This window comes from Sinohyriopsis cumingii, chromosome 12 (genome assembly GCF_028554795.1).
Source record: "Sinohyriopsis cumingii isolate HCF-2022 chromosome 12, ASM2855479v2, whole genome shotgun sequence".
Taxonomy (NCBI): Eukaryota; Metazoa; Mollusca; class Bivalvia; order Unionida; family Unionidae; genus Sinohyriopsis; species Sinohyriopsis cumingii.
The window spans coordinates 55,449,882-55,521,970 of record NC_142972.1 but is presented as its reverse complement, the minus strand read 5'-3'; the positions used below and the strand labels follow the sequence as shown (position 1 = coordinate 55,521,970).

The following is a 72,089-nucleotide window of genomic DNA, read 5'->3' as shown; positions in this document are numbered from 1 at the left end:
GGTATTGGAAAAGGAACAAACAAAACGACATTGTTTTCTCGCACTCGTGATTTATTTACTTAGCATATTAATACATTTATGCATATCTTTTAAAGAGGTGAATAGAGGGCCCCAACCCTTTCATATATATAAGTGCCTGTGCCAAGAAAACCAAGATAGTAATTTAACAACTTTACCTCATTTTTTTCTAATAAAACTAGTATTTTTTTCAGCTTTTGAGAAAGTGTACAAAAGAAACAAATAAACACATAAATTGGAAACAATTATGCAGGTGAAATCTTCGGGATATATATTAGGACATAATGTATCAGTACGATTATTAGAATTGAAACTTTCTCTAAATCTTTAGAAAAGTAATTTTGTATTAATTATATTGAAATTAACTTTTCACTAAATTATATTGAAACTACTTTTATTTATTTCTGTCCTACAACTGTATACTATTTTAATAAATATTGTGCTTTCCGAGAAATTGCTAAACCCTCTGTACAATAAAATGCATTTCCCTTGTATCAAAAAATTCAGCAATTTGTAGACTCAATTTTAAGTTATGCTGAACAGGCAGATTCTTTATTGCTGAGTATGCTAGAAGATTATATAAGTTTCTTAAAACAAATAAGCCACTGCAGCAAAATTGTATGTCTGACGACGAACACAGACGCAGAGAATATCAGTGAGAAAGACACGAACCTCATTCTGATTCAAAATGAATGAACACAAAAGTACCCAGACGAATGTCCATATTTGGTCGTGATAATACGTTCAAAATTGCGTATAAATTAAGAACAAGCTTGCGCAAAATCAATTCATTCATCGATAATCAGAAGACTATTTTCCTTACAGGTAAGCATCGTTTGTGTTCGTAGACTTCTCTTAAGGTAAAGGGGCTTTTTAGTATTTGATATTTTCACGGTAAATGACCAGATTAGACTCGATATTTCTTTGAGTTCTTTTCTATTTTATATTATAATCTTTAAAGAATTTAAATTCATTTGCATTTATTGTATTTATTATTAAAAACGACCATTTTTATATTTAGTAAAATTTAACTTAGAAATAAAATATTTTTAAATAATAAAGAACAATGTTTTAGTATCATATTCCAAATTAGTATTCTATTTTAAATTTAGTAAAATGCTGTTCTTCAAAATGTTTGTGGCGTTAATCGCAACCATTGAATTTTATACTTTTCAGTTATCATGAATTCAGTAGATATCTAATTATCTGTATTATATTTTAAAAGGCAGAAATTATACAAATGTATGAAGTTATCAAGCCAAAATGAAAGTTGTAATTTTATGTGTTTCTTGGATTATAAATATAAAGTTTTGTAGATGTATCTCTAGAATGTAATAATATAAATATATCAGTTATTTAAATAAAGTTTAGTTCATTCTTCGAGAATCAGAAGACTCAGTTTTCCTTACAGTTGTACCCGTCGTACCTCTCGTTCAGCCTCCCCAAGAATGTAGACGTATCTACACAGTTTTATGAGTGACAATTCTTGTTAAGAGAGCCTGAACTCGTTCTCACTCTCTCTCTCTCTCTCTCTCTCTCTCTCTCTCTCTCTCTCTCTAACCATGGGCAAAGACATTTTGTAAGTTACGAGTATATATTTATCATAGCAGGACGAGAGAAGAAAATTATGACAAAATCCTTTTTCATAATATATAATTTAATTTTCGTCTGCATGTGTTTGCGTGTTCGAGAGAGAGAGAGAAAGAGAGAGAGAGAGAGAAAAAACAAACGAGAGAGAGAGAGAGAGAGAGAGAAAGAGAAAGACCAGCCAATATGTATGGACACAGTAATGATTATTTTACCGTCACTGTTGAGACTGAGATGTGATTCTCAGAACACATCTATGTCCCCATAATTGCAAAGTGATAAATTGGTCATGCGTTGATATTGACACATTTTATTTAAAGGTTTTGGTTTTTGGTTTTGTAGAGTTTAATAGCACTTATCAGCGTATGATACATGGCAGCCAGGATATTTGGTTGAGGAAGATCACGGGAAACCCGGGAAGAAACACAGACTTAGGGAAGCTACTGACAAGTTTTAGCACATACACATATTAGTCAAGACCTGACTCAAACTTTTGTGGACATATATGTCCTGTGTGAGTGACTTGTAAAGACGTCCTAGACTATTGGACACACCCGGGTTCCCTTTATTTAGAGTCGTAATTGCATTGCACGATGACGATATAACAATTTACTTCAGAAATCAGACATACATACAATCATGCATTATTTTAGTTATACAATTATGTTTGCATGCTGGGGCCCCGAGTGGCCGAGTGATCTTAAGCGCTCTCCGTTACGGATAACAGCCATCTCACCTCTGTCTGTGTTGGTTCGAGTCTCGGATTCAGCCAATGTGGGTATGTGAGAAAGCTTGCCAGCTGCTTATCGTGGGTCGGTGGCTCTTTCGGTGTTTCCCCGGGTTCTTCCTCCACCATTAATACTGGCCGCCATGTATAGCCTATCGTGTGCTGAAAAATGGCGTTAAACCCTACACCAACAACAACAACAACAATGATTGCATGCTAACACTGCATATCCCTCCGCAATAATAACTTATATTTTGATAATCAGTACAGAAAAATATTTTAAATGAAACGATTCAACTTTGTTTCCAATTACAGGCGTTGTTAACATATACATGCATACAGCTAGTCCAATACACACTTAAGATACTTCACTTTTGTCTGGACAAAATATTCTTAAGGTATTGTTTACATACATAAATATTTTAAATATACAAGGACAAGACCAGGCTAAACATACAGAAGCACACATATACGATAAGTATTAATGAATCAGAAGCATACATTGAGGAAAATCCACTTAAAAGCATGTGCAGGCTAGAAAATCCAATTTTTAGAGTAGCCTAAAGCTACAAGCACGTGTGCAAGACTAGAACCAAACGCGCTTAGCACATTACCAGTTAAGGTAGCAGCATCAACTTATTCGCTTGTGTCTTCATATAAGGTCCCACCCCAGATATTTAAGAGGAAATTCAAATTGTTAAAATCTCATGGACAGGATTCCGTAGTTGTGCTGCTGTATACATAAAATATTGGAGCCAGTGCCTAGATATTCTTAACTTTTTTGAAATTTCAGATTATTTAGGTATGTCCGACAGTTCTTGTTTCAAATGTTTGATACTTCAAGTATCATGGTAATTATCCTTCAGATATGAAGAGTTGCTGCATCTGCCAAATTCAAGAGTTCAGAATAAGATTTCTTGAATTCATTAAAATCATATTCTTCAAAACTGTTAATTTGTTATATTTTTAGACTATATCTTGTTCATGTGTATGGTCGAGCACGACTCTAATAACCACAAATATGACTGACCACTATGTTACAAATGAGTTTAAGAATCCAGTTGTAGGTGTAGTCTGGTACAATAACTTTCTGAATGGCCTTGATGCACCGGCGAGTTTTCAGACCAATCAGAGAATAGTGTTTGGAATGGAGAAATGGAAGAGGTTAGTTATCTTCATGAAGCTTTGATAGTGACTTGAATTTCACGATAGAGAGTAATTTTCATTATACATATACTTGCTTTTGGCTTCCATGCGTTTTTTGCTGTTTTTATTTCTGAAGGAGAAAAGTTCTTCGTTGCACTGTTCTTCTCATGCTTACACAAAACAATGTAATGTAATAACATAATACTGTACCAGTTATGAAGCAGCTTTCACTGAGAGCACAGTTCATCATCAATGATGTAAAACAACCGGATTCCCTTCAGTTTTTGTTTATCGATGAACTTGCACAGCACTGCATCACATGAGCTAAGGTGTTTTGTTTATATTGAAAATAAAACTATTATATATGCCAATGTTTCAAATGCTGTTTCTTTCACACCAAAGACAAAATGTGCTTTCGTATTTAATCATCTTATCATGCATAATCATTGTGTTTAGATGTTTGCATTTTTATCATGTAAATATGGCAATATAATTTTATTAGGAAAAGAAACATCAGCTGTGTTATACAGGTTACCATTGAGAAGTAGACATTTCCATAAAAACATAAAAGGCTAAATACTTTAAAGCGGATTCAACCAACAAAAACCAGTTATTACGAAGTTGTTCATGGTCCACACGAATAAGTACAGAAGTGACAAAATACAAGAAATTTATCAATCAAGTTCATATATAATCTTCGGTCTGTCTCCCATAGGACAGGTCCGTAATGTGAGTTCTTAGAATAATTATTATTTCCTAATGGATGGGTTAGGATATATGAGTTATTTTACGATAATGGAGATTTGTAATTTGTCATTTAACAAGTAGTGACAACATGATTGTTTTATCCTTCGGCCTGTATATAAGTTCTTAAGACTGGACACAAATTTTCTCATTCTTATTTTTGTGGTCTTATTGTTACATCGAGTCTGCAGACGTATGTGTATTTGAGAGGAAAGATTTGTTTGGATTATTCAGCGGAAACAGAGGAATGTTGCTGATTACCTTCAGCATTAGTAAAGGAGTAGGACATAGTGTTCCAGAGATTATGCGCATTGTTGTGTTGAGCTGGACGTCATTAATTCGGTATGGAACGATCGAGCTCAGACCCGAGCGCAGTACTCAGCTGTCGAATAACAGAGGGCTAGTGCTGATGTCTTGAGTGCCTGACTACTAGCGATCCTAGGAATGAGCCAGCCAATTTGAGGAGTAGTTTATTTCGAGTGCTCAGTTTTGCTGCAGTCGCCAGGAAGCAACAACAAAATTGCTGGCTAAGGTCTGTGACAGTGAGAAACTTCCATTGTACGTGGACATCACTTCACATCCATCAGTCCGCTTGGCATCAAGACATCCAATCTGGTTAGGTCCATTGTCGGAGGATATAAGAGCTATTTCGGCATGGAGTAATCATTGGTCTTCAAGAGATGTTGTAAACCAGACTCTCGTAGTTCAGCCATCTGTCTGCCCTTTTAACTTCAGCCATCTGTGGACTTCGCTGACTCGTTTCCGAACAAGACAGGGGTGTTGTGCAATCAACCTTATACGATGGGGCCAGGCCACTGACTCTTCCTGTAACTGCTGAGTTCTGCAGACCTTGTCACATACTGTGATCAACTGCCGACAGACAAAGTTCCCGGTGGATTGCATGCTCTGCATCTTGCTGATGATGGTGCTGTTAATGGCTGGGCATGCAATGCGCACGATAAATAATAATAATAGTGGACTTAGAAAGTGCTCATTGGACTATAATATTATCATTGAATTATTGTGAATCATTCAAAAGAGTTCTGGACAACCCCGGTTTGACTCGTCACGACTGTTGGCGGACCAGTATATTCTTAGATCTAAAATTTATGTAGAATAATTCATTCTTTTGGACATACATTAACTTTTTCACAGTTGTTTTGGATTCAATTCATATTACTGTAAGATCGTCCTAAATTTTCATTTCTTAAACTTTGAGAATTAAGCTGTTTGTTAATTTTTTTTAAAACGTGTTGTTATCGCTTCTTCTTGTTAATTAGTTTATGATCATAGGGTCAGATTTAGATTTTTATAACTCTTGCTGTATGATTGTATCTATCTTATGTGAAGTTTGTATTCATGATTATAAATTGTAATGACCATCTTTATTAGATAGTCAATATTTATGCACAGGTATTAAATTCTATTTTAAGATATTAAGAGTGTAAATTGCGTAAGATTTATAAATAGTTGAGAGAGAAAGAAAAATTCTAATGCAAATTCAGAGAAAGACAAAGAAGGAGAAATTCAAATTAGGAAGGAAGAAGGGAAAAGGAAGGGCGGCAAACGCACATGCATAAAAACGAAAGAGAGGTGTAAATAATAAGAACGAGAGATGCAAAGTAAGTTGCAAACACCAAAAGAAGGAGAGATTCAAATGTAATTGCTAATAAAGAAATAAAGAAGACGAAATAGAGAAGGAAATGCAATTACAATTAATATAATGAGAACTGGAAAGCTAAAGTACTACACTCATGAAAGTCCACTTTTTGATGTCATCAAAAATATTAGGTCATACACACTTTTAAAGAAAAGATGCAGATTAATATTTTCCACAATTTTGAGAAGAAAACTTTGGCTGAAAGATTGAAATAGCCAAGAGAGCACTGATTTTATTACTACGGAGCGTATTTATTGGCAAAGCTCTTGAGCTTTATACTTCACGATCAGTAGATGGAAATGTTGATTATTAGCTGGTCAAGAAATATATTTCGAATCGTTATGAATTGGTACCTGAGGCATATCGACAGATGTTTCGGAAATGCGAAAAGGAAAACATCCAAACTCATGTCGAGTTTTCTGCGGAAACAGAAAAAAAACTTTTTGATATTTGATGTGCATCTACAAAGATTGATAAAGAGTATGACCAACTTAGTCAAGTCATGTTAGTCAAAGTTTTCATGATTTGAGTACATAGTGACGCCACGACAAACATTTATCAACACCATGTAGACACTTTGAAAAATGCTGCCAGTAAAGCTGACAACAATTCCATGACTCACAAAGTTTCATTTGTCAATAAGTCTTTTTCTCAGCAGGCTCTTAATAAGAAACTGATCCAGTCTCAAGTACTTACACATTTTAATTTGGAACAACTTACAGGACTAAAACTCCTGATAAGATTGAAAATGTTTTAAAATATCTTATTAAGCACCTATATGAACAAAATATGACAACCTAGTTCTGGTTGCTTTAAGTTACAAAATAAGCACTATAATAACGACAGAGCTGTTCCAAATACTGTTTCTCAGAGTTTAAGGTCATGGAAATATGTTGCAAACAACACATTTGTTGAGACAAAAAAAACCCCCAAAAAACTCTGATTTCATCATGGAAAGTTATGAACAATTAATGTGGAAACGTTTTGTATCACTTATTGGTGATTCAGAGAATCACATCCCTAATAAAATATTAAAGGACACAGGAGCTTTCCAGAGCTTTCTATTATCAGGTACTTTGCATTTCTCTGGAAAGTCTTCTGTTCTTGTTCAGGAAGTAGAGTGCAACTTTATTCAAATTCATCTTTATAATTTTAATTTGTCATCGGACTTAGTTTCAGGACCAGTGACTATCGGAGATGTGAATTTATTGTCGTTTGAAAGTGTTTCTTTACTGATAGATAATGATTTAGCTGGGGATAAGGTTGTCAAACTTTTGATCCTATTGAAAATTAAATCTTTGATTGACACCCTGCTTATGCAGTTACTGGAGCTATGGCAACAAATCTTGAGAATGAAGTTGATCAAGAAACTATTCCTTTGACTGATACATTTATTGAATAGTCTTTTGACGAGGTTAATTTTTCTTCTGGAATGGATCAACAAAAAGACATTGATATTTGTGATAGACATATATATATATATATATATATATATATATATATATATATATATATATATATATATATATATATATATATATATATATATATATATATATATATATATATATATATGTCTATTTATATATATATGAAGTTCTTTGTTTATCCAAAGAAATTCTATTGACTGGTCATATATGAGTCAATAAGACTTGTCACAAGACTTTACGTCATATTTACGTTCTTGTTACACTTTTCATATCATAAGTTTTACTCCTTTCAAACCAGGTTTTGGACATACTATCCTTGGACCATTGAGGTTCAATAGGGATAAATTTCTTTTAACAGAAGATTCAAAAGTTCATCTTCTTGATTTTGTCTCCGTGAAGTAGTTATCAGACTACTCACTTAAAAATCAATTAAGGCAGGACAAAACAACAAAGGCAAGAACGTTTCAGCTTGGTCATCAAGTTCTATCTCTCTTCCCATACTTCAAAATCGTCTTTATCAGGAAATTAAAACTTAAGTGACTTACATTATAACAGTAGCACTCCTAAGAGACAGAAAGAGAAACAGTTCTGCCATATACATGTTAATATAAATATGTTATAGGATTAGGTTGATAGAGATACTATGTTAAATCATTCAGTCAGTTTAGTTGTACGTGTCCCACAGATTTAAAGGACGATGTGCAACCAGACTGTAATGACGTGGTTTGACCAGTCTTCGAAATTCGGAAATACTAAAGAAACTTGACCAGAAGCGTTCTCATTTCCAGCCACAAAAATGAAATGAATTAAAGCAGTTTATATACGAATGTAAGCAATTGTTCTCTGACGTTCCAACCTATACAAATAAAACTAAGATGATGTTGGCATTGAAAATTGTGCCCTTGTACATCATCATTCTTACAGGATGCACCTCCCAAGCAGGAATCTTTGAAAAATCAAATTGAATATTTGTTAGTGAATGATTTTATTGAACCAAGCAAAAGTAACTGGGGCTGACCTTGTATTCTAGTGGCGAAACCAGATAATACTTTCTATATGTATACTGACTACTTCAATACCTTCACTAAATACCGATGCTCTTAACTTCTTGAAGTGTCTCTTGGACCGAAAAGCTTTACGTGTCCGATGAGCAATATGAATAAAAGATGCTGGGCAATGGTGATCGGTTCGAGTTTGACTTCTTTCTTAACATTTGTATTTTCCCTTCTGCAGGTAATGATTTTGACATCAACTTTTAATCTAACCAATTATTGATTTATGTATCAAACTGTGTGATTTAGAAGGCAAGGTTTGAAACTATTCAAAGTCATATCGTTTTTCATTTGACATTCATTAAATCTCGTAGAGTAGATTTACCCGTCTCTCCTAAAGCTTTCAGATAAACTGTTGAAGATGTTACAATATCTGTCCATACTGTTGCGAACAATTTCGTGTCTTACAAATCTGATCGATCCACAAAGAATATGTGCAAAACAATTTCTTTATAATTTAAAAAAATGTGAAACAAATATGCACTATATAAAAAACGCAGGTGATGAACAAATTAGGAAATACTTATACGAATAGTTTATTTTCTTATTTAAAATACATCCACACATACAACCAACTAAATCCACCACATACCACTTACATCCATTCAAACAACACGGATGGAAGAAACTCTTACTGATAGTCGTTTATTTAAAATATTCTATTTCATTTATTAAGTTATAGTGCATAGATGAGAAAATTGCGTTCTCCTTTAAATCACAAAATTACAGCAAACAAACATAAAAGATTATTGCGACTCTAGGATTTAAACTGTATAACAGAAAGAAAGCGGAAAAAACCTTTACTAAAATAAACAAATAATTTACTTCCCTAAAATAAAAAGTTAAACTTCGAAAGACACAGTATTTTGAATTACATTCCAAATAATCCTAAATATCCTGCAAGTTCAAATGTATAGAATGTTCAGAACGAATTCAAATGGTCTTGAATATCTTGATATATCTAAATTATACGATCTAGAACGTCTTTCAATGAGTCCTCAATCATCACAAAGTAGTATTTTAGTTCGAGATGTCAATAAAGTTTGCAAGGATAATTTAAATAATCATAAATAAATAAGTATTCTCAAGTTATATCCGAGCATTACTACAATTGATTACAGAAGTGATCATAAAAATGAATGAAGACATTTTTTAATTTTTTTATTTATTTATATACAATCTATGAGAAGACATATGATGTTTCAGAATGCCCTCATAATTCCCTAGATTAGTCCTAGTTTCATCTGACCTTTGTCACCCCTTTTTCGATATTTGGATATTTATGTTGGGGTGTAGGGACAGAGTCCGTTGACAACTGAAAAGTTGGTATTTGCCGACATCATCTGGTGTCGGCATAGGGTAGCCGCTTACTAGCCAGCCTAGCAAGATTTAATGACTTTTCTCTGATATATACCTGCATGAAATCTACAGGGATATGATTTATTTTCTCAGATATTGCAAGTATAACATTTCTTTATATCTTTAATCCGTTCACAGATTAGCCGAAGCTATAGCTTTGTTAAAATTTGACCTGGAACTCGCCATCTGCTCTACACAAATCTGAAATGGTGTCGGCGAATTCCAACTTTTCAACAGGCCTCTGGACTCTGACCATACACCCCAACATAAATGTCCAAATATCACAAATGGGCTGGCAAGGGTCAGAGTTAACTAGGACTATCTCTAAATATGAGTGTAACATTCCATCAAATTGTCTTTTAGAATAGTATAGGTTTGTACACAAGGTCCGATCTTGTACATACATTTCATTAAACGTCTTGTTTACCACATATAATTGTGACAAAGCTTAACAATGGTCAGGTAGGCATAAAACTTAATCCTCTGTTAAGTAAAAAGATCAACCACACAATATAAATTAAATATATATAACAATGTTTGATTTGCAGAAATTAATGTGTCACTAAAATTAAGAGAAAATGTAATTTGTTTGTTCCCTTAGTAGTTTCCTAAATCAAACCATTTGCGAAGTATGCCTTTGTAATATGCAGAAGTATTGTTATAGTAAATGTACAAATCTGGATGCATCATATGGAGATCTACGTAGAGTTCTACTTTATATAATAAGGAAATGTTGGGTAGATATTCTTTTAGTATTAGCAAGATGGGAAGATATTATACGTTCACTTGCATCCTTGAACTGGATCGATCTTTATATCGCATCTATTGCACACGACGCTTAATTTATGTTATGGCTCTTGAGTTATGATCGATTCAAATTTTAGGGTTCAAGTAAAGGGGAAAGGCACGATCGAACTTTTTAATAATAAATAAGCGCGATGGTTTCCATGACAAGCCACTCACGTAAATCTAGTAATATATTCTCCCTAATTAAACCCATTTAACAACATACATACAAATCAGGGTATTCGAAAGTATTTGTTTAAAGTTCTTCATGAGTGTCGAATGAGTGTGGGCTTTGGTTCACCTTGTATACTTGTAACTCAGATCATGTTTGACTGAACGTAAGTACGTATGCATAACAAATTTAATGTGATATATTATCAACATATCTATGAAAATTATCAAAGGCGTTTTATAACAAAATCAAATTACAAAAAAACGGAAGCAAAGGTCAAGAAAATTGAACCGGTGCAAAAAGATTGTTTCACTATTAAATTATACTATTTGTATTTATAAAGCAACATTTTGTTTGATTTTTGTCTTTACCTTCAAACACTTCCTTTTCATAGTTTATTTGTCATTGGTTTGTGCTCTTTACCTCCATGCACTAAATGTGCATAATGCACATTCTAAATATTCAAAAGTTCGTGCACAAATATACTTAGTGTGTACCCTACATAGTCATCGCTACAAGTGAGGCAGCCTTATGACCATCATGAATAGAATATCTTCTTGCTTTCCAGCACACTTCAGAACTCTCCACTTGAAGCAATTACCAAGAAACTTTCCACTTCTACATTTGTTCCAAACAAAATGCCTTGCATGGTAAAAACTAGAATACAATACACAATGCACAAAATGTGCATTTTAGAGCTTTCATTGTGTACGCCGCCCCCCCCCCCACCCCCGCCACCCAGCGAGATTTTACCAATCTTTTGCAATAGCACAGCTAATACAAACAATAAAGATAGATTCTTTGAGTCCATAACAATGAGTACCTGTAAATGGATATCGAGGAAAAAGAGACGAAGAACGTGACAAATTGCGAGCCTCATGAACTTCGGTCAAGACCACAATATCCAGCAGTACACACATTATAATTTATTTATGCATGAAATCACTGTTTTAGATTTAGAAATAAAATTTCTTAAATTAAATGACATTTTAATGACGAAAGTAGTACCAATCTTTGAGTGGAACAGGTGTGAATGCATGGAATGAAGAATATAGAACCATCTACGAGGGTAACGTATAAGAGAGAATATATTGAATGAAAATTATAGTGCCATTTTCTGGGGCAACGTGTAAGAATAGACGGAATTACGAATATAGTACCATTCAAGATGGTAACGTGTAAAACGTTCTGGGAATGACAACTTCAGCCTTTCATAATGTTACGTTATATCAGTGAGCGTTTATGAATGATACCTCTGCAATAAATGAACTCATTACATTGAATGCAGTGTAAAATGTTTTACACAAGCTTATTAATATTAAATTCAGTCTTAATGTGAAACAGTATTTAAAATTAATCTAACGCGGATTCATTAATAATTGTTGTCATTTAAGAAACCCTACAGATCCTAGGTAAGGTCTGGTCAATTATTGTGTCTTTGTTTCCGTGTTCAGAGTCCAGGAATATGTACAGTGCACTCAACCGATTGCGTAACTTTTCAAACACATTTTCATCCTGGGTCAAAGTGTTCAGGATAAACAGAGAAATATAACACATATGCATCTTGTTTCATCCAAGATACATAGCTTTACGTATTTGTGTTATTAAAATTGAAACTACAATCACTGAAAACAGAAACAGTACATAGCTTTCCACTCCATGTGTGACGTTTATAAGTAATGTGTGTTGAACATACTCAATGTATTTTCACTTGTAGCTGTTAAATATCCTTGCATAGTATTTGCCGTTAAAACCAAACAAGTTTCCGAAGATGCAATAAAATGAAAACAGTGTAACTTGGGGGTGGGGGGTGAAAGCGCCATTCAGTCACAAAGTGAACAATTAATGGTTAGGTGAAAGAGGTTATGATGCACGACTTATGCATCTTATGTCCTTATTATTTATGACCTTTAATAGCAGTACACGTTTGATTCATTTTATAGAATCAAGATGTGTAAAGTTCATATTCAGAATTGTCATTTTGTCTTAATAGTCAATCATTTCGTGAAGTGGGCCCTTTCCTTGTTACAGGAATATGTTTTAAATTCATATGACTTCTCATTTTATTTCCGAAAGTCACATTTGGACATTTTCATATCTCTTGCCGTTGCAACCCTTATTTTCTGTTTCATTCCTATCTTTGAGTGAATTCATTGCCATCATTTTCTAAATTTCTTCCACAAGAATTTTCATGTGTTTTGGTCTGATTTGTAGCAAAGCTTACTCGGTTCGCATGGCTTGGATGCGGTTCATTCAGGACGAACACCTTATTAGTTTCTTCACTCTTTAAAACGATATGGTCAAAATGGCTCTACAGATGTCATATTTTATCGTCAATGCATCGGGTTATCTTCAAAGTCAAGAACAATGTCATAGTTTCATAATTTTGATGCGACTGCCATTTTATAAGCACCGTTAAGTTTAAGTAGAAGGCGTCAGATTATGTAGTAATAAACATATTGGGTTATGTGTGCACTGACAGCAACATTCGTGCTTGACGATGTTCAATAAGTGGAAATTGTTTGTATTATCCCTTGCAATGCACAGGGATGAGCTGGGTAAGTAATAATGTAAAGAACATAGACGAATGGGTTTCATCTAGGTCATGATCTTTTTAGATTCTTCTTTATTATACTATATTGATGTTCTTGAGAAACTCATTATATACCAATAAACAAATCCTTTATAAACTCATTACATACCAATAAACAAATTCTTTAATTAAACATTTCAGAGCTTCTATGCTTGATATATGAGCAGATTCTTTTTTTTACTTCTTCGTTTTTGATTTCGTAATGGGAAACAAAATATTTATCGACTAATCTGTGCAAGATACAAAAGCTTCAACAATGGCAAAATTTAGCATTCCTCTGTCTGGTTAAGAATGGTACTTATACACTAGTCCAATTTGACTTCATGAAGCCTGAGCCATATGCACTGCCTGAGGAAATAGGTGCCTCTCATACGATATTATAATCTTCTCCAACATATAGAACCCAAGTAGTATTTACAAACGTCAATTAAATTAAGGATAAGTACGAAAGACAGTCCTAAATCACACATGGCTATCCAAATGAATTGTCCGACTTATGTATCTAGTTCGCCAGAGAACAACCTTTTCCAGATGTGCCAGTCATCGTATTTTACTATTTCCTCCACTTTGTCAGGTACGGAGATGCTATTTTTGGTCGTGATTCATATTTCATTCATAATTATGTATGCATGCTTTGAAATTATGTTCACCGTTCTACATATTTGTCATATTAATGGCCAGTATATATAAGCTTCTGAATTACAAATTGAATGTGGTATCATTTTCAAACGAAAGCATGATCTATGCAAATGTCAGACATATGCAGATCTGTCTGAGATTAAAATAAAGCAAACCAAAGTTACGTATCATAATAAGAATATTGAAGGCAAAACAAAATAATGGACACCAAAGACCTTAGAATAATATCAACTCTAATATTTCATTTTCAGAAGCACGTGTAACCACAATTCACAAGTAGATGATATCACATGTCCAGCTCTTTTCAGAGACTTTTTAAAAATTCTCTATCGAGTTAGAAGCATAGGTTAAACAACAAATTGCTTACAATTCACTGTCGCAATACTATGTCCAACATAACGACCAGGAATGTTTATTTAAACCAAGAGTGACTCAAGACATGAAACATTTACCTTGAAAATCATTTGCGTCCCTGAAATATGCATGAAGCTTTTCTTTTCCAGCTCAGAATACAAATCATGGCTTTGCAATGAATAAAATCACATGTCCTTCATGATATCTGCATTTCATTATAAATAGTCTTTATTTTCATTGTACATGGTTTGCATGCTTTTAATCAAATGTAACATCTGAAAGCTCATATGCTTACGTTTCTAGCATCTCCTATTTTATTTGTGAGGGTCCCTTTACCCTTCCATTATACAAATATAAAGTGACATTGCATCGTCTTAAGTCTGTCAATGGCAAAAGACGAACTTCACGTTAGCGCCTTATAATCGAGTAAAGTTCTCTTAAATACAGCTTGTTTTAAGGTATCAAGTGTGACCCGAAACTTTCTCTCACATGAAACGCATGTGTTACCGAATTAATGAAAAGGTATACAACTTCTGTAATGAAATAATCTTTGTCAAGATTGTCTATCATCCTGAACGAATAGTGTTATTTTTCAGCTTGTGTTGCATTATCTGTTCCAACAGATCTTTATATTCAATGAGTTACTTTAGACATATCTGGAGCCTTTCTTGCGACTACCTTTAATTCTAAAGTGAAATGACGATTATCACACAGGTTGAACGTAATGTTATATAGACAAATTTAGTCTTTCTCATATCCAAGCTAACATTTAGTAACATTAACTGGTCGATAAGCAATTGATATTAGCAACGATATCTGATTAGTCAGACTAATACACATTTCCATGTTTGTACACAGATACCAAAGTCAAGGATCAAAATAATTCGTTCGTTCCATTCGTTTATGAGTCTGTACTTCTATCAGCAAGGATTTCCTTTTTAAAAGCTAGTAATTGATGTATCAGACCTGAAATATGCATGAAGCTTCTTAGATAACTTATATTCTTGTACACATTAAATGAAAACACATTACGACGCCAACTACACATTTGTACGTTAAACAAATTAACTTACTTGTTTCTCTAGTTACCTATCGCTTGAATATATATATATGCTATTGTACTCCATTATATTCGATATAAATATTTTCTGCTCCATAGATCGATAATCTATATCCAAATTCGACTGTTACACATACAGAGTCGTCACCGTTTGCCGAAAGGTCCTCTCGAAATAAATAATACCTTCTATGGATAGTAACGACAAGGATAAATACAATCAGGAAGATTGGTGACAGCGGAATATGTTTTGGGATGCAAGCGTCATGGGACCCAATCAGATGTATTCTACATATATATACTTTGAACTATGCCAGATATATTCCTTGACGAAAATCGTTTCCAGAGCATATGTACCTGATGAACGCAATCATCTCTAATGTGATAACTATCTTCCAAAATATTTCATAATGTGGAGTTATATTGTTTTCAAATTTTCCATTGTTATTAATGTTACCATGGATTTGAGAGACTATATATGCACTTTGTAATAAGTCTTTACATTCAATCCACTTTAATGTTCGCAAGCTCTACAAACTCTTGATGTTACCTTCTATAATGCATATGCAATATCAGGATGGTTGCTTGCGAGGAACACATATTAGGAATAGTACAGACGCTGTAATTAACGCAGGAAGAATTACTAGAATAACGCTTGAATACGATTATAATATATGGTAAGTCATAAGCTCAACAGCAGCATCCGAAAGAGTACTTCTAATGTTAGACGAATAAGTATACCTTTGCACCTCGTGTATGTCTGTTTTGTCATCCAGATGTCTCTTGTGTGATAATATATTCATATGTTTCAACCAAAGGTCAGGTTTGCCCAAGACTCACCTTCGCTTATGCTGTTTTCTTGCCCTTTGAGCTAAATTTAGAGGGTGGGGAACTACAAAATATTTGTGTAACTCTTTTAATTTTGCGTTTTCTGGCTTAAACGTTCTGACTTCAGTTTGGATTCATCTCTCATGACAGTGAGCTAGACTTCTAGATTCGAATCTTTTAATTTCGTATTGTCCTTTTGCATCATCTGAGACCTAGGTTTATAAATGTATTATTAGATTTCATTAGATATCCTTATAACTGTCTTTTCCAGGTCAATTATTACTTCTTCCATGAATATGTGAAACAAGGACAACCACAATGATTCATTGGACAGAATAATAAGATAGAATAAAATGGACTAGTATTGATAATGTCTTCTGATTGAGAGGTATATTGAATGAATAATTGTTCACTTTACCTGGTCTAAACAAAAAAAGAAACAGCCAAATAGTATATCCGAATGCAGAGAATGGTCCAGAATTCAGATATGAATTTAGTGTTTAATTTTCCCTTAACATCCCCCATCATGTGATGACTGATAGTGTTTTGTTCTCTCTTAAAGTTGTCTGAAACAGATACTTTTGACAGCGCATGCTGTCGTATTCAAAGGTACATGTAAAATAAAAACATGATGTGTATTTTAAGTTCAAACGCGGACAATTCTGCATCGCTATAAAAGTACAGATTTCCAATATCCTTGTTTGCTATTCCTCAAAATTCTACAGATACCCTTACTCTGTCTAGATCAATATTATACTGTCACACAAACAGACGAATCCCAAATCTCCTTAGGAACCTTCCGTAAAAAAGTATTCTACCAAAAGCTACTCTCACGTTAAATGACATGTATATGCTCAACTCAATTCATGCATTGTTCGGAAGAACATCGAGACAAGGCGAATATATTTACATCATATTCCACTAAATATTTCGCACAATTTATGCTATATTCTTTGAAGAAAGTCTGTTGCACAATACACGGGCTTTATGAATGTACTCGCCTCCAAAGTGATACCTGCACTGAAAAGCGTCTCATATTTTGAAATTTCATTGTCTTCAAGATACACACAATATTCATGGTATCGCCGTAGATTTTGCTCATTTGTTTATGCACCTCTTTACCTAAAATCTGCTTTAAAACATCAAAGCGCTACACCCTTCATATTTATCCGTCTGTAAAAATTGCTATCAATGATTATGGATCCTGTTGCACATGCTTGGTACAACAAGAATATGTTTGTTACAAACATTGTTCTGAATATTTGATGGTGGTTGTGAAATACTTGTCACTTTAATACATAAATAATTATCCTTCCTGGAAATATCTCTAAATTCTTGCATATGTTTCATTGTTTTATCTTGTCTAAGTCTTTTAATACATATATCTAACTGCCGGTAAATCCATCAAACGAAAGATATTTCGGTAACAGCTTGGCGGTCACCTTCGATGGGCATACATGAAGAACTGTATAGAAACCACGACTGATGCAGTTAGACTCACTAGGTGCTATATATAAGTGCTTGAATACGATGATTATGTTTACTAAATCCTTGCTGTTTTCTAGGTCAATTTCAAGATTACACAATTACATTTACAATTGTCAGTTGTCTGTTATGTGATTCGTTTATCACATGCCTCTAAGAAATATCAGGTTCAATCGAGTCAGCATTGCTAATTTGAGCTCGCGCTTGAACTAATTCTAGGGCTTTGGGCACTTTATAGTTCGTGTTTGTAGTCCCGATATTTAGTGTATAAGTACCGTTCTGACTGCAGCTTCAATCCATCTCTCTCAATAGTAAGGTAGATATATTGATTTGTCACTGTAGCCAAGATGTCGTACTGCAGATCTGCTTTGCCTTAAACATAGTTGTGGAAGTCTATATATAGGATGATATCCAAATCCTTGTAAACTGTCAAGGACAGGTCAGTTTTATCATCTTCCATGAATATGTTTCAATACGTATCGCCAATAATTTGGAATTGTAAAGAGCCAGAAATAATATGCGGTATTTATATAATTAATTTCTTCTAATAAAGCAATTTCAACAAAGAATTGTTTACGTTTTCGGTGCAAATTAATATAATCTGCGATTATAAGATTACAATTTTCATTCGAGACTGTCAGTCGTGTGATGGCATATAAATATGTTAATATTATGTAAACAGAAATATGTAATAACCGTCATGATACAGTCTGTATTCACAGCTTAAATCATATAGGTTTTGATCTTTTCTTTTATAATCTTGTAACATATTGGGCACGAAGAACACTTTTCAGCGCAAACCTGACAAAAACAGTGGTGTGTGCAGGGTAGGAACAGTATGTTTCTGGTTCGAAGTTGGCATTTGTTGCAAGTGATGATTGATTTCAGTGATTTGTTCTCTCGCAAAATTGTCTCTGTGTCTGAAAAGATACCAAAATGTTCTTTCTAAGTATCTGATCACGCATTCAAAGGACAAACGTATACCGAAGGAAAACAACAGCATATATTTGTAAATTCAAAATCTCAGCCTCATTCATTCGAAGAGGGTGATCAACTTTAAAGCTTGTGACCTGATTTTTCATTGCGCAAATAAAACATTCGGTAATTCAAAAAAGAATAACAGTATAGTTCCAATGATTCAATATAATGTACAATATTACAGGCGCATGCCTGGATTTCTCAACGATCGTTGGAGCAATAAGGAACCAAACTATTCTTTAAAAATAATATTACATCCATGAATTTCGTTATGGCAGGTAGCAAACGCAAACTAACTTTAAACAACTTGAGGTGTGTTTATGGAATGAAATATCTCCTATAAACATTGACATTTTTAGTTGAGATAAATACTCGAAAAGTCAGATTCAGGATCATTATTTTATCCTAAACACCAACATTGATACAATATTTTCCATTATACTTGCAGAGACTGAACTACGCTCAAACTGTAACGATATATTTGGTCGACATGATTATCTCATATCGAAGACTATTAAAACCATCCACACACTTAAAATACAATTAAACAAAGTGATATTCTCCTTTGAAGTTCACGAGGAAAACATTAAAAGATGAAAATACAAATGTGGACCAAATGGAAATTTTTAAATTGAATTCACGTGCTGAATATCAAAATATGTTATCTTAGAATCAATACTATTTAAATCCTTTAAACATTGAATTATAAAATATTTTTTTAGAACAGTATAATCTTTACTGAAACAATACTATCAGCTATGCAATCTATGTATGCAAAATAAATTAAAAGATAACACTTTTATTAAAACATTGGAAACAACGTGACGATTTGATAGTATCCGGCAAATAATTTAAACAATGGTGCCAAACTGAGACAAGATTGAGTTAGATTTAATTTTTTTAACCATTTCACCGAGAAACAATAAGGTGAGATTAAAAGTTTAATATATCCGACAATCACATAAAAACATGGACAAGGAACGCAATTTGCATGCCTTTTAGCTGAATTTTTCTTTCCAAAAGAGCGCTGAAATCTTTAAGTTACAAACATAACGTTCACAAATAATTGACAGGCACATGTCGTATAAATAACATACAGTCGGTATTAAAAAAATTAAACATTTCCCCATTTGTAACGTTCTTGATTGCATTTCATTTAATTTGTTCAAGACATATTTTTAAATGAAGCTGAAAGCATGTATGTATATAAATAAATAGGTCAGTATACAATATATATATATATATATATATATATATATATATATATATATATATATATATATATATATATATATATATATATATATATATATATATATATACACGTTTTTACTATTTGCTTGCTTCTTTCTCAAACTCTTTATTATTATCATCATTATAATTATTATCATTATTATTATTATTATTATTATTATTATTATTGTTTACTTCTGTGTCATCGATCTTTATCTTTTGAGACTCATCTGCATATCAACTTACCCACGTCGTCTGTTTCTGTGTTGCGTTCTGAAAAATTGATAACACGTGCATCCTTAGTTAATTTTTTCTTTCTTGTTTCTTTGATCTCGTTTGTTGTTGCTGATATTTATATAATGAAGCTATTAAAATGGTTTATTAAATTAAATTTTTGTTACATGAAAAGGAAGAATTCAATAAAGGTTACAATTGTAATCAGCCGTTAGATCCTGGGGGATTCTGAAAGTTGCATATCATAAGCTTGGCTGAGCTCTGTCACATGTCTACAAGCTTAGCAACAACACAGTTTGGACGTGATGGAGAGGTTTTGGCATCAGTTTTCTAGACAGTATGTTACCAATTACTGTCAAGAAGTTGTTTTGTTGTAATAACGTAAAAAACCAGAAAGTCGAAACGTCCATTACAATAAAATGAGACCTACCTATACGGTGATATTTTACTAGAATTCAACTGAATTATGATATCTGCAGAATAACCAAAGATGGCACAGGTTAAGTAACTTGACATGTTTTATATCAGCGAAAAATGTAAACATCGCTTCAGCATATTACCAGATTGCAAGATTGCAGCGTTTGCTTGAATGCCTGTGTTCTTTTCTTTGGCGGACCTCTACTCCCCAGATACCATATTGAAGTGGATTTACAGTTAAATTCAACTTACAGGTAAGATGTGTTAAATATTGCAATTTTATTGCCTTCCAATGGTATTGCCAGAATGCTAGGAAATTTCATCAGCGATGGATACATTTGACCATGAACTGCCCTGCATAGTAAACAGGAGAAATCTCAAGGCTCAAGAGTAATGCAAGAGCTGTGCAGACAGCAACGTAACATATATAATGGTGACTTATTGTACAATTTAGTTACAGCGATTATCCAAATGAACACTGTACTAGCTCTACATATCAGTAATTGAAACCTTCTAGTCATAACGCTCCTAGGGAAATGTGGTACACTGAGTGTTACTCTCACTGAATTTCCCAGCTGAAGAATTTAAAGGGCTGTATTAAAACTGTCCCCATGCTACAAAGTAGTTTATAATATTTGCAACAAAAAAAATAGACTGCGACGTCCAAGAGACAGGTTTCAAATGATACCTGATATCATCTTACCTTGAAGCAAATAATAATGAAATAGACTAGGTGTAAGGATTAAAACTGATGTCCCAACCGTTTCGTTACTATCTTAATCCAGCAAGTAACAGAGTCCATAGAAACACTCTTTCTCGATTGCAAGAAACTTTAAAACAAGTCCATGAGCGCAGCATAGTCTACGACAATTAGTCCTATGCAAATATTCATTCAGAGTTGATACAAAGTCTACTAAGTAAGATAAGTGCAAAAAGACAAGTTTGCTCCATTAGCTACCACCTGGCCTTGTACGTGTGAGTAAATTATCAATACGAAATTTATCATAAGGATCAATAAGAGGCACATTCAAAATATCGATAAAAATGCATTGTTGGCAACGATATCCAGATAACATTGCTAACAACGTTATACAATATATATCGTTGCCTAGTTAGCTTATCATTGACAATACTGTATTGAGAGATCGAGAGAGTCAAGTTCTTAAGAGAAAAACAACTCTCTGTAGACATTTAAGCCAGATAGGGTATATATGAGTTTTTACATCCTAAAACGAAATATCATCTAACAAAAGCAGAACTAGGTCGTGAAAGTGATTTCATAAGACGTTTTACAAGAGCGCATGGGCTGAACTGAGAGCCATTTCGCAAGGCATACAAGTGGAATAACACCATGTCTCAAACAATCATGGTAATATTTCAGCGAGAAACTATAAAACAACATTTCTGTAGTGTTAATTGAATTGCACTGTAGTATATGACACAATGAAAGCCACGTGTGCAGAAACGTCCTATATTATTTATCTAAGGAGTCTCGCCACAAAGAAAAAAAAATGATTTTCGAAATGGCGATTGATATGCATTTACTGCCAAGTGAATTTCTGACATAATGAAAGCTACAGTCAATCATATCACGAGGAAAGAGCAAAATTTCCCTCCTTTTGGGACAAATGTAGGAATGAGCACATAATAATGTAAACAGATCAGTTAGTCAAGGCTGAGTCATAAAAATGGTCTTCCTAGCAGCGCTTTTGCCTGGTTGTTTCCCAGTTGGCAAACAACATTTCCCAGCAGGGAGAGAGGAGGAAAAATATTTACATAAAATTGTGTCCTAATGACTAGAAACCTATCAATGGCATATGCTCTAGAAACTGGGCAAGTATAATATATAAGCAGGAATCTGTATATCAAACCGTTATATAAAAGATCCATATGCGTACTGTCTATTAATTTATAAATGTTCACGAAAACAGGTCCTGCAAGTTTATATTAAGATTTGTGACTAAGCTTGCACTATAAACTGTTGGCTGCGACATTACATTTTTTTATAATGCGACTGACAGAATGCCAGGTATTTCAATTATTACAGAGAAACCAGATCTCTGTACAAAAATCGATTATAATCCACCCACCATTTCCACCCAGTTTTATTAAATATTCCAATGCTAACAATATTAGCTGTGCATGATTGTTTCTGAGGGAAAAGCGAAAATGCAGACACGGACGGAAATCAGGATATTAGTTACTAACGATTGATGAGATTGTTTTCCCTCACCAGATCAATGTCCTTCAAAGGATATTTTTATGAGACATCTTAGCTCCACCCCTCAACACACACACACACACACACACACACACACACACACACACACGCTTCCCCTCTTCGTTGGCAGGTTTGTGGTCAAGTGACAGTACTCTTCCTTTCTCTTGCATAAATGTTAACTACTGATCATGATCTATGATAGCTTCTGTCTAATTAGTTTGCTTACTACAATTAAGTTTTGTGTCAGGTGCAATTTCAAATCTCGCTATCAAACGTTCATTTACTTTCATTTACTATCTGCGTCAGATTTTATGATGCAAGTGAACCATGGATCACGTAAAAGAAAGAAAAGATCTCTGTCAAACTTTAGAAAACAAAGAAGATTTATCCTTAAACTGTATGTATAATATCACAATACTTGTATATAAATATGGAGTGGATCTGAAAGTCTGGGAGGAATTGTCGTCCAATGGCAGATGTTCTCCTCTGTCCTCCTTATCCAGTATAACCGTCATGATGTCCTGTGCTGTATACTGCCTCATGCCTGATAAACAAGTTATTTCTTTTATAGATCTATACTGATATATTTCAAGACAGTTTGCAACAGTTTTGAATATTCGTATAGCAGATAAATTGAGATAGTTAACTATAATTGCAATATGATAACAATATATTTGATTGCCTAATAAGCTCAACATAATATATTATTCAGTTATATTTCAGCAATTAATGTTGAAGCAGACTGTTCAAAATGAGAGATATATGAATAAAATTACAGAGAGAAAGCTAACATCAACTCATGTTAGATTTTTCTTATTGACATATATTGTCAGTAACGTGTGTTAAAGTATTAGAAAACTCGACTTTCATGTTTGTACGGAAATGACAAACTATATCACAACGTTCTAGTCATAACAATGTTGTGACTTTATACTGAAAGCTCTTTGCAGTTAAAGGCTTGCAAAGGGACACCCGAAATTTACATCATGTTTTAATACAAACATCTAGTTTGGTTAAAGTCACCATCCAATGATTCTGGAAATGAGAGCAGAACATTACCACCTACCTTCACTAATTAAAACCTCAATAGCCATTGCGACTGTTTTCCTAGAATATCCAGTCTGAATGATGATTTGAGCAGCCTCTGTCTCCAGCTGACTTGGTTCATCTGTGTTCGAAAACAATACATAATATATATATTTATGAAAGCTTAAACCGCATGAACATAAGCATAGATATAATGCATATTTGGCTATTCGGATAAAAAACGTTCCTTGACAACTGTTGTCTTTACTAAATACAGAAAAAAACGCAACGGGAAACTCAAGTTTAGGTTTAGATATTACGTCCGGAAATCCTTTGAGAAAATAAACTAAAAGGTGTTGCGCAATGCTTTCTTTTTAAGACCATCCACACACTTGTCTAAATTCATTTGGAAGATAATCTAGTATTTTACAGGTATTTCATAAATAAATGTCATTTAGAACAATCTTATTTGTACTTTTAAAAAACAAAGAATTTAGAATGATCAGATTTTAAAATCAAAACTTTACAAATTTGAAAAGATTTGACAAGTTTGTATCAGTAATAATTTTCCACAGTTTACTTTTAAAATGAATCATAGGAATTAAACATGCTTAATTACGACCTAGTCTGTGAGATGTAATAACTTTAATGTCAGTACAAAATTATGTTCTAAAACACGAGTAATGACCGTCGATAAAGGTACAATTGTTCCTATATGAGATTTACAATTCACGTTTGGATATTATCTTCGGTCAAATAGCTGAAACTATTTTTCTTGCCAATTTCAACCAGCATAATTGTTTTCTCTCTAATGTAATAATTACATTTAAAATTAACAAATATAAATATCTATTCAACTGAATGATAATGTCTGGATATAGGTGAAGTAATATCCCACATAGCATTAGAAACATAAATTTATACTGCTTCCAGTACGGTTCACTTTTTGTAAACAGAATATCTTTGGCTGTCAGAGAGTTTATTGTAAGTGTTCGAATACAATACGTATATATGCTTTTTTGTTGTCGTATAAACTAATAACATGTTTTCTCATTTTAAATGTGAGTTTTTTCCTTATCCTCTTGACGTTTAATTGTTTTTCTGGTATATAGCATCTTTTGGATTTAAAAGGTTAAAACCGTTCGGTCAACTCTTGAATCTTTATAATCTTACAGAAAGAAAACCAATGGTCCTTAGCATAAGGATGATAGCTGTATATTCAGATTCCCTTGTATATCTGTGTGAAATTAATAAGTACTGTTTTAACCCTTTATTCGTTAATTTAACAATAATTCCGTACTTATGCAATTGAAACCGCGGCATAATGCTGAAACTACACCATGAAAATATAACATAAACATGGCCAACACTTTTCACTGGTATGTATAGAATAAGGATGATGTCGACATTTAAGACAAAAAAATCATATGGTATGCGTTTGCATACGGATAAACATCTCTATACCCGCATGGTCTCCTAGATTAAACTGATCCAAACTGGGGGGATCTGTCATAGGATTGTCCCTCTGAAACGTTGAGCGTACCAAGGCATCTTCTTCCTAAATAAGAGACATGATACATTGCTAGTTTTGTAACAATGACCTACACTTGAAAATACGACAAACATAAACGTAGCTCATATGAGAATTCCACTAACAATGACGCAAGCATCCTTGTCTTTGACATTAAAATGTTTGCTACTCTTACCTCTGACTTTAACCACTTATATCCAGCATGTCAATACTGTGATAGCAACTCACAGACCACATTATCTAAGATGTGTGTACTCAGGTATATTAAAAAACAAAAACATGTTCAAGGTAAAAGTACAAATTCTAGCAACCATCTTATAAGAGATGTGACTTAAGAGCGAACACGTTTTGCAGGCATCACTATAAGTCGGTGATATCATGAAGAAAAATTCCATAACACCTTAATCCAGCATATATTTATGAATTGTACGAATTATACATTAAATCAAATAGAAAGTTTAACAGTCAATCAATTAGAATATAGTTGTATATTGATGAAAATTACTTCCGTCTTATATTACATATTCAGATTTCTTCACGTGATATACAATATTCAGCTATGGAGAACTTTCCGCTTAAAAATTTTGCTTGTTTGATCTTTAGAGACATGTTCAATCTCTGAGATGTAAGAACAAATTATTTAAAAATTTAATTGTTTCATGAAAAATAACACATATAAACACGAGTAAATGTCGATGAAAAGGTCTTGTCATAACAATAATGCTAGTAACCAAAAGAGAACATAAAGTTTTTAAGAAACAATCGTTCGTTTACTCTGTTTCTAAAAATGGAACAGATTTATACATATTTTAACCTAATATATTTGTTGCTACAGGTTTACAATGAAAAATATTATTCTATCTTCTTACGCATGTCTATAATTATTTAAAATAAAGAATTCAAAAATGCTTTAAGGCAAAGAAATCTATACACAGTTGATTGAATCATGTGTATGTGGCATAAAATAAACTATTTAGGTTAACATTTGCATATGTTATACACAAGATTAATTCGGAAATACAAAGACGTTTTGTTTGATATTTTAAACTTCTGTGAATTCCTGTTAGCCATTCATATTTACATAGACATAGTTTACCAAAACATTATATAGTTTATAAAGTGATTACTATAAATTTATGATTGCAATTAAACAAGATGCTTTCACGCAGCCACTTCTAGCCATATAGGGTAGAAACATTTCATTTTGTCACGTATCCAGATTAATAAATATAAAATAAAATGTATTAATTATTTATAGAGTCAATAATAATGAATACATGGTCTTTCGTGTATCGTGATATATGAACGTTGAATGTTGCATCTGTAAAAGTTGCAAAGCCAATACAATTGTATCTGGGGCCCCGAGTGGCCGAGTGGTATAAAGCGCTTTCCGTTACTGATCACTGCCGTCTCACCTCTGTCTGCGTGAGTTCTAGTCTCGGATACGGCTAATGTGGGTATGTGAGAAAGCTTGCCAGTAGCTTCTCGTGGTTCGGTGGTTCTTTCTGGGGTTTTCCGGGTTCTTCCTCCACCATTAGTACTTGCCGCCATGCATAGCCTATCGCGTGCTGAAATATGGCATTAAACCCCACAACATTAACAACAACAACAACAACAACAATTTTATCTTACAAAAGAACGTCAACTAAGCCTAAAGAAGCCATAATAACTAATATAGAAAACCAAACATTAAATAATAATTACTCTCTGGCAAACATCATGATTGAAATGGAGAAATAAAAATACAAGTCGACTTTATAGCGGGCGATTATTTAACAGCGAAAACATGTTATTGTAAGACCACACTAATGATTAAATTTTGGGTAATATAAGTAATAAGTACTGAGACAGTGGTTAATTTAGATATGTTAAGATAAGGTTGAATGAGAATTTTTTTTATTTCAGACTGAATGGTAGATACAGAGACTTATATACTGCTGCTGACTGTCTCGATGATTTCTAGGAACAAATTGTGATGATATACCCTTTGTTTCTAGGAAACTTTACATTGTCACATTTTACTTATTGCACTGAACTTACCCAATCAATCTGGTCTATCATAAGCACACAAAAAAAACAACAATTGTTATGGATCGTAAGAAAACCAAAATCCATCAATTCCAGACCAAGTGCAAAAGTGTTTACAATGCGCATTCGTTCAAAATACAACTATACATTTCATATTTATGTAGGCCAAAACAAGGCCAAAAATAAGAATTGTTTAAACTTTTGTCGAGCATGCGACATAGTTCAATGGTCGCTGGCGGTTCTATGTGCACATTAATAGTGTTACTGTTTATTGATGAATCTGCCGTTGTGTATTTATTTTAAAATACAACACAAATTCAATTACTTTGTTTCTTGTAGTTTATTCCTTTATTATTAAGAATCGTTGAGGAAAACGAAATGAGTATATAAACAAAAGGTTACTGTATTTGTATGGAAAATTATGAACTCGTTTTTTGGAATAATACTTCACTCCCGAGAGTCGTGCAGCATTACGAAGAAAAAACTCTGAATATTTTCCTTAACAAAGGCAGTAATTTATAACTATAAGATATTTAAAGGGTACTTCGTTCATTCTGTCCATAATCTGGTCATTAAAGTAATATCATACTTCAACAGAGATTCCAAATTACAATTCGTACTATTCTTGTTATCATTTTAACACGCTTTCTCTTTTTTATTCTTTTAAAACAAACAAAGTATAATATACTAATATGGTAGAGGCACTGCCCCATCTTGGGGTGTTTAACAGCACCAGAGGACAATTGTCATAACCAATAATAATTTTCTTTTGATACATTCACAATATTTTGTCCATAGAAGTTCACAATTGTGAGCAATAAGATTTGAATGATGAAACTGTTATATTCGAAAATCAATTTCTAAAGTTAAGTAAAAGTATGATTGAAGTCTATGCAATACTAAATAATGTTTCGTCATACCGTCTTCATTTAACAGATTGGATATCAAAATGTGACCAAAAAGATAAATATAGACATAGGCAAGAAAGTAATCGCTATTGTATTTGGAAGTACGCAAGGAGGAGATAGTAATTTGAAATAGGCTGACTGATAAACCATGTTTACCAATTTTGCATGCTATGTATGACATATTTCTAAAAACGTAATATTCACATATTTTATGTATAGCTTTTTAAGCCTGCAATAGAATGACCTATCTATGTCAAATCAAAAACATGACAAGTGTTAACACAAAGCATTCGGTAGTAACCGTTGTTCCTCGTGACATTTATAAAACTTAGAATTTAAATTTTCCATTCATATATTAAACAATACGGACGAAAGAACACTTCCCTGCCCCACTCCATTAGTTACATTGAAGGAATTAGATACCCTAACAATCATATTACAAATATGTGACAGACCAGTTTACTAGTGTAACAATTGTGTAAACGCATATTTGTTTTAGAGACACTTTTTAATTATGTTCAATGATTGACACAAACAAATACCGTACTAACGTCTATAAAACATGAAAACACAGTCCTACGATGTTCTTAGTATTATTTGCAATCGTTCTTAAAACATAGTTTCAAACGTCTGTTGTAGATTGTATCTTAAAATAAAACTAATTACCTAGATTATCGTAACGTTTCGTCAAGCTAAATGAACGTAATTCATATCTGCATCATTTGAAACACTAATTAATAAGGATTCAAATGATGTTTTCACATGTTGGGAGTATTATATTGGTCACATTTCCGATCTATGCAAATTAAGAGCGTATTGGAAGTAATATTGATATTTTGTTTAGTTTGCTTCAAGAAATCTAGTCTCTAAGTTTTCAAATTTAGTTGTAAGCATGCCTATTCTATGTTTAAAATTATTCCTTCCTAAATGGTATTATTATAAGTTCTCTCATCTGGTGATAATGGGAATGTGAGCCCCATGACTTGGATTCTCGTTATCAGCCCACGTATGATAAGCATTTCGTGCTGAGAAAAGAAGGTTTTTGCCACAGTGATTCCAGCCTGGCATAACACAGTTACAAGGTTTAGACTTTCTCACTAAACATTAACCAGAGATTGACTATGTTTGTAAAACGCCGATAATCAATTTCATATGAACTTGATTACGACGTCCACGATCGTTACCGACCCCTAGAAAATGAGGAAGCTCGATCATATTTAGCAAGAATCCAGCTTTTAAGTATAAATCAGTTTTTCGTCGGATGTGAGATAAGACCAATTGATTCTGGACTTCAGTTGTAAGAGTATATGTGGGCATAAATCAAGACAGGGAGTTTGGTCAGCAATGATAATCATTAAAGTAGTGCGATTGTCAGAGGCAACATGGGTATGAATTATTCTCATACTGCTTATAACGGAATGGGACAATTGTGTCCAGACACAGTGATCCAACCAGGAGATATTATTGTAAGAGTCATTGATACAAGAAAAATTAGTTATGTGGCGTATATATTTTAAGTCCCATATGACATAACCATATTTGTCATTAAATGGGTTAGGTTCGTCTCCAAAGAGAGCATGTCTTGATTTATTACCATGTCAATCTCTTACATAGACACGTTTGGTGTGCTAGCCTTTATACAATGGAGTTAATTGTCTAGAAGTGATGGATATATTCCACAACATCTTCAAGTAAATCACAATGTAAATATACATTTATAAAAAGCATCTAACTGATCGCCTGTCCAAATGGTAATGCCTGTTAATTTGGGATCATCGAGATAGTATGCATTTATATTACTTGCAAGAGACCGTGAATTTCTTACACCAAGACCTCCTTAAGGTGTACCTATGTGTATGCCTTTAATTGCTCTTGTGATTATACAAATAAGTATGGGAAAAGTAATCAGACACATCTAACAAAAATAATAGCATGATCTGACAAGAATGAAAAAAGAATGTTAGCTGATTTAAAAAAAACGTTGATGATGCTTCCACAAATTCCCGGCAATGATGATAACGCTTTGTTTGCATGTGCTTTAAATTTACTTGAAATATCGTATAACCCACGTTGTACTTTTCGTGTATTTTCTGAAATTATCCTAAACACTATTGCTATTGCGCTGTTTACCAGTCTTATAGCACCAAAGATTGTTACAATTATTACCATAGTTTCTTACAAAATAGCTCATTAATCGTTCACTCAGTGGAAGATCTGTTTCTACCATGATATTTAGTTTATGTGGGTTTTCCTGTGTAGATTTAGCATTTTTACCGTTAGCACCAACATACAATTTGCATCTGCAATTCATATAATGGATAATATGCATGCAGTCTCAGGGACAATATACTATTCTATACAAGCGGATGATAGAATAAGAGTTGTGTTCTTACAGAGATAGGATTACAATTCTTGCAATACTTATGCAGTCTAGCCACATTAATACTTCTTAAATCTAAATAGATGGTTAGTTCACGAGCCGCATTAGTTCAGTTGGCAGAACATCAGAGTCGTAATAATTGGGTCGTTGGTTCGATACTAACAGACATGCCAAAATCGGTTCTTTTGGTGAGTCCTTGTGAAAGGCTTTTAGCTCCCATTTGCGTGACACTATATAGCCAATGGCATATTAAAAATGTTATTAGAAAAACAACAAAACCCTAGCTTAATGCCACTTACAACATTCAACATTCGCATTTAACGTTTCTAGAAAGTCGGAAAGTCAAAGGTGGATAGATTGTGATATTTAGCTATCTGATAAAGAAAGAGAAAATTAAACAGGATATAAAATCATGTCAGAAACGTTAAGCAAATGTGTATTTCGATTTGTGTTGCAGACAGGAGAAGAAATGAACAGTTAAAACGGATGCTGTCCAGTTCATTGTGCATATAAAACTAAATTTTAGCAACATTGAACGTTGGTCATCAACATGCATGCAGATCCTTTCCCCCCTCCTGGAACCTTTTTTTCCATATCATCTTCCGCGGGATCTACTTTTCCGAATAGCAGTTGCAGCTTATAATTGACAGTGGGGACAAATATTATTGATCTATATGTATTAGCCTGGAAAAAGACTACATCAATGAGACTTGCGCAAAATAATTTAAGATATATAAATGTAATGTCATTTTTTGAAAATTACCTTTAAGTTAAAAGAGATATTTGTATTTACAGAAATTACAAATTTTATATTGAATTTCGCAATTATGTCAATAAAGGAATCCTTAAATTGTGCAAAATAAACATAAAAAATCAATGTCTTTCAATTCGGCTATATCAAATATCAAGATCTCACTTTTATAATAGAAGGCGTCAATATTCTAATCAAACTAAACACTTGATAGTGTATATTATTTTAGTTCCCAAAAAATCATTATTGTTTTTCATGGCGATTTGCTAGGCAGTGAAGAATGTTGCTTGTATTAAGTAGAAAGCGCATTTAAATTCTAAATAGAAAATGAAATGTTTATTTGAGCTCAGCCACGTACCCGGCATAGGATGAAAATGTAAACCGATACAAATTGTCATGTTACATTTAATCAAAACTTCTAGTCATTTCATTCAAATGCCACTTTTTTCTAGAACATCAAAAAGATAATATATGCTGCTTGTTATATATGATGGGTCCAAATTAGTGCTATAATAAATAAACTAATTTTGGTGGTTATGAATTTTGTAACCAATGTAATGGATTTCACCAAAACTATAGAAGAGTGAATGACATATATAACGTAAGGAATCTTTGTTTCTTTTAGTACCTTATGAAATGTTATATAGATAGTAATATTATAAGTAGAATGGCAATTATTGTTCACATCATATTAATGTTTAAATGAGTAATTATTTTGAACATTTCTAGCGATATAAAGTAGGTCGGATTACCATTTAAGTCATTAATTATAAGTGCTGCATCAGTGAATTCTGATCTCTTACAAACGTTCTTCTTTAATGGACTGATTTATTTCATTTTAATACCAATAAGCATAGGCTTGAACATCGAGTTGGTGCTGATTGGTGATAATTTGAAAATCTTGGCAGTTTAGACGATTGATGACTGAAAGTTACATTTTCAACAAAAGTGCAAATGTAGGGTATTGAACGCTGAACATGCTATTTGTATAGGGCCATTGTTGGGTACAAAGCTTTTTTATTTTATATTTTATTTCTGAAATTAGAGCCGACTCTCTTTCTTAGTCCAGTGTCTACTCGTCGTCTTTTTCACTATGGATAGTTCTACGTACAGTATTGAGTTTGTGTTCTTTTTAAATGAATAAATACTGAAATACCCGGGATCATTGATATGCTCTGCTATGAGTTTAGAATTTTCCGTCACAGAGTTCAAGGCAAAATACAGAAGCATATAATTCCTGACTACTGTGCAGTTACAAAAATTTGTAATAGTTGTACAATGATCTATTACCCTACATTGATTTTAAGCAGATTTTGAATAAAGGCAAACCTCGTCGGACGCTTCTGTCATTCTTTTCACGAGGTCAACAAATTCCTGACCTTTGACTTTCCTAACAAAAGGACATTTGGGGAACCAACGTGCGTGTTCGATCCAAGGATCATCCTCTGGATCCCAATGCTTAAGACCTCCATCGCAGGCAAAGCATCTCACAACATCTTGGAGACCTATGTGAAAAACATTAGTGAAGTTATGTCAATATGTACATAAGACCTTTCTGCAAGTGAGTTTACATTAGTGCTTATAGGGTGCAACTACAGGTCAACATAAAGATTCCGTGTGAAAAATAAAACTTTTAGCATATGCATATATGATCGTTTTGGGGGTGGGATTACTTGCAACACAATTTTGTTTACTATTCTAGAAGAAGGCGACATTACTTTTTATAAATGTATCCATATCTGAAGGCCGTAGTTTATAAAGTTATAAATCCGCACTCACGATTTTGGTTATTCACCTACGGTTATGTATGGTAAATATATTTTGTAGAACTTCAATGGAATATTATTGGCAATTTGAAACAGAATTTTCTTAATTTGGCTAAGTTTGATATGGTAATACAATGTTTGGATTTAAAACATAGCAAATTCATTAGAATTACCATTTGAAGAAGTAAATCATGGACACGTCAAATGTGTGAATTGCCTGAATAATTACTGAAACACGACTTACCGGTGTAATAAAACCCTGCCTGGGCAACCTGTTCTGGTTTTTGCATCATACTTGGCGGCCATCTTGCGAAGGTCGATAACCGCGCAGAGTAAGCTTGATATTGTGGTCTTCTGATGCGGTCAACAGCTGTAAAAGCTGGCACGGACGTTCCTCCAGCAGCTGAATCTGGATTAATATACCAAGGATTATTTCCTTTGTTAATACTGAAGAATCTATCATATATTATTTTCAGAAAGTTAAAATATTCAAATAGGTTTCTATAAAATTCAAAGTAAAACCTTGAGATAAAAAATAAATACATTTTGCATACCAAGTCTGTCGGAGAAACAATGAAGCTAAAATAGGTTTACCATATGTGTGAGACGTTTAATTTCCATTAAAAGAAGAGTGACCCTTGCGTTTTGGCAACCCAGTCAAAATGTTTAAGTTTGTTTATGGGAATTTGTTTCTGCGCATGGATCTCGACTTGGATGACATTTATACTTATTGCAATAAGACATAAAACATAGTGACAAGAAATTTCCAAGCCATTTTTACTATGAATTTCATGCCATTGAAGTTATTCATTTGTGTTTTAAAGCAAAGGATGAGAAACGTTTTTATAGCTAAAAATGTTTACGTTTCGATTAGCTTTCGACATCAAGCCTTAGCTTGAATGATAACATAAACAACATACTTTCTACTAGCACCGTTCAATATAAAGGTGTTTATCAATTCTCTTGATGAACAACTATAGTTTTTCTTTGATTACTTCATAAAACCAACAGTTTTGAATATCAAGCAGATAAGTATATATGTTTCTCTATACCTGTCCAAATTATACAATTTGTCAATGACTGAGGCTACATGCGCACGTCTAAGATCCATACTACCAATTTCGTACTCACTTCATTACCATGTTCATGGAGATTTGTCCTAACAGTTTAATAGCTGTATCACAGAAAAGAATATATTTGAATAATACAGTAGAGAGCTTTCAGCTCGAAGAAACATTTCTACCATCCTAAATGAATGAGACCTCACAATTTCAAACCTTCAAACTGCTTACTTATTAACTGAAAGGTTCCCAAAATCTGTCACGCGCAGATATATCCTTGACAATCTGCATAGAAAGAAAATATACTGGCTTTTTGCGGACACTGCTAATCGACCTATTTGCAGGGTAGCAAAATAATGTAAAAGGAACTTTTACGACTCCTTTTATTGTAAATTCAAATGATACACAGAAAATTATATAGAAAATTGCGAAGAAATTGCAAACGTGTGCAAACATTAAAACATAGACATGTAGGTGGGTGGACTGATGGAATATTATATATACATATAAGCAGACAAATGGATGGAAGGATGGATGAATTGGGGATCAATACATATATATATATATATATATATATATATATATATATATATATATATATATATATATATATATATATATATATATATATATATATATATATATATATATATATATATATATATATATATTTGAAATGTTGAGATTTAGCTTGATGCAAATTATAGATTAATGGAACGTAAAGATATGTGCATTTTTTGTATGTGGAAATGTGTTATTTTAGAATCATTTATTCTGATAATTTTAAGCATGTTGTTGAGACAAACCGTTGCTGAATATGCAAGAGGAAATCTCGCCTCCTGTCATCCTCTCTCTCGATCTGATTTGAGCCTGAAACAAATAAATCTAATTAAAGATGTAAACTATTTTAATGATAAAGATGAAATGAAGATAAAGAATAAATTAATAAACATTTTAAACTTACAAATATTTCTTGAAGACATACATGTACTAAGTTATTTAGAAATAGCATTTAGAGGGATACAGCCATAAAGCTACAATAAGAATTAAAACTTTGATAGCAAAATGTGTTGAATATTTAATACATTTTCACAATCGTACATATAGATTTGTACCTCTCAAAACTAAAATAATGACTTCCTTGGCTGAGTATTAAAATCGCTTTAATGTTAGATGACTATTTCACCACCTTTTTAGCAGAGGGTTTGATGATGAAGCTGTTGATTTATTTACCATTTATCTGAATAACATAAAACAGTGTGTTCAGTTAAGTAGTTACAAAAGTGACTAGTTAAATTTCACTAAGGATGTACCGCAGGGTTCATCACTAATCCAATCCACATTTAACACTTTCATTAATGATATCTTATAACTTAAATGGTAGACTGTACTCTATAATTAAGCGTTTGGTAATATCATGACTTACGTAACAATCTTTAAATTTTTAGACCAACCTTAAAAAGTGAAAGGCTTCCACTGATGAGATGGGTTCTTTTTCCTCAGAAACACAGAAGAAGACTAATCCATATAAATGCCAGAGCTTGCATTAGGACAGAAACTGTTTTTAACTGTTTCAGATTCAGTGATTACATGTGGAAAATCTGCTAAAATTCATCAGTAATTAGCTGATTTACATTTGTTTGTCAAGTGAGGCTTAAGCTGTTGTAACAAGAAACAGGAAAACGCAGTTCTAGAATCGCTTGAAAGTATGGTAATGCTGATTAAGGAAACGACAGTATCGCTTTCCTACTTATTGGATTTGAATGTAAAATTATGTCTCTTTCTTGTATCGAAAATTGATATTGATATTATAAAGTTTTTGCTATTATAATCAATGCTTGTATATTTGAAACGTGCCTATGTATATACCCTGCACATAGATATTGATGCATTTTCTACTGGACTCATTGCGTGTAACGTATTTTTGTAAATTGTCTTTGTGTATAAAGATTCTTTAACGTCCTTTCAACAGATGGTAATAAAAGACTAGATAAACTTTTTAATGTAAATCTTGTATGCATTTGAATTTACATTAAATACAATAACATGGATTGCCTTGAATGTTATTGCTGTTAAGTGAAACAGATTATGTAACCATGACTCATTAGATGACAAGATCTTAGACTCTAAAATGAACCTTGATCATGTGTTCCATAAATACAGATAAGTTGTTCTATCATCTTTTTGTTTTCGTTATAAGAATTATTATAACATAACATTTAATGTACTGAAACATTTCAAAATGTTTTCATTGCATATATGTTAGTCATTATATATAACTTATACAAAATCACAGAACTTAAGGCCTCGTTTCGACATTTCATTGCTGTTTCCGAGCATCGCAAAACATTCCATTTTTAACCCGAAGTTTGACAATATCCGTTTGAAAATAGTAACACTTGTAAAAAAGTGATCGGCAATGTTTAATTTCTTCCTTTTTCATATAAATTTCATCTCCAAAGAATAATCTTTCATTCTACAAGTGTTTCTCAAGTATCCCATTATATGTAATGTTTAAATAAAATAAGCTACCTAAAACATAGTAGCTATTACTGAAAATAACTTGCAGCCACGAGGAAGCTTATGAAATGTAAATACATGAGGTTAAAACTCAGTATATCCAGACCTAAAATAAACAGGCAAAAGTCTGGTTTAGCGTACCATTTCACTTAAACGAAACATTTACAAATCAATAACATCTCAGTTGACTGTTGACGGCCAAGTATCCTTGCGGGACATATTAAAACTTAATTCAAGAAAATACGTCTGAGAGAAACAATCATTGTATATACTTGAGATGCATTCAGAACATTTAATTCATCTGGCTAATTAGGTCTGCATATATTATTTAATAGAATAATAAAGAGAATAGGACGCATACTAATCGTATAAATTATTGATTGGTTAAAAAACAGAAAATGTAAATAAGTTATACTTAGAGGAATTAAATGTTTGCCAACTAGTTGAACATAATATCTGAACTTCCACATTATCGATGGATTGCGCGATTGACGAAAGTGACAAATTTTAAAATTTATACAGAAAGGAAAATAATAAAAAACATTCTCAACCAACTTAACCTTCAAATGTGTGCATTATAATGTCAACAAAAATCCAAGACATGGAGTAAAAATCAAAATGAAAGAAACGAAAGAACGATTCGCTTGATCGCGAAAAAATTCGATCACTTTTGATGTGAGATGTCATCCAATAGAATTTTCAGTATCAAATTCTGATTTACCCAATTCACAAATGAGATTATAAGAATTATGGTGGAACATGTACCAATAATTGGTTCACTGTTTATGATAAATGCTGAAAATACAAACATTTTCAAAATGGAAATAATGCAAGCAACATGCACTGAAAGAGACGATTCTGTCATGGCGTTTTTGTTTCAATGTAAAGGCAGTTGCACGTATTCTGGAGGCAAACAAAAACATACAATTAAAAATGCTTACTTTATATTCATTTAGAGTGTCAACCCCAAGCTGGTCCGCGAGAAAAGAGCAATCGGGTGACATTTTTACATGCTCTATGATAGGGTCTTTGTCGGTGCTCCAGTTTTGAAGTTCTATTCCGCACTGGAAACATTGAACTGTATCCTTCTTGCCTAGAAAAATGATTCGACTTAAACGTATATAATTTCAGTACATTGCTGATATGGTATAATATATCTGAAAATACGAGAAGATTACAATGCCAGGATAAAATACAGAAATTGTAATTAGCGAAATGTTATAGGCTATTATATATATATATATATATATATATATATATATATATATATATATATATATATATATATATATATATATATATATATATATATATATATATATATATAATACTTCATAACGATGATACAAATGACTATTTTAATTTTATTTTTTAAGCTTCAAAAGTACTAATTTAGGTTACATATTATTTTTAAAAGAGATTTATAAGAGACAGTGTTGCCGTCACAATCTAGGACCATTCTACTAACTGTAAATGGCTATAACAAAAACCTGTATGAAAAAATCCAGTCGTTGCAAACACATCTGTATCAAGGTTTCTAAACTCTCTGAATGTAGAATAGGATGTTTTTCTTGCATCATAGGTACTGTATCTAGGATGCTTCGGCTGTTTCTGTCGTTGATCGTTTTGTCCTTGGGTACGTTGGATTGATCCTGTGTTTGACGCTTCATCTGTTTGTCCTCTGGTATTCGTTTGACGAGTTGGAGGTCGTTGTGCAGTTGGAGCTACGGTCAGGGAGTTTGAGCACGCGCAGTCTGATACAATTTCTCCGTAGGGTGAAGAGTTTCCGCTCAGCGATGAATTATCAATGCTATTAATTACAGTTATAAGCGAAGGACGGTTTTCATGTCGAACATGAAACACAGGTACGATTTTATTACGTACGCACACTTCTAATTCTGGAAAATTGGCATTATCATCAATGCTTGCAATTGTCTTTTCTCGAGGTTTTAAAGCTAATAGACTGCTGAATCTGCATAGCATTACTTTCTTTCTTCTACTACCTCTATCTTTTATTTTGTCTATGTTCTCACTTATTTTCCAGACAGATCGGATCTGGACGTCCGTATAGTGATCCGTTTTCTCCTTTATGCCGTTTATCTTATCATCAAATTCGAATTCCAAGACTGTGGCGTAAATATTCTCAGGATCAAACAAAAATAAGACTAAAGTGTCATTAAAGTCCGTAAGGTAAACACCTTTTTCAGCGATTATTATCATGTTTGGTTTATTCTTATCGAGATTGTGTAAACAATGTAACATGGAAGAATATGTCCTGAATTTGTTATATTTCAGGTGTTCCTTGACCCTTGTGTTGGAATATGCATGAGGAAAGTAGGTAAGGGTTCCAAAATTTTCATGAATGATAATCAAACTATTCGCAGTATTTTCGAAATTTCTACGACAAATGTCTATCCGATAATTCTTTTTTGCATTTCCAAGATGCATTGTTACAATACTGGAATCTGTCATTCTTGCCATTTTTGTTCAATGTTTAAAGTATGTGTCTTCTTGAAGAGACTCCAATATAGCCGACGGATCTTATTGTCTTTGCACCACAGATCAATATGTTTCCCGTGTCTCTTCAAAGTTCCTGTTGCTGCTCATAACACCATCGTATTTTCGTACTTGCAGTACAAGTCCACTGAATCCAGGCATATGTATTATTTTATGTTTCTCCCACATCGTTCTTGTGTATTAAACCTAAATAAAATTCAAATATAATGTATTAAGTCAGAGACACCGCTAATTATGCAACAGATTATGCTTTTTACCTCTTTGACCTGACCGAAGTCATTTGTGGTGAAAAAAGTGAACTCATGAATAATTTCGTTTCATTTTTAGATCATATTTCAACTCAATACATAGCTGTACATTTTTCACGTAATAACCCTTTAACGCAAAATATGCCTAGGTCCGACATTAAAATCTTTTTTTAGGTTGGACTTTCAATCGTAGTATTGTTGAATATGTAAAATATAGGCCCCAATTTCACCATCATAACTCTTAAAATTATGTAACAATATTTAACCTATGATTAGTACATCTTGTGTCAGAATGAACCTACGGCCAATGAGATCATATTTTAGGAGATATTAATCCCTCTCTGCCTCCCCTTGCCAGTCTGATACAAGATGTAATGAAATATTATTTGCCATCATTCCAGACGCACTCTACACTGTGAAACATTATTGCATATATTTAAAGTTTGAAATATGTTGTTACATAATGTTTGTTACTGTCATTGATAAAGTGTTTACATGCAAATATAATTATTGTCCAAGAGCCAGTATTACAATAAAATCATAGCGTGCACTTGGTAAGTGTTTTATGGCCATACACGAATAAGGAATATATATACTATACTAATGATGTCCGTTTGTCGGCTCTTCCATCAGAAAGTTTATCGCTAAGGTGAGTGTCTTATCTCCTTATAGTTGCAGATTGGTACTCTAGAGGGGCATTACTATAATAACAAATTCTAGAGACCTAACAGCTGTACTGGACAAAAGGGTTTCAAAAAGCTATAATATTACTGTAAAGCGTAAATTAATACATTTGTAATGACTTGTTTGTTACGCAATGAAAATCAATAATGTTATGTTGCAGGTTCAGGTTAAAATATTCTGCTGTAATAAATACAACTTAGTTGCTTAAGTAATTTTAAATACGACATGTACATCTAAATACACGTTATTCTACAAATCGAATTTTACAAGGTGTATTTATCAAAACAACAATTCTTCACTTTCTCATACAATTAGCATATTTGTTTAGGTTGAAACACGCATTACATATTTTTGAAAGTTTAGACATGTGTAACAACACTACAAATATGTCATTGCTTTTATATTGCAAACATGCAATGCCCAAGTGTAACATATTTAAAAGTCATATTTTCCGTTTTTATTTCAAACGAACATTCATTTTGTTCCTAGAGTAATATCAGTCCAGTGAAAACCTGGACGTGCCCATTTGAAATCGACGCTTCTGTCAGTTCTATGTTTATAAAGTTGAATTTACCCCTTTTGATATTACACAAAAACACAAAAGACAACAAGAACAATAAAAATAATAATAATGATGGAGATGCCTGTAGCGCGAACATTAAAATAGTGAACGGAAGAACAGCTGATGGCAGCATAAGATCAAGCACCTGCGGTTAACAAGTTAAGGGTGAGTATACAAAAATTTTGTTGTCTTACTAGTGTGCACAATATTTAAGAGAAACAAGTACAACGTCAATCATGCATTTAGTGAGCACAGCAAGCTAGCTGAGTCTGTCGGGATGCAACTCTAGACCTTGCTACAACTCAAAATATGGGATGAAGTGCACATTCAAGTGGTACGATAAAACACATAAAGTGGTTAAAACATCATGAAGAAAATCATGTGTGGCTTTAACGTTATGGATAGAGACGAATTAGGACTGGTTTATAACGAAATAAACAATACTTATTAGTACCAGTAGGATTTCACGAAAAAATGCAAAGAACAAGAGAAACTAATAAATAATTTGACCTGACCAAAGAAGTTGGAAGATTCTGGTAAGCATAGTCCATTCGTAGTAGAGGTGTTTAGAGAAGTACTCAGTAAAACTCAACGATATCCAAGTTAATAGAAAATAACACTACTAACAGCAGAATTGATTGGGACGGCAAGACCAATACGTTGCGTCTTTGAGATCAATATATGTCCATATATATGTAGGTAGGTAGGTAGGTAGGTAGGCAGGTAGGTAGGTAAGTAGGTAAGTAGGTAGGTAGGTAGGTAGGTATGCATACATGCATGCACGTATGGCTCTGTATTTCCACTTTATTTTTGTTGAATGCAATACGCTCATATATTAAGACCATTGTATTGTTTCAATTGCTAAAAGTTAAAACTGTTAGGGGTTTTCTTCTTTTAATTGAATTCTCATAAAGCCTTGTGGAATCATTATTTATCAATTACTACATATCAATAAAGAAATATCAAACTAAAAATCTAAGTAAAGAGCAATCATAAAGTAAAAAGGAATTAACAATGATCGAGTGTCACATGCTTTTAAACCATTATAACCATGATAGGGTAAAAACATTATGAATGAAACAAGTGCAAAGATGTATCCTGGTATTTCCAATACAAACCCTCACAGCCAGTAGTTGTATACCTTTCTTTCCCTCGACTGTTGCTTTCCACGCCTGTGATAACAATGTCTATTAGCGAAATGGTATTGTTGGATTTAGTATGTAATGGCTCGTGTGAGCAATTTATATTTATTTTCGCACTCGATCTTTCGGTGGTCAGTCTCCTCATAATCGATACAATGCCACATTGTATGGGATGAAGGATAGATTCTGACTTATCGTCTTTACTTTTATTTTCAACAATGGTTTCTCATGTACTTTTTTCAAATGCAGAATAAATGCAAAAACTACTTATATTCTCCATTGATACCATATGACTGATTAGAGAGTGATTAGTAACATTCAACAGATCATGATATATTTTAAAAATATCAGCATTTTGAACTTTATTTCAATAATTTGAAGGTCTATTATCTTTTGCAATTCCTTCACAAGTTTGGTGCTTTCAAACATTTAAGTTAAAATGGGACTTTGGTGTTCTAAATTAATAGACACGTTTATTTCCGTGAGATTGTCATTTTATGTAACATGTTTTGAATAAAGTACTCTTAAGTCATTTCTCATATAACAGACAAAGTATACAACTGACCTGATAGTTTATATATTTTATTTGAAATTCTTTGACTATGGGTCATCTTTCATTTTCATATATGACTGCTCTATAGCTGACCTACAATGAAAATGTTTGCTTGAGTTTGTTAATAATACTCTTGTGGCTGCAAGAATGTGCGAGGGAAGTTGATGCGCACAGGCACGAAGACCAGAGTGCACTAAGGTCTTTGTTGAGCGACTGCTCAAAATATGAGCTTGATGGGATCTTTTCTATTTAGGACATTATATGTACTATGCATACCATAGTTGCGTGGTGATATTAAAATGGAAGAAGTAGTAAATCACAAATCACGTGAACCAGTGTGAAGCCAACCATAAACGCACCCTGCAAACCGTTTGAGAACTATTTGAAGAATCTGACACCGCCTTTCACTGATAGGCGGTGGCTGGCCTCTTCCACTGGGTCGGTTAAAATATCCAATTCTAGCCTTCATCATCACACTCACACTCCCAACCCCTATTTTCCTATGAATGGCAAACTGTTATGTAGTTACTGATACATATGTTCGCATGCTCAGCTTCAAGGTGTATATTTAAGTAATTATTGAATACAATCCTAACTATAATAATACTTTCTTTTACCTCACATTGCAGAGGAAATAACTGTTTGAAGAAGGTCTAAAATTAGACGAGTTTAAGGAAAAAGAAACATAATTGGATTTATCTTAATAACAAAGCAATATGGAAGGGGGTTATAACGCATTTATATATTTATAATACAGGTATGGAGCTCTACAAACTCATTTTATTTAGAAAATATGGTCTTATGGAAGTACTAAACTAAACTAGCACTATATAACTGCATAACATGATTTCTAACATTGTCATAAATAGTATATAAGTTGGGACGGGAGTAGTTTTGGAGTGGAGGATTGTCTAGAGCCATTTTCTATGCCATTACTGTTTAACCCATTGAAGAAACGAAAAAGGAAAAAGCACCATTACATCGTGTGGTAACATCAATTAAAATATGAAGGTGTCTCTCATGAATCATCACTAAAATATGAAAAACAACACAATTTACATGATTTCAGTGTTAATTGTGATCTGACTCCAAAGTACCGAAAGTGCAGTGATCCTTTCATCATCACTACGGTATCTCAGAGAATAAATATTGGATGATTCCAGCTGAAATTTTCACTTACCCAGACACACACTAAGTCTTAATCGTTGCAGTCAGACTCGTTATACATATCATAGGAATTAAGAAAGATGTATTTTGTTTTGGTGTGTCACCGAATAACAAAAAGACACAAGTATCTATCAAACGATAAATAGTAATGATACTGTATACCACCATAAACATATAACATTGGTCTACAAATATATAGAAGTCGCTCTGCTTCAGAGATAAAATGTGTTATTTATTATTGATCTTGATGTGCTGAATTCAAATACGACAATAAAATCAACTGAATGACTACTGTTTCCAAGAGATTTAAGTTTTTAGAATTTACGTTTTAGTATATTGCGTAGATAGCAGAGTTTTAATCATAAATTGTAAACCTATGTTTTTTCATGTGATTATTGTTGCTTTACATGATGATATTTCACATGTCCTGTTTATGTAACACTTAGAAAAAACAGCAAAAGGGTTATATAAATAACATTTATCATGAAACAAAAGGCAAAAAGCTATTATGTATATATAAGATTTTAGTTTAGTTCTTATTCAGTGTCTACTCGGATCTTCTTGGCTTGTCTCTTGTATTCATTAAATGTAACATCTCTTGTGACTGTCCAGTAATAGTCTGCAAATACGGATGGGATCCATTTGCCTTGATTGCGTTTTTCCAACGTTGCAGTGTCCTGGTAAAATCGCTTGTCATGATCGTTGTTCACTGTTCCGCAAGATAAGATTGTGCAAAATGTATCTTTAGTGACATGTTGCAACCAAGGCTTCTGTATGCTTTGGGAATGTTGTCCACCAATTCCTTATAGTTCTCCGAGAAAATTTGTTGCCACAAACTGGAAGGCTTTCACTGGCGTTGTTTCCTTGCCACGCATTGCACGGTCAAATGCACATCTCGAAGAAGTTCAAGAATCTGAGGACCAACAAATACATCCTCCTTTGTCTTAGATTCACATAACTTTGAAATTTTCCACAGAGGTACTTGACATCAGCTTGTGTTTTGCACATGGCCCTGACAAAGTTCTTCATCAGACCCAGTTTGATGTGCAAGTGTGGTAACAAAATCTTCCTTGACTCAACAAGTAGTGGATGCTGAAAATTTTTCCTCCTTTAATGACTGTCGGAGTGGCCAATCTGTCTTGATGTATTGGGAATGTCTCGCACGAATATCCCATTCAGAGAGAAAACAGCAGTACTTTGTGTATCCTGTCTGCAGACAAAGCAAGAGAGCAAGAACATTCTAATCGTCACAAAGCTGCCTCTGATGATGGTAATAGTTTATTATGCACCTCAAACGTTGTTTCATGTTTTTATGGGTTTCCTTCATATGGATTGCATGACCAACTGGAATTGATGGCAAAAAAAATCTATTCTGAAGCAACAATGAACAGTCTCTACTCATGTGGATCATAAACGATGTTGAGAGCTGCCATCACACTACTTATGTTGTTGAAGGCTGCAAGATAACCTTCCATGAAGAAGCATGGGGAATGGGACAAGATCCTTTTCACGGTCACGGAGCATGGAAAGAGTAACATCACTTGCCAGGAGATTCCACCGCTGTAGTCTGGAGCCCAACAGCTCTACCTTTCTCTTGAATAGTTCCAACTCCCTGACAAGGTCATTCAGTTTACCTTGTGTTATGAGGTGTGGTTCAGAGGAAGATGTGAAAAAATTTGGGTCATGTGACATTAATGGTTCAAGACTAGAATTTGCATATACTCTTCCTTTTCCTCGTCTGGTTCAAGTGAGAATGTGTCTGGAACCGGAAATCCTTCTCCCTGAGCTACTGGGCGTACAGCTGATGGCATATTTGGATAATGCACAGTACACATTGTCCTCTTTGACACACCTTTCCCTACTGGAGGCACCATGCAGAAGTAACACCTGCTGATATGATATTTTAGTTCCAAATCATTGCCACTGCAAAAGGCATAGATTTCCGTTTCCTGTTCAAACACTGGCTAAGATATGTTGCACAAGTGTTGCAGCATATGTGTGGGGCCCACCTATTGTCCTGGTTACCTATTTTGCAGCCAAAAAATAAGTGATTGGCTTTCTTAACCATAGTGGTTATATTGCGCTTTTGTGATGCAAAAATCACTTCACCACAAACATAGCAGAAGTTATCTTCATTGTTCATACACGTACGAGGCATCTCTGCTCACTTTGGCTAAATAGAAAGGTGTCCCTTTTGCAAAATCAAACCCTGACAAATAAGAGAGCACGATGTCTAGAGTTGATATAGGGCAATTTGTTCAGCAGAGTGATCTAAGCTTAGTTATGATTGCATTATCAATGGCTTCTCGGAATAACAATTCATAAAATGTATGAAGCAATACCAGCTTCAGATTGCGTCATTCTTTATTTTGCCTAAAATGCAAGTAATGTACAAACCCGGTCATAGATTTATTCATAGATCCAGTCAAAGATGTATTTTAGTCATTACTGGTTTATACTGAGATGCCTTTCCTTTATAACTCACTTATCCTCCGCCATTCCCAAGTCAAGGGTCGTATATACTGACTCAGTATCATATCTTTAAAACTAGAGCCACTCAACAAGTGCAGTGATTATTTTCGTTCTCAGTGACCCATAATTAATACAATTTGACTAGATTTATTTCTGAAGCATTTTGGCTGTGGACCAGTATAATCAATCAGCTCGCTGATATATTTTGTTGAAGTTTAGCACATCATATACAGCAATACAATAAATGTGCTAAACTGGCATTCAGCTAGTATTATAAAGAGAGTAGACAATCATCAAAATATATGTAACACTTTCAATTCTGTAAACCAACATCTGATTAAAAATAACAGAGCATAACTTATGATATCCACTATAGCCGTCTATATGAGACAATTCTCGTCACTAAGACAAACATTTGGTCACTAGACTCAAAGATTCGATACGTACGTCTTTGAAAATCACAAGTATCTAAACAAATTGCTTTATCAGTAGTGTTACTGGGTGAAGAAGACACGTAAAAAATATACGATCGATAAAATGCTTTGTGTAGGTTCATATTTACAGCTATGTTCAATGATGGATCGATATTATTTGTACGTGCAATTATCTGTCACATGTAATCGACATATTTCAATGCAAGTACAGATTTTTCACACTAGAAATGTGGCCCAATAAGGCATACTAATTCTTCGTATCGATAGTAGGTTCATCATGGCATCAGCTATCTAATGTTTAATCTTTTGTGCAACATTTAAAAATCTTACGTCTTTATGTCACCTTGAAAATTTCTGAACAGCTGTTTGCATAGTTTTGGTTGCAACCGGACAAAAACACATTTACCCATACAACTCGTGTTTTTTTGGGGGGTATCAACTTTCTGTTGCGCTTTGCAATCGTGATATCTAGGAACTTGGCCATATTTTCTATTAGTTGGGAATCGAATTATATTATGAAGTGCTCTAATGTGCTCGCCTTTGCAGATGCCTGAAATCTCACCCCTGTCAGAGTGGGTTCGAGTCTCGGCTCGGCCAACGTAGTTATGTAAGCAAACTTGCAATATACAGATGTATATACCTCTGTAGCTGTCGTAATTGTTATAATGTTCTGTATTCTGCATTGCATCTCTCGCCCTCTATGAAGTATAGGGACACCATAGAGTGATCTCGTGGTCTCTCAAGGCAGGTGGTCATTCACTACAGATTTATAAGCAAAAGTATCAAATAAATAATTAAATCATGTTGTTCCTTGTTCCTTGTGATCTCTAGAGAGATCTAGCTTTTAATATAGGATTCATTGTATAGTATACGTGATGACATGAGTCTAGATTATTGCATCGAATTTTATTGTATTACTAAATATTATTTTACCGATATGTTTCTCCGTGCTGTTTATTTTCATCGGGTATTAACGACTCACTTGAACTAAAATAACCATGATTCATTATTAGTATGGCTTTATCTGGAAACTGACGTTAGTAGTTTGAAAAGTTTATCACAATAACATGTTTCCTTTTGAACTTGGACCGTTTTATTAGAAATACCGTCTAGTTTGATATCGGGACATTCACGCAATTGATTGACATATGGTGGTTGATAGGCGTGGTTTAGGAATTTGCCAATTAGCACAAAGGCCATGTTCTCAATATCAGCAATGTGGATATAAAATCAACTTTTGTGGCTAAAACCTTTTATAATAAGAACAATGCAGTAAATAGAAACATGAAACATACTTTTGACTCTTACGAAAGAAGTGAAATATTTTACGAGTAACATTTCTTAATTATTAATATCATATATTACTAATATTTACCGAGGTAAATTGCATGTACAATGACACGCAAATATCAGCCCTGTTAAAATATTATCCTTCTAAGACGGAAACCATAGGCATGTACGAAGCGAAGTCCAGAGATAAAGGACTCATACATTATGTACGCCAATTTCAACACTTCAGGAACAGACCATGTATTACGTAAGATATTGACATGAAGCGATCATAACATGTTCAAATGAATGAGTTTATTAACATGTAACAAGATATACAAACGCATTATTGGCGGAAAGGCATGTGAATGCATGTATTGATGGACGGATATATATTCGGATGTATGTATGTTGTAATTATGCATGTATGGATGGATGTATGGATGGATGGATGTTGGTGAATATTGTCCCAGAATAAGGCAAGCAAATGACTTGAAAATGCCTTAGAACGATTCATTTTAAATAAGTTTCCTTTTCTTCTCTCTTTTCTTCCAATGATTGAGTATAACGGACATCTCGTTGAAGTTCTCTCGCAGAGAGATGCACATATATCGCAATGTACCTTACCCGTGGTTCTTGCACATTTTGTTAGTATTTATAGAAAACATGTTGTTATGTACATGCACCGTGATCGTCTATATATTGTTAGGGAGTGTCTATAGTAGAAAACGTACCACAGTCATAGGAATAAGTAGTAGATTACATACGTAACACTTTTAATTATATCTGTATTTTAAATTCCTCATATATATCTGTATTTTAAATCCCCTTTTTCTCTTCCATTCTTGAGGCTTACACTTTTGGAAAATGATACAGCCTGGTTTTGGAAAATTGTTTGATGTCATTCACTGTTGAGAGCTTTATATTGACGTAGGAAATTGATGGTAGCATGCATTTTATGAACTTGTCGTGCAATATTTAGTGTATTTCTATGTGTTGGTTATGATTTGGGAGATGTGTATATTTTGTTATTAAATAACGTTTATTCAGTGTACTGCGATAGCCAGTATTTATAGCTAGAAGGGATTGAAGGCTGGCAGCATAGCTGATAGGAATAGCAGCGTGGCAGCATATAAGTGATCGGCCTGGCAACGTGCAGCAAAAGACTCGAAGAGGTTTTAGTTGTAGAAGCATACACTGATAATGTGGTAACACAGCTATTGCTGTAACATATTTAACTAGTAACATGGTAACGTAGCTGTTATATGTAGCAATATTGTTAGCAACGAGGCAGCCTAATTTGTGATAGTGAAAGTTTGTTGAATGATATGGATTCTGGGCTGTGCAAAAGGAGAGTGAACGGTGAGTTATAATAATAAGGACATATGGTTGTATGGACCATACTCATTGCTATAAAGCATATGGTTGACTGAACCATGATAAATTCTTTAAAGTATATTATTGTATGGATCATATTCATTTCATATAGAGTGGCCGAGTGATCTAAAACGCTCTCCGTTACAGATCACTGCCATCTCACCTCTGTCTGCGTGGGTTCGAGTCTAGGTTTTGGCCAATGTGGGTATGTGAGAAAGCTTGCCAGTAACTTCTCGTGAGTCGGTGGTTCTTCCCGGGGTTTTCCCGGGTTTTTCCTCCACCATTAATACTGGCCGCCATGCATAGCCTATCGTGTGCTGAAAAATGGCGTTAAACCCCACAACAACAACAACAACATGTCCTATAAGCATATTGCCGAATGGACTGTATTCGTTGTATATCATATAGCTACATCAACCATATTTATCATTTTTATATCTTACACATTCCTTGCAGTTGTTTCGAATCATTTGACAAGCGTGTTCTTTCTTTCTTTATTTCTTTCTTTCTTTTTTGAGTCTTATGTTTATTGAGTTGTCAGAGTGCGAGGTAAAATCATTATTAGTGTCTACGTGTATGTTGGTCTAGTAAAGTTTTGTTTTCATTTCATGAACTATATTTTATTCGCATTCAGTATGTTCGGTCTTTTCACTCGATCCAAGATCCATTCGGTTTTAATCCTGTCACAAATATAGCCTCCACTAAATTGTATATTGCTATATGTTTCCACTATGTATGTGCTAAAGCAATACGCTCATATACTCGGACTGTCTTTATAGAGCCGAAGGCGTGAGCGTAGTGAATCAGGACGAATTCATGGCGCGCAGTGTGAAACAAATAATTATGAGGTAGTTTCTAGGGTTTGGTAACGAAAACAGTATCCTCGTGTTTAACAAAGAGCTTGGATGGCTTTTATACACGAAGTACATATCTCGAGCAGTGTCAAGGCTGGAGCGATCTGGTGAGCTTTTTGACTATTACCAGTGTAAGTGCCATGTGCGCGGCCGGCAACTTTCCAGTACTGGTTCCGCTCATTTATCGCTGAGGAAACAAGCAGAGACGATGTCTATTTTACAAAGGCGAACTTTGCTACATTATATATACCATAGATCGCACATCTTTCAGAGACTACACTGTACTATGGTTACTGCTAGAATTTGAACATGAGTTAATGACTGATGGTGAAGGAGATGATATAATGTGTGTCCTTGACTACTGCAGAATGCACCCTCACAGGATGAGCCAATAGAAAAACACTGCCGACGCCGTGTCACTTATGCAGGAAGATAACGCGCACAGATGTAGGGCTATGTAGGGAATGCGGTAAACCAAAATGTACGACGGAAGCTGATGCGCGCAGAAAGGGAAGGAATACTGTTAATGTGCCTGAGATTCTTTTCGTTTCGGAAATTATGTATGGTTTGCATACCTTATGTATGCCGCTAAATGCACAACCTGTTATACGGAAGCTGTAGTTAGTCATAATGCAGGTGAATCAGCATGATAAGCAACATAAGCGAGCTGAGTGAGGTGTTTGAGGAAGGATTCAAGAGTATGATACGTACTTTTCCTGCGGCATAGAGAAAAGTCGCATATCGTGTATTCAGCATATCCAGGCAAGAGCACCTTAGCATTTCAATACTAACGCCGCAAATATTTTTTTAATGTGGTAGTGGAAGATCCCGCCGGGGAGTATGATAAAGGCTACACGCTGAGAGGACACGTGTCCTTCAATTTTTCTGAATATAAAAACAAGCGTTGTCATCACTAACAACAGAAACGTCATAGGCCAAACGTTTTCAGATTTCCAAACTCAACCGCATCAATATGATCCCTCCAAGCAGTCACTATTACTTTGAGAGAGGCACAATACAACCGGTTGGGGCACAACAACTAACGTTAAAACCTAGGTCAAGCCACCATTAAAAATCAGTACAAAGCTCGAAGCAACATATCGACGATGCCGTAAGTCTCGAGGATCTACAAGGATATCTGGCTAATGCAGATAGAGTGATTCAGGGCCATCGACCAGAGCTTGCAAAGATTAAACACAGAAAATTGTTCAAGTTTGCCGCAAAGCGATTCGTCACCTGAGCAAAATCTAAACATGATGGAAGCAGGATTCGATCTTGAACACAGCTTCAACACAGGTGAGGGGCCGGTAAAACGAAGACGGCCTGTAGCTCACCGACGAGCCTAAGCTTTCTGACTTTTGCACGTCCTCGCCTGAGCAGTAAATAGATGGACCAATGTGTCTCGATGAGAACTCTTGTTTTGTTGACTTCGTGGATTGTAAATATTTCTCCCAAGCATCTGCAGGTGTTTCTTGAGTTGAAATATTGTAGCAAGAGTTCTGGTCTGCAGCTATAATGGTATATGGATGCTAAGTTTGCAGCGATATAGAACACCCTGGAGAGGCCGACAAAGTTCTACAAAATGCTGCCATTGAATGGCTCAGGAAGAAGTCGTGTGGTTAATTTACCTAATCGCACTTTACAAAATGCCACGGCTACAGTTCGATGTTGCTGCCCCGAACTAGGTGCACTTAGTCTGTTTTCTGTAACCACCGCATCATACGAGCCCCTGACCATTCACGAAACTCCTAAATTCACCGAAGCTCTGACCCAAGTCTACAAACGGGTGCTGATGATGTGATCCAAGCGGATGAAGATGGATCTTGGCCAGGAGATTATGTGTGTCGTGTCGCATCTCTTATGTAAGCAGAGCATGCTCCTGAGACGGGGCAGGAAATATCAGGATATTTCAACAGTCGAGGACTGACATTCCATCGCGCGCAGGACATTGTGGAGAGGTTCAATTGCACTCTGTCCGAGCGGTTGTTTGTGTACAAATATGTCTATAAAGTGTTACTTTTCGACAACTATGTTAATTAATGGCGTTCAGGGTTTTCAAGGTTATCAGGCAAATTGGGATTATCGCCCATAACCGGAAAAGATCTTACGTTTCAATACTCATTACCAGCCTTTACCACGTGTCCTCTCTTCAATAAGCAGGCCTAACGATACGCCACCAGAATAAAGACAAACAAATATTGAAGGTGGATTTGATCTTGAAACGAATTATGAGCTTAGTCATCATGAGAACGACCCACCAGCCGAAGAGGAGACAGCACTCATCGAGCCGTCTTTCGATTCTAGTTAACAACTAAAGGATAGGCTCAGTGGCGATGCTTAAAGAAACAATTCGCAAAGTCAAGGTCATTGAATACTTTTAGGCGAATTTCTTAAACGGGCATCATGACTGCCTATACTCGGAATTCCGGAATGATAAATATATTGTATATCAGAGAGCTTGAACGACCCCGTTTATAACTTTTGCAGTGCACGCTAACTTCAAACGGCTGCTTCGCCCTTCCAGTATCCGCTTTGGCTCGAGTATATAGCTTACACGGTTCGTTGAGAAGCCATGTTTGTTCTATCTATCCTTTATCTCGAAGTGCTATCGCGGCCTCCATGCCTCCTTTAACAAACCATCTAGTGATTCTCCAGGTTCAGCAATCGCATGCAAGTCATGGATTAGACCCACGTCGGCGCATCGAAACACACAAAGATATTATGATGCTTCGTATGCGAGATCGTGGCGATAACATACAGGTTTGTTCAAGGTTTTGGTTGGTTATTGTGTAGCCGTATATCTAGCTGTGTTCAGGCCCGCAGTAATTGTATCCGGTAATATGTTTATCATCAGGATATTTACTTTAAGGTATCCCAGATAGTTTGTTAGCGCAGCATCGATATCACCGTGGAATTTGTATTTCTTTTCAACTGGATGGTCTGCGAGACGGTCCATGCTCCAACGATTGCGACTGCAATTATGTGTTTCAACCCGAGTTGGGTTAGTGGTACGTGTTTTTGTGTGGGATTGCACACAGTTTGAAGGCATGCTTATAAAATTACAAGGATTGACATCTATTGGAAATTTTTTTAACGCCATTGACTTTTCTGTATCAAAGCCCCTACCGCCCAAACACGGAGACATATTTCCGAACTTGGTTCGCCCGCTGGTCATAGTTCCCAGTAGATCCGGGAAAAAATACAGCTATTGCAGAATGTGAATCTTTTGTATGTGATCCCTCCATCCTCGAATGATCAGCAGTGTTATGATATACTCAAGGATTACACGTGCGCGCTTGAGTCATCAAAGATGTCGTCGTCGGGGAGATCCAGTTTTTTCCATGATCGACGAAGCCCACAACATCTACGACTTAGACCAGAACGTGAATAATGTTGTAGTGTAAGTCTATGTCATGTTTGGCCACCGGAACAACCAAATGAAAATATGTGTATAGGGCTCACCCAAGAACACGGACATGATCGATGTTACACAAGGATACGCACACTTGTCCAGGTGATTAGGGACAATTGTAGCATGTTGATGATATTCCATGGGATTGATACGCATTGTCTCTCAAATATGCATTGGTGGGATGTTTGCGGAGGCCACCTGAGATCCGAACTGTTTTATCGACTTGAGTAGTGGATATAATGGTTTTATTTAGCCAAGCCATATTTTTGAATATGAACGACAGCATGATTTTTACCCCTCAGCCCATTTCTCCAGATTAGTCTGAACAAATACGAAAACAACTTTGTTGAGTCAACAGCGGCGATTTCATTATCGATTACATAACTCTAGGACCTATCGTGGAAATCATCGTAGTCGTCAAGCAAAAATATGGTTGGCTCAGAAACAATCCTCTTTATTTCCACTACTGTGATATCTGTTATATTTGTTCACACAAAAGCTTTACATAGTAACTTGTCGAGATAATTTTTAAAGTCTCGGCTTTTGCTGTTATTTAACTCTGATCGTCAAGACAGAACAAATGTAAATTATTCTTAAAACTGTCAAGACAGCCATGTTCTGATATCTTGATTAAATGTCCATGTGAGATTATCAATTTATCGCATAACAATTTTTTAGCTCGTTATCTTTGTATATTTGTCTTGTGATATCGGATTGGAAAGATTATCGGCAACATCAAGAAGTGGGTCTGTGACCTAAGCATGTTTATGAAAATACACTGAATAATCTTTATGAACAAGAGACAACTTTATCTTTTTTCTGCTTTTGAAATACATGCTGTATTTTTCTTTGTGAATCATAATCGTCATATGCTCACCTCGGAAAAGAATTATGTTAATCTTTAACGTATTATACTATACTGTTATTGTTTCCATATTTCATATTTCACACAAAATTTACTGAGTATTGGTTTTCATATTTGCCAGCTCTGTTCGGTATCATGTCAACTTAGCAAATTGTCTTTTTTTCGCAGTTCTTGTATCGATCTAACATAATAAACTTCTCACCTCTCAGATAAGCTCAAAGTTGACCAAGAACTTGTTGTAGGGAGCTATTACTATTTAACAAGACGTACTTTTGTTCTCGTATTTGGGTTCGATTTTTTATTTATCGCTGATAATACAATACCTACCCAAGACACTATCAAGAGTAATGGATTTGCTGTCCTTCGTGCTGATTCTAATCCCGATGTTGTAAGTAACATAAGAATGCAGTTCAGCACGTCTATTATTTTGCTGTAATATTTTCCGGATATTGCATGAGAATTACATATGCCGTTTCAAAACTTAAAATACCGCGAATATGCGCTTCTTCTGAATTTATGTCATCGACGGGTAGGTTGAGATATTTAGCAAACAACTCCTTGATTCTTTTGTATTTAAGTTCTTTTTATAATTTTTCAACGCACTTTATTTGGAACTATGATTTGAGTCATAATCGTCATCAATATTAGGTTCTACAGTTGTAGTATCGTCAAGGTCCTGATCAAATATGTCTCGTTCAACATCATCGCATGATTAAATATTGTGCACAAAATTTCTGATATTGTGTTTGGTGCAGCAGAGCGATCCAAAAGTGTATCTGACAGATATCTATAAAAATGGACGCGAAACGAATAAAGGTTCTAACGAAATTTGTTTCAAAAAGAGCTGCATTTAAGAAACTGCAAGACCTTTTAGACCAGTGACTGAAGTTGTACTTGGCAAACAACCGGATATTTATGCAACATAACCAGCGTACGCTAAAACAATATTGGAGAAATGATCACTTGGTATAGTTGAAGGATAGAAGAAAATTGTTGAGCAAGTAGAATATCCAGCCGCACGACAAGCTGAGTTGTTACAAAATATTAAACAGCAGGAGCAATTAGCTCAAGCGAGGGAAGAAAAATATAAAAAAATATTGTACAAGAGCAGAAAAAAGAGATGGAAAAAACCCAGATCAAAACATAACAGGATCGTATTGATCATGTAATAAGAGATTTTGAATACGCTATGTTTGTGTCAAAATTTATAAAAAGCAATTTGATTAATCTTAAAAAAGTAAAAAATTGGAAATCTGATAGAATTAACGAGTTTGAAATCGATCTCAAAACATAGCAAAAGATTTTAGTGATTTTAGAGATAATTTATATAAATCCAAAAACAGTTGATGATGCTAAGGAAGCTCATGCTGAAATACGACATGGTACTATTGCTAATCTTTATCTTGAAGTTACTCAAAGATAGAGTTGAAGATTTTGACCAACGATATAAATTTAGTATAATGGTTAAAACAAATTGTGTGAGAGTCGAGGAGTCGGAGTGCCAAGCATTCTGCCAAGTGCAGCAGTTTTGAATACAAGTGAGAGTCAAGGAATATAAGGTAAAATCTTTAATTCCCAGCTCAGATAGTTGATAGACTAATGTTACTAACCACATCAAAAAACACCGGAAATGTAAGCACAGCAATCGCCAACAAAAGTGTTGATACTTTAGATAATCCCATATCAAACGGTTATCTAACATCCGACAAATGTTATATTTTACATAGTGATCTTATCACGGCGATTTAATTATTAACTGGAAAGCACTCCGAGTTTTATCTATCGGATAAAATAAGAATGTTATCTACTACATGTATACTTGACTCATCTCAAACTAAGGCATACAGTGCAAACTTCTCTGTTAATTATAATCAACCAATGGAACTTATCAGCGATAATTAATAGGAAATAGGACTAGTATCAGCTACTGTCTGGCACGCCATGGCAAATGTTAAAACTTGCATCAATGATGATTTAACAGGAGGTGTTGTCGTATGGAATTATGTTAAGATACTGCAAGGCTTACAATGTTACAGATGAAAACAACAACAAAAATATTTTATATCCGCTGACAGCAGCGGTATCTCATCAGATACTTTTAAGCTCATTCTAAATCATAACACTTTACGATCTAGAATAACACTAAAAAAAGAAAAAATTCTTCATCGATCTCAGTAAACAAGATACAATCGGATCATTACTCGGATTTAATAAACATCAGTAAGGATCTGCAACAGTTGCAACAATACCGTATGAAAGCGAGTTACCAGTGGATATAACAAAAGGTAAATACGATTTAGTAAACTGTTCGACTGTCAGCGGATCGTATAAAGCACGTGACAGTAGAGGACAAACAATTTATATTTTTTTCTCCTGATGTTCAACCAAATTCGCTGATGCAAGTAACTCCATGACAAATAATCTACTATCCTGTTAGTGTCGAAAATCAAAGATCGTCGATCACGATGACGCTGACTGATCAATCATGCAGACAGCTCATTATCATTAATGAAATTGTAACATATTATCTGCACGTGACGTCAGTCAACTAGTTCATAGAGTGAGCTAGCTCACTGGGATAAATATTTTCAGGCATTTGTATAACAAGATGAAAGAATGAAACGTTCATCGCAGAAAAATTGTGTGAGGTTTCCTCGGAAATATATTCTCTAAAATAATTGAAAATATACTGGAATTGCAAATAAAGTAGCAACTATCGCGTTAGACGCATCAAAAGCTTTTGCCACAGGAGCTGCATCTAAACACAGGTACAGATGTCGGACGAAAGATTACTGATAAATCAAGGGCGAAGTGCCAAGCATTCTGCCAAGTGCAGCAGATATTAAGCAAGCAATTTCTGAAATAATAACAACATTAGAAACAGCTACGGCATTGGTAAAAACGACACAAACATCCTACTATCTCCGTCAGACGAAGAAATTATTAAAAGACCTGTTACGAAAACACGACCTCAAACCGCGGTGAGGTTCTTTGATGTTGCCGTTTTATAGTGGGTTGCTTTGCAACCTACCGCAATTTTATCTCACATTTACAAATACAAAAATGTCTATCAAAATTACCTTAACCTGACCGAGGAAATACCACCACATAACTCAACAACATAATTTGAGTATGTTGAGTATCTCGGGAAAAGCTCAAAGGATCCTAACAAGATGGGCACAATAACGTTTAATACAAGCGATAAAGATGTGTTTCTAATACCAGATAAAGCTGTTCTCGAAATGCAAGGTATAATCCAAACAGCAGTAGGTTGTAATATTACTACTGGTACTCCAGTATCACTCGTAAACAACGGTTGGAGTTTGTTCAAAAGCGCTAATCTTACCGTAGAAGATATTTATATGCATTTGCCAGTAGCAAGTACAATTTTTAATATTGTGACCATTACTGGCGATCTGTTGTGACAAATATGATGTGGTTAAAAAATAATTGAGATCTAATACTGATTCAGTTGAGTTTGATCCGCTTAGAGATAATCTTGCTGTTGTCGCTGACACTGCTGCTAATGTAGTTGCAGTTAAAGGTTATCTTATCGCTAACTCTGCTGCTTTTGGTGCAGATGCAGATGCTGCTGCTGTAAGTTTCTTATTGACCGCTGCGTGTAATATTATTGGTGTCACCGCACCAGGTGCCTCAGCTGATGCAACTGTAATATTTGCAGTATTAAATAAAATATTAAATATACCTGTCAAAAACTCTATGTACAACGTAGGCTATGCTAAAGGAAAACAATCCCAGACAGTTCAAATCAAATAACAATGATGCTGCCCCTTAGCACAATATTCGGATTTTGCCGCGACTACAACAAAGTGTTTCCTGTTATAAACGTACTCTTATTCTCGATTGAGCAGATCAAAACGACTATCTGATAAAATCGTCTGTTGCTGCTGATTGTCAATTTGTGACAAAACAATTGAACTTGAGGCAATATTATCCTTGTTTACCAAGAAACTGTATTTTAAGCAAAATAAAATTTATCAAACAGCGGTACCATATTAGACTGATAACACGTAGAGAATAATACCAACACCAAGCGAACAGTTACCAAGACACATGTTTATCGTATTTCAGAAACAAAACCGACGGAATGATCAAACACAAAACAATTCTATTTTTGACAGCCCAGATGTCCGACTAATATTTGTCAGAATAAATTCTAAAAAGTATCCAGAACGAGCAATCGAATGCAACTTTGCAGATAATGGTGCATCATTTGCTGATAGAAACGTAATCTTGTGCGTACATGTATCTTATAGAAACAATGCGAAAGTATCAGGATCTCAAATTTCAATCGAAGAGTTTAGAACACTTTATCCGTTATTTCACTTTGGCGTATCAAAATACTCCGAAAGAGCTATTGGATCAACTTCAGATATTGAGGTTACATGGACTCTAGGAGGGATTCCAGCTGTTGAATATTACACTTATTCGCTGATCTTATCTGACAGATTCATTACAATCGATTCTATAAAAGGTATACTGACTATCCAGGTGTGTGGTACTCTGCACATTACAGCGAGCGTGTAATGATTTTCTAGCAAGCGGCAGAATGTATTGATTTTCTAACAAAAGGCAGAATGACTATCTGGGTGTGTGAAGTGTTGTGCATTTTCAGCAAGTGGTACAATTTTATCAAACAAAAGAAAAAGAAAATACAATGACATATATTATACACGAAATAGACTTATCACTGGGACAAGTTAAAAAAAACAACCTAACACATCCTATCGTTAAACGACAGTCAGTTTAGCTGAAGATAGATTTCAGAACGCAGAGGAACCCACAGACAGCAATCCTGCTGTTATCACAAATACAAATCAATAAAACACAACAACGCAAGCCATTTATTTTGAATTTATCAGCAGCTGAAGTTACTGTAATGGCTCGAAGTAAAGAAATAAGTGGAAGATCTCTGGGACCTGCACTAGCAACTATTGTAGAAACGATACTATCGAAATAAGAACATTAGAAACGCTGAAGCATCAGGTGCCATATCAGGTGCGACAAAAGAAATATGTGTACAGTGAAAGAATCAAACAAATTATGTAAAATGAAAAGCTTTTATCTAATAACAGTAATACAAAATGCCTGAAACACAAAGTGTTCGGTAACGTAAAACAACTAAGTAAAGAGAACCGCATCGCGGTCAAAAAGAAAACAAAGTGAATTCATATGGATGTTGCTAGCAGAAATAGCGGGAAGTCTACTTCCAAATCTACGAGGCTACTTCCAAATCCGAATCGACACGACCAGCAACATTTTTTGTTTTAATATTTCGAATAATTCCTCGATTGTTCGACTCGTAAAAATCATAGACCGAATGTGGTTTAAACTCGTCTTGCAATGACAAAATTGAAATGTTATAATTGGTGACCTGATGATTTACATGACACACTTGCATCCCCGTTGGAATCTCCTCACAGAAGTATAAATATTTCAGTATATTCTGTATAATCTTCCGCTTTTACTTTTATCCTGTAACCAGCTGGTTACAGGATAAAAATTTTCATATCAAACTTAATTGAAGAAATATAAAACAGTACATATAGCGATGTTAAAACTTGCTGATATCGCAAAGAAAGTTTTATTTTCGACTAAAAGCTGTCAGTCGAAAATAAATGCAACTGCATTTGCTGGGTTTGGTATCGAATTATACTAGTTATATTAACAGTCTAAAATTTAGCGGGATTGACGTTCCTGTTGATGAGAATCAAATTCCAAAATTTGAGAAACAAAACAATCTCCTGTTAACAGGAGGTATTAACGTGTTTGGTGTCGATGATGAATCACAAAAGATATATCCTAAATACATCAGCGGCCGAGCATCACAAACAACAATACATATTTTGTTTATAAACTTCATTACGCGTGGATAAAAAATTTTAACGGGCTAGTCGGAGGTCCATACAACAAGCATAAAGAAAGAAAAAGGTGTCAGATGCTTGCACGGCTAAACGTCTCAGCAAGTACTTGATCGACATCTCGATTATTGCTCTGACGTACAGCGGATATATATGCCTGGCAAAGATGAAAAGATATTACAATTTACAAACTACAGAAACAAGATGCCTTTTATTATTTCCGCAGATTTCGAGTTTATTTTATTTCCAGTGAAAGGAGCAGTAAATAACCGCAATAAATCTTCGACAAGAAGAATTCAAGAACATATTCCTTGTGGAGTAGCATATAAAGATTTCTGTGCTGCTGATAAAGGTTTATCAAAATCAATAACAATTTATCATGGAGCGATTCCTGCTGTTTAGCGTCTGAAAAATCTTAACTACGATGTTGATGTCATTATGATACTCAGTAAGACATCAACGAAGAACCCGCTGACAATAAAACAAGAACCTGATTTTACTGCAGCATAAATATGTCCCATCCTTGAACAGACATTTTCGCGTACGCTTGCGCCTCAAGATCGTGTAAAAGATCACTGTCATATTACTGGCAAGTATCGCGGTCCAGCACATTACAAATGTAATTTAAAATATACCCAACCAAATTTTGTTCCTGTTGTCTTTCACAATTATCGCGGTTTTGATTTTCATATTATAGTTGAAGCTTTCGGCAACAAAGATATAATAAACCGTCAGAAAATGAGCAACAACGATAACATAAAGTGCATCCCAAATAACACTAAACAGTATATGCTAGTGACACTTGGCAAGTCAAGAGTTATTGATAGTTTTGCAGTTTATGGCTGCATCGTTCGATGAGTTTGTAAAAGGCTGCGGCAAGTTTGATAATTTGACTGAGCGTCTCGGTGACAAAAGTCAAGCTTGTTGACAAGAAAAGGTATCTTTCCATACGAAAATCTTGACAATTGGGATAGATTTGATGAAACATGTTTACCTGACAAAGATAAGTTTTGTTCTTGGTTAAATCTTGAGAGTATTAGTGACGATGATCATGGTTATGCTAAATTTTGGTGATGATGATGACATGCCTCTTATCACAGATGTGTTGTTCTCGCATATATGTTTGAAAATCTCAGAGACGTTAGTGCTGTTTACTACGGACTTGACCCAGCTTGGTACTGATGGATCAGTGACAAAACATTTTGAGAAACCGATAAAATCGTAACAGACGATATTAGTCATTTTGTTGAAGTTGATCTTGACTAACCTAAAAATGTATTGGTTCCACTATGACTTTGTTAAGGTTAAGTGGCCTAATACAGAATTGTTATTTACTGACACTGATTCGCTAATGTATAAGATAAAATCGGATAGTTTATCAAGAGTTTTACGACAGCCGAGAATTATTTGATCTTTCAGATTATCCAAAAAAAACCAGCTGATTTCACTGTGACAATACAAAACTTTTAGTGGAAAGTTTAAGGATGAAACAAATTTTGTTCCTATCCTTGATTTTGTCGGATTGCGAAGTAAGATGTAGTGCTTAAAACTGTCAGATAATGAAGCTATAAAACGAGCAAAAGGCATCAAAAGAAATATAGTAGGTAAGGTGATAGGATAATTATAAGGCTGCGTTAGACGGATTTTCTTGCTATGTTGAGATGATGGCAGTAGATTGGTTTTTACAGTAATATTGTGTGAATGTCAAAAATAGATGTGGTAAACCTTTAGCAATCTATCTCGAAAAACCGCAGTAGTCGACATAAAAGGGATTGTTTCTGAGCCAACCATATTCTTGTTTCACGTCTGTTATGATTTTCTATGATTGTTATCGAGTTAGGTAATCGATATTGAAATCGACGCTGTTGCTTTAACAAAGTTGTTTTCGTACTTGTTTAAACTAACTCGTGGGGGATCGGGTGGGGGTGGGTAAAAATTATGATGTCGTCCAAGTTCAAAAATATGGCTTGTCTAAGAAAACCCATACTGACTTGACCGGAGAATTGTCTCCCTCCCGAAAAATGTATCACAAGAGTTTACACAAATCAGCTTAACGACCATAATTAATGTATGCAATTACGAAAGCTCCGTCTTCCGGCAGCGATATGATAGTAGAGTATTCGGATATGGCCGAAAAACTGACCATGAATGATTGAAACTTTCCCGGAATTACGTAGATGTTCATGAAGGTCAAGAAATATAAGCTTCACTCTCAGCAATCCGTGCGGGAAGACTTTACAGCGGCATACTCACAAATGGTTTCGCTGCTGATTAAGCCAACGAAAGAAAATACGTAGGAGATAGAAACAGAAGAGGGACGTTCAAATATCCAGACAGCCGAACGCATCACTGATTTCTAGAAAGATAAGAAAGAACCCAAGGCAAATGGGAAACATCTAATATGACCTAGATGTAGCAGAGGCGCTATTGAGGAGACCAGAAAGGAAGTTGGTGTGATCGCACAAGGCACCAAGTTACTCGCCTAAAACGCTACATATGCGTTTTGAATATTCTACCACCACAGCCATCCAGAGGAAACCAATGATGGAACCATCGCAGCAATTATTCAGTGTAGAAGGTCGTCAGAACATTCCAAAAGTCCAGTTGATCACAGACCCGACAGCTGGAGCGAGATCGTGTTAAATCCACCAATACAAAGGGTCAAGTGATTGCGAGATTGACATATAATAGGAAGGTGTTCCGGAAGTTGACTGGGTATCCATGAGCCCGCAGTTACTCTTAGCGACCCCATGAATGCATTATTAATGCATTTGAAAACGGAAATGTAGAAGAAGGCAAGAAAACGTATGGATAATGTATGTAAAAGCACAGTCGTAAAGAAGTGTTCGTATTGGCTTGAGAAGGATAGTTAAAGCAAACATCTGAAGAAGCGAAATAATTATAAATAGGTAAAATTGCTCAGTTTTATAACACAACAATGATGTGATAGGGTGGAAGATATTTTCATTGTTTTTTTTTTGCACCTTATGAAGAATGATAGTCTCCATATTTTGCTTAAATTTATTTAACTACATATAGTCAAAGGGAAAATTGCATCGACTTATATTTGAATAAGATTACTCAAACAGTTTTTTCAGATTCATTTTCATCCAGTGCATTAGACGCAGAGTGACGATTTCGTCCTTTATAACCAGAGAAACCATGAAGTTCACTTTCTTCGCTGGCTATATAATCAAGCGACTTCAGAGCAATAAACTGATTTGTGTTTCTGTCACGGCATCATCTACACTCCTACAACGAAGATACGTTGCAGAGATGAATGTTGTATACATAATGAAGCTTGAAATATACAGAATGAAACAACTTTTAAAAAGGGACAATACTTGACTTGTAAGGGTTTGTTATGATTTATTACCCATGTTAATCGGAATACCGTATGTTTTATCCCGGCGTTGCTCTGTCTATTTCAGGAAAATGACATTTCTTTTTTAAAATGACAGGATAGCATTCATTCACAATATTTATCATATTTACGTTTGCCAGATATCACATCATATTTTTCAGAATTTTCGCTGAGCAGGTAAAAACTGGAACAAACTAATTTGGTTTTAGAGACGTAAACCTGCAAGAAAATTATTCGCTTACCTTGCCTTCTGTGACGTCACAATGGCACATTTCGCTGTTTACATTTATTCATATGAATAAAGCTACATTTGATACATTAGATAGGTTTGATATTTGCATTTCTTCTGAATTTTGTTTTATCTTTACATTATGAAAATCGAACTGAATGAAGCAACTTACATATACAATCTACCAATATATGTATAATCTATCAACTGAAAGACAAAATCAAGTCAGAGTTAAAACACGATTTTATTCATTCATTGATGCAATACAACTTACACGCAGTGTTAACTTCACTCAACCTTACGCTGCGAAAACAAAAATGCCTTATAGTGAATTTCTGGGGTCGATAAATTTGTGTATGATCCTCATCCAAACTTGACAGTTGCACGACATTTGCCAAGTGCTAATTGAGGATAGATCAGAAAGAGATTAATGTATACCTGTATAAATTTAAGTAATCGATGGAAATTTGGATGTAGCAACAAATATGTCCCTAGAAAATATTTCACTAAATTGTATTGAATGTATGTATATGATGCAAGTTTATTTGTTTCATGTACTTTTATCGTTTCTATTCAACGTATGATTGATTGAATCAATTAATGTTATATTGTTAATTTTGAATTATATATTGGATGTCATTTTGTGTAATTTTGCTCATTTGCTTAATACAGTTATATACAAGATCATAATGAAAATTGTTTTATAACTTGTCATCCTGTACAAATAATACCCAATTACTAACTTACATCAAGGAATTATCAACCCAAGAAAATGCTTTATTTACACAGGATAAAAGCGAGAGAGAGAGAGAGAGAGAGAGAGAGAGAGAGAGAGAGAGAGAGAGAAGGTTAATAATAATAATAGCTATTATTATTATTATTATTATTATTATTATTATTGAGCATTTTTATAATTCATTATAGCTTATTTCCATGGTTTTACGCTTTGCTTTAATCAGACGTCGTTATAGATTATCATTCTCCAACTTAATCGCTCCATCTCGCGCCTCTCTGTACTGTGATCCGGATTCGTTATATACATCATTTATCTTCGTCTTATACGATTTTGTCAATAAACGTTAGAAAACGTTACTGTGTGGGCACGTCATTATGTAGTTTTAATTCTCTCCATCTCCAACATCACCCCTCCCTCACGTCCAATTAGACCTTATAAGAGGTAAGAGAAAGACATTTTGCACATAGTGAAGATATGGACAAAAATTCTGCAAATGTTTATGAACTTTCAACTCTGGATGTTAGGCGGAGAAACGCAACGAATAAGCGAGTATCACAGGATCTGATTGTCGTGCATATGGCTTTTGATATATATATATATATATATATATATATATATATATATATATATATATATATATATATATATATATATATATATTGTTCTTTTGACAGTTGCCTGCTGTGGTAAAACTGTTTGATAGCCATCACAAAAATAATATACCTGTGAATGTCTTGTTTTGTAATTCAAGGCAAGTACTTGATCAGCTACTTACAAAGAACTGTCAATCAATTTGCAGATAACATTTTTGAAGAAATAAAGCCATAGCTCGATTTTGTACAAACAATTTACTAAAGGTTTAATTTGCTTATATATCTACTCAGGCAAATTAGTTATCATCTTTCTTTTGGTAGGTTCCTTGTTAGATTTCGCCTGTTGATAGCTTCCGTGATCATAATGTACCCGTATATATCTTCTTTTGTATTTCAAGGTAAATATGTGATCAGCTACTTACATATACCTGTTGATCGAATTGCAGATAACTTTGTGTAAGAAATAAACGCCCGACTAAGTACAAATACTGTAGGTTTTACGTAATAGGATCTATTCATTTTGATGTAACTATAGAGCAGCATGACTTCAAATAATCTTGCGCCACTAATCCACACGAATATCGATCTTAAGATACAACCTGGTGAATACTTGAAAATGTTTTCTCCAAGCGACTTGATATCCCTTTAAAACGTCAATAGCTATATTATCATCAACCAATTACAGTGTTTGGTTATATACACAAAGAAGATTCTAAATTCATTTCGTCTAGGTCAATGCGACGTAAAATTTATGATGTATAGGCACCGCGTATTTTATAGCTTGCACCAGGATGTATTTTACTGAATTAAAATATGCTTACATAATATTAAGGCAGATAAAAATATATTGATTACCAGTGCATAATCCACCGTTGATGTAAACTATACTTTATTGCCCTTAATACCGTCCATTAAGCACGTTCTATTTTACCTTTCTTTATAAGTTCTGCAAAGCTGCCATATTAGGGTATTGATCTTGTTCAACAAATATTAGTTACCTTGATGTTCCTAAATCTGTTATCGAAAATAAAACTATACAGATGCCATGTTTACAAATATTTGTATAAAATGTGGAATTAATAGTTGTGAATTACGTCATCATAACATTTAAATGGACGAAAATCAAATAAAAACCATATTTTGCAATTATTATGACCACCATTTAAGCATTTACAACTTACTTATGAATCCTTTCGTTTAAACACTCTACAAACGACACACATTATTTTTAATGCGCTTTTAGTTTCTACATATCTCTCTATCTGTCTGTCTATGTCTGCCTGTCTGTCTGTCTCACTATATATATATATATATATATATATATATATATATATATATATATATATATATATATATATATATATATATATATATATATATATATATATATATATATATATATATATATATATATATATATATACTGAGCGTGATACTTTTCGCAACAGAAAGGACATCTGGAAAATGGTTTTAACATTACATCTCCTTCATTGTGACGACTTTACAGGTAATGCATATTTATAGGCAAACAGCTAATAGGTAAATATATTCACTTACCTCAGAGACGACTTTCTGCTAACAAGTGATATCGACAGACTTTAGATATATTAATATAAACAAGTAATACACATGTGACCCTGTTAACGGTAGGCGTCGGTTGACACAGGATTTCTTTTCATAGGAGCACATGTACATGTAAGAACGACAGTCTAGTGTAAAACCAACTCCACAGCCTTTTTTAAATCGATATAAAAGTGAACATATTTATGAGATGAACATAGGCATGTTCTATTGTCCTTATGCTCTGAGGCATTATTACATAATTATTATTCTTTTGGTTATTATTCTTTTTGGTGTTAAAAGTTTATACTTTTTTGTTCATACTTATGTGCCCCGAATTGAGAAATTTCACAGGAACACGGCAAACAAAATAAATATGTGTAGTTGGAAAATATTAGTTACTTTATATATATATATATATATATTAAAATGATGCCACTATCTTAGCTTCAAAGGTATAAGCTTTATATCATCTTGTGTGTGTACAACTATTCCAACAACCGACCTATGATAAAGTTATGTACACGAGATTAATGTCGACACGTGGTTTTGTTATTACATGTTGTCTTCGATACATATTTACCAAGAAAAGAGATGAACTAGTTAGAATGAATCACTTCATAAGCTTTTACAAACAATGCCCACAATGCCTCGCTGAAATAATTCCCAAAATGAGCAGAACGAAACAAGAAGAAAACGACAACGATATGCTGAATGATTTCAATGTAGGACATTTACTACAAGTTAAACTTCAAACCAGACTGAAATTCATTTACTAAATACAAATGTATAGTTCTTTTGTTTTGTAAAACATAGCTGTCATCGTTTTTCGTTTGGGGAAGTATTGCTTTTTCTTCAGAAACCTGGAAAGATATACCAGTAGTGAATGGAGGTGATATACGGCCAATGGGACGTCCATGTTAAAAGTGTCGTGGCACTATGCGGACAAACTTTATACGGACAATGGGACTTCTATGTCAAAATGTGCAGTGGCACTATACGGACAAGAAAAGGAGCTGGGTAATATACGGACAAGTAAAATTTGACATAGGGAATGTATAGTGTCAATGTATTGAGCCTGTCTACAGACAATATGAATTGAAAAGGAGTGACGTCACGTTACTGGACACTGGAGAAACAATGGCAACAATGTTGCAGTCGGCTGACCTCAGTCAGGCGGAACAGTGTTGCAAGGGGCTGAAATTACGCGCTACTCTAGGGACAAATACAAACATAGACATAGACATAGAGACGTGGTTAGAGACAGGGTTAGAGACATAGACAGAAACATAGACATACATAGATTTATCGACATAAATTTATCAAACAAACAACTATGCAACCGACTAAAAACATTTAGGCAAGAGAGAATATGCATCTTTTCAAAAGAGTTAAGGGTTCCTGAAAAGGGCCATTTTTTGTTAACACCATTCAGATAACACAGAGTGCATCGCAACGATCTTCTTCTCTTGCTCAATCGTCGTCTGTCACCCGGACCGTAGAGTAAGACTCGCTTCAGACAGCCTTGTCTCTCCACATAGATCATTCGTTTCCAAAGAGCCATCTCTGTGATCTTGGTAATTGTCCATGATGACCTGATATACATGGGGTAGTCCGGATTGAACAGAATCAACGATATTAGGGTAGAAGATTCTAAGTTAGTCCACATCTTGTGACGAGAACAGGTGAATCAAATTAGGTTAACTGAACCGCGTTTATTTATGGTGGAAGAGTGGATCGAAACGGACTGAGTTCTTTGACCAATCCTAACACACGTTACAAAGTTCAGTCAGAGTGAGGAGTCTGTCTTCCAAAGCGAAGAGACAGGCATGTGACTTCGCATTCCATATATAGGTGCGCTAGCGTTTGCGCGCAGTGAATCAATGCGACAGAGTTAGAACATAACGGAAACTACGAAGACACAGAATTGGGGGTGCAAAGGCCGTGGATACGTGGAGTGATGGCATGTCACCGGTTACTAAAACAACCACACTTTTAATTGGGATTTAGCGGATTTTCTCTCTTTAGAAGAATTTGTTCGGTGCCAGTACCTTCGCCGCTTTCTCCTTCCTTATCGTACATCGAGGACTTTAAACAGAGGCAGAAAGAAGAATTGGAGAAATTTTTGCAACAGCAGAAGGAGGCAAAACAAGCCTTTCTCATTCAACAGCAACAGCGAGAAGAAGAAGAAGCAAGACGAAAACGACAGGAAGAATAAGCAGATAAGAAACAAGGCCTAGGACAGAAGAAAGACAGTGATAGTCAAAACGGTGACGGTACTCTTAGACATTCTGGCAGAGTTAATGTGTCTGAAACAAATGTATCAAACTTCTTTAATACGTCCTAGAAAAAAAAACTTCCATGCAAAACAGTTCAACCCCATCCACACTCCCACTACGCCTGATATACCAACACTAGTTATTTCTACCAAACAAAAGACATTAGCAGGTCCCGAAGTAGGTCTTGGCCGTGGAAAAGGGATAAGGGTGTTAAAGAGCAACGGTCCGTTTCAGGGCCACCCACCTCGTTCGATAACAGACTACTCAACTTTTGCCAAAATCAGATACAACTGAAATTTGTTTTTCCCATGATGAACGTTTGTGAGAGCGTGAGTGTAGGTCCTTATTATAAATCAAAATCAAGGACACTTACGTTTTTCTTTCTGGTATATTCTCTGTAGACATTTACAATCCTATTCCCAAAACATCACTTTAAAATGTTAATTAGCTTCTTTTTTTTACTTTCACTCTTTCCTTTTCTTCAATTTCTTTACTTTCACTGTTTTTTCCTCCTATTCTTTTTTCTCACTTTCTTCTCGTCTTCTTTTCTTCTCTTTTTGGGTGGGTCAGGATTATTCCTCCTTTTTGCGTGGTTCTTCTTCATGTTTGGAAGACCTCTCCTCCTGCTCCTCTTGTCTCTTGGATCGGTTCTCGTTTTTTTCTTAGGGCAGTCTGAAGACCAATGTTCTTTCTCTTGACAATGATAACATGTATCATGACCTTTGTCTCTTTTTACGCTTCTCTTGCTTTTAACGTTGTGGACATTCAGAAGACCAATTCCCTTTCTTCGGAGAGATATAGCATGTATCTTGACTTTTATCGCGAAAGGTGGAGTAGTCCGTCGGCTTCTCTGAAGAAAACCTTCTTATGACACCTCGCAAAACCTTGATCAGAAGTTCGATCTGAGTTGGCTCTTCCATCGTTCTGGTAGGATGGAGAGTGAAATGAGCACTTTGAGGGAAGACACTGACCCTTTATATAGGGAACACACACAGCTTACATTTATATATTGGGACCATGACCTTTAAAGTAAAGTCATTACATATTTTTGCAATCAAGTAAGAGGCCGAAACATGACTTATCGCCTCACACGGTAGCTAACGTCTTGACTCAAATCAATGCCACAGCGATTTTGAAGATGACACGAGTGAGCCAGAATCTAGACCTAGAGAGTCTACTTAAAACCAAAATCCACTACTAGTAACACCTCAAATCTACTACCACATTCGAGAGACGGGTAAACGCTCCTCTAGACAATTTAGAACCACAGCCTACACGTACACGGTGAAATGTAAAGATTTCAAATCAGACGTACCTTTGGAGTAAACAGGGGTTCATCGCCGATGTGTGGGTTTATTTATTGACGACACTGAAACGGGAACGAAGACGATCGCTTGATACTTTTCATTTATCATGACAGTCTGAAGTCTCCCGTTTTGATCAAGTTTAGCAGATAATCAGAATTGTCACCTTCCAAAGTCTTTGAAAAGATTCAACACGTCCAGCAGTCCAACGACAAGTTTCAAATCACTGATGGAAAAGCGACATTGCACATGGCCTACGTTTCTATTCCCAAAGTGACCGGATGCAAAAGGTATTATTGGTAGACGACCTTCTCAGCATCAAGCACAGCATTATCCAAATTAATAATACTCAAGAGAAGATGTATTTAGCCCGCGCCATCATCGTGGGACGAACGTATGCCGACAAGAACAATACGGCAGAATGGAAAAGAGCCTGACAAACTATTCGAAAATCGAACCGAGCCAAACAACGAAGAGAAGCAGGACTCCTGTTACAGCAAGCTGGCCTGTCCAAAGACACATCCTGTTGCATTCCTGAAATGCAAAAATTGCAAGAGGTCTTGGCTCCACGATATCCCTTCAAAGTGCACCCACAAGAAGTGAGTGGACCTCTGTTGTTTCGAGTCAAAGATTTCAAGGACGGAAAATACATTCACGTCTATCAACAAGATGTACGTGCCGATGCTATAGCCGGTATCGTCGGATTCCTTTGATTCAGTTATTATTGTGAGAAATATGACTATGGCAATAACAATGGAGTGCAACACAAACATTGTGGATCGAAATGTGAGGGATGTTTGGCATCTAAGCCCTGCTTTGGCGAAGGTCAAAAACGAGTGCTTTGCCCAACTTGTCAGCGAACATTTGTCAGTCCAACCTGTTACCAACATCTGAAGACGCATGGTTCACAGCGAAAAGTACTTGTCAGCATTTGAGATTGTGCCCGACTCAAGTCAATCAAGACACCGTTCTACCCCATTTGTCTGATGCTCACTATTACGACCCCGACAACATGCGCACCAAAACAACGAGAAGCTGTCTACACATGGTACTAAACTCACGCTTCGGACCCCTCTGACTTTCAGGAAGAAATGGTAAAGTAGTGTGGTTCCGACGTGTACATTTTACGGCGATTCTGTGGAAAATTTCGAGAATTATTCATGGAGCATGGAGGGATCAATCCTTTGAAAAAAGCTTGCATTATTGCCAAAGCGTGTTCCTTAGTGTACCGCAAACGATTCATGTCCGAGAATACCCTGGCTGTCATCAGCCCTCAAACGACGAACTTTGTCAAACGTCAGTACCTGGTTAAAGATCTACGCTGGTTACATTACTTATGTGACCAGGAAGACAAGTGAATCCAACACGCACGAAACGGAGGAGGTGAAAAGACCATCGGATCATGTTCCCGAGATTGCTGTGACTTAGAAAACCCTATGATCGTGCACGAGTTTAACGGTTGGTTATTTCACGGATCTGCTACCTTCAATGGTACACCCAAAATCAATTTTTACAACATACTATGGAAGACTTGTACTAGGCCACTTGTCAGCGACACTTGAAGTTAGAACAGCAAGGATATAAAGTAGTGGAAATGTGGGAACACGAGTACGATCACCGTTTGAAAACCGATCCCGAATTTAAGCATATCGTGGAAGGTTAAAAGTTGATGGACCCTCTGAACCCAAGGAACAGTTTATATGGAGGACGTACGAATGTCACCCGTTTGCTGTACCACGCCGACGAGGAGAAAGGAGAAGAAATCAAATACTTGGACGTGTGTTTAAAGTATCCTTACGTGATCACATACTGTCACTTTGCCGCAGGGCTCCGGCAATTGTTGACGGAACACATCGACATGGACAACATTTGACAATAAGAAGGATTGATTAAAT

At 34.7% G+C, this 72,089-nt stretch overlaps 1 protein-coding gene across 3 annotated transcripts; it reads right to left on the bottom strand.

The window, feature by feature from the left end:
• Positions 1-12,872: 12,872 nt before the first annotated feature.
• Positions 12,873-66,634, bottom strand: LOC149786494 (uncharacterized). 3 transcript variants are annotated; one of them, XM_089976963.1, is made up of 11 exons: positions 66,609-66,634; positions 38,182-39,394; positions 37,633-37,784; positions 34,978-35,041; positions 33,355-33,519; positions 32,674-32,849; positions 25,211-25,304; positions 23,787-23,888; positions 23,139-23,264; positions 20,095-20,121; positions 12,873-18,557 (listed from the first exon to the last, which is right to left on the bottom strand). In XM_089976963.1, exons 2-11 carry the CDS (start codon positions 39,170-39,172, stop codon positions 18,361-18,363), a joined length of 2,094 nt encoding a protein of 697 aa, XP_089833089.1. In that variant the 5' UTR covers positions 39,173-39,394; positions 66,609-66,634; the 3' UTR covers positions 12,873-18,360. The 3 variants fall into 3 exon arrangements, with proteins under 3 accessions (XP_089833089.1, XP_089833091.1, XP_089833090.1); XM_089976964.1 differs by having other exon boundaries at positions 18,425-18,557; positions 20,044-20,121; XM_089976965.1 differs by lacking the exons at positions 32,674-32,849; positions 33,355-33,519; positions 34,978-35,041.
• Between the last annotated feature and the right edge of the window lie 5,455 nt (positions 66,635-72,089).

What these genes read in the sequence shown, in the direction of transcription:
- LOC149786494 (XM_089976963.1), bottom strand. Translation starts at nt 39,172, where the DNA reads ATGGCAAGAATGACAGATTCCAGTATTGTAACAATGCATCTTGGAAAT. An exon ending in GACTGGATTTTTTCATACAG is followed by an intron (nt 37,785 to 38,181) that starts GTTTTTGTTATA and finishes TCATTTTTCTAG; the next exon opens with GCAAGAAGGATACAGTTCAA. An exon ending in TGACAGAAGCGTCCGACGAG is followed by an intron (nt 25,305 to 32,673) that starts GTTTGCCTTTAT and finishes TCTCTTATTTAG; the next exon opens with GAAGAAGATGCCTTGGTACG.